Source organism: Pristiophorus japonicus, unplaced genomic scaffold (assembly GCF_044704955.1).
Source record: "Pristiophorus japonicus isolate sPriJap1 unplaced genomic scaffold, sPriJap1.hap1 HAP1_SCAFFOLD_275, whole genome shotgun sequence".
Taxonomy (NCBI): Eukaryota; Metazoa; Chordata; class Chondrichthyes; family Pristiophoridae; genus Pristiophorus; species Pristiophorus japonicus.
Window position 1 is genome coordinate 644896 of NW_027252505.1, and position 72089 is coordinate 716984.

At 45.3% G+C, this 72089-nt stretch overlaps 1 protein-coding gene across 1 annotated transcript; it reads left to right on the forward strand.

Moving 5' to 3' along the window:
- The first annotated feature begins 706 nt into the window (after window positions 1-706).
- On the forward strand, window positions 707-32974 carry LOC139247613 (probable G-protein coupled receptor 139). Its single transcript, XM_070871685.1, has 3 exons — window positions 707-990; window positions 6933-7060; window positions 32076-32974. The coding sequence occupies exons 1-3, from the start codon at window positions 707-709 to the stop codon at window positions 32972-32974; spliced, it is 1311 nt and encodes a 436-aa protein (XP_070727786.1).
- Window positions 32975-72089: the final 39115 nt, after the last annotated feature.

Here is a 72089-nt window from a genome sequence, read left to right on the forward strand (position 1 = left end):
GAGTATCAAGGGCACAGAATGTACTGTGGGTGGGGGACTTCAATGTCCATCATCAAGAGTGGCTCTGTAGCACCACTACTGACCGAGCTGGCCCAGTCCTCATGGGCATAATTGCCAAACCTTCCTGCAGCAGGTGGTGAAAGAACCAACACAAGAAAAATACCTACTTGACCTCGGCCTCCCCAATCTACCTGTCGCGGATGCATCTGTCCATGACTGCATTGATAGCAGTGATCAGCGCACAGTCTTTGTGGAGACTGAGGTAATATTCAATCGTCTTGTGTGCAACTACCACCGTGCTAAATTGAATAGATTCGGAACTGATCTAGCAGCTAAAACCTGGTTATCCATCAGGCATTGTGGACCATCACCAGCAGCACAATGTTATTCCAGCACAATCTATAACCTCATGGACCGACATATATCTAACTCTATCATTACCATCAAGCCAGCGGATCAACCCTGGTCCAATGCGGTGTGCAGAGGTGCATGCTGGGAGCAGCACCAGCTGTACCTAAAAACGTGGTACCAAGCTGGTGACGCTGCAACTCAGGACTACATGCATGCTAACCAGCGGAGGCAGCATGCTACTAACAAAGCGAAGTCATCCCACAATTAATGGATCAGATTAAAGATCTGCAGTCCTGCCACATCCAGCTGGGAATGATAGTGGACCATTAAACAACTAACAGGAGGAGGAAGCTCCATGAATATCCCTATCCTCAATGATGATGGAGCCCAGCACACAAGTACAAAAGACAAGGCTGAATCGTGTAGAACCATCTTCAGCCAGAAATGCAGAGTGGATTATCCATGTCATCCTCCTCCAGAGGTAAACTCATCACAGAAGCCAGTCTTCACTCCTGGTGATATCAAGAAACAGCAGTGTGCGCTGGATACAGCAAAGGCTATGGGACCTGAAAACTTCCCGAATGTCGTGCTGAAGACTTGTGCTCCAGAAGTAGCCGCGCCTTTAGCCAAGCTGTTCCAGTACAGCATTGGAACCGGTTCTGGGGGAGGTGGGACCAGTACAATCCGGACGGTCTGCACCTGGGCAGAATCGGAACCAATGTCCTCGGGGGAGTGTTTGCTAGTGCTGTTGGGGAGGAGTTAAACTAATATGGCAGGGGGATGGGAACCAATGCAGGGAGATAGAGGGAAACAAAAAGGAGGCAAAAACAAAAGACAGAAAGGAGATGAGGAAAAGTGGAGGGCAGAGAAACCCAAGGCAAAGAACAAAAAGGGCCATTGTACAGCAAAATTCTAAAAGGACAGAGGGTGTTAAAAAAACAAGCCTAAAGGCTTTGTGTCTTAATGCAAGGAGTATCCGCAATAAGGTGGATGAATTAACTGTGCAAATAGATGTTAACAAATATGATGTGATTGGGATTACGGAGACGTGGCTCCAGGATGAGCAGGGCTGGGAACTCAACATCCAGGGGTATTCAGCATTCAGGAAGGATAGAATAAAAGGAAAAGGAGGTGGGGTAGCATTGCTGGTTAAGGAGGAGATTAAGGCAATAGTTAGGAAGGACATTAGCTTGGATGATGTGGAATCTATATGGGTAGAGCTGCAGAACACCAAAGTGCAAAAAACGTTAGTGGGAGTTGTGTACAGACCTCCAAACAGTAGTAGTGATGTTGGGGAGGGCATCAAACAGGAAATTAGGGGTGCGTGCAATAAAGGTGCAGCAGTTATAATGGGTGACTTTAATATGCACATAGATTGGGCTAACCAAACTGGAAGCAATACGGTGGAGGAGGATTTTCTGGAGTGCATAAGGGATGGTTTTTTAGACCAATATGTCGAGGAACCAACTAGGGGGGAGGCCATCTTAGACTGGGTGTTATGTAATGAGAAAGGATTAATTAGCAATCTCGTTGTGCGAGGCCCCTTGGGGAAGAGTGACCATAATATGGTGGAATTCTGCATTAGGATGGAGAATGTAACAGTTAATTCAGAGACCATGGTCCAGAACTTAAAGAAGGCTAACTTTGAAGGTATGAGGCGTGAATTGGCTGAGATGGATTGGCGAATGATACTTAAGGGGTTGACTGTGGATGGGCAATGGCAGACATTTAGAGACCGCATGGATGAACTACAACAATTGTACATTCCTGTCTGGCATAGAAATAAAAAAGGGAAGGTGGCTCAACCGTGGCTATCAAGGGAAATCAGGGATAGTATTAAAGCCAAGGAAGTGGCATACAAATTGGCCAGAAATAGCAGCGAACCTGGGGACTGGGAGAAATTTAGAACTCAGCAGAGGAGGACAAAGGGTTTGATTAGGGCAGGGAAAATGGAGTATGAGAAGAAGCTTGCAGGGAACATTAAGACGGATTGCAAAAGTTTCTATAGATATGTAAAGAGAAAAAGGTTAGTAAAGACAAACGTAGGTCCCCTGCAGTCAGAATCAGGGGAAGTCATAACAGGGAACAAAGAAATGGCGGACCAATTGAACAAGTACTTTGGTTCGGTATTCACGAAGGAGGACACGAACAACCTTCCGGTTATAAAAGCGGTCGGGGGGTCTAGTAAGGAGGAGGAACTGAGGGAAATCCTTATTAGCCGGGAAATTGTGTTGGGGAAATTGATGGGATTGAAGGCCGATAAATCCCCAGGGCCTGATGGACTGCATCCCAGAGTACTTAAGGAGGTGGCCTTGGAAATAGTGGATGCGTTGACAGTCATTTTCCAACATTCCATTGACTCTGGATCAGTTCCTATGGAGTGGAGGGTAGCCAATGTAACCCCACTTTTTAAAAAAGGAGGGAGAGAGAAAACAGGGAATTATAGACCGGTCAGCCTGACATCGGTAGTGGGTAAAATGATGGAATCAATTATTAAGGATGTCATAGCAGTGCATTTGGAAAGAGGTGACATGATAGGTCCAAGTCAGCATGGATTTGTGAAAGGGAAATCATGCTTGACAAATCTTCTGGAATTTTTTGAGGATGTTTCCAGTAGAGTGGATAAGGGAGAACCAGTTGATGTGGTATATTTGGACTTTCAGAAGGCGTTCGACAAGGTCCCACACAAGAGATTGATGTGCAAAGTTAGAGCACATGGGATTGGGGGTAGTGTACTGACATGGATTGAGAACTGGTTGTCAGACAGGAAGCAAAGAGTAGGAGTAAATGGGTACTTTTCAGAATGGCAGGCAGTGACTAGTGGGGTACCGCAGGGTTCTGTGCTGGGGCCCCAGCTGTTTACACTGTACATTAATGATTTAGATGAGGGGATTGAGTGTAGTATCTCCAAGTTTGCGGATGACACTAAGTTGGGTGGCAGTGTGAGCTGCGAGGAGGATGCTGTGAGGCTGCAGAGCGACTTGGATAGGTTAGGTGAGTGGGCAAATGCATGGCAGATGAAGTATAATGTGGATAAATGTGAGGTTATCCACTTTGGTGGTAAAAACAGAGAGACAGACTATTATCTGAATGGTGACAGATTAGGAAAAGGGGAGGTGCAAAGAGACCTGGGTGTCATGGTACATCAGTCATTGAAGGTTGGCATGCAGGTGCAGCAGGTGGTTAAGAAAGCAAATGGCATGTTGGCCTTCATAGCAAGGGGATTTGAGTACAGGGGCAGGGAGGTGTTGCTACAGTTGTACAGGGCATTGGTGAGGCCACACCTGGAGTATTGTGTACAGTTTTGGTCTCCTAACCTGAGGAAGGACATTCTTGCTATTGAGGGAGTGCAGCGAAGGTTCACCAGACTGATTCCCGGGATGGCGGGACTGACCTATCAAGAAAGACTGGATCAACTGGGCTTGTATTCACTGGAGTTCAGAAGAATGAGAGGGGACCTCATAGAAACATATAAAATTCTGACGGGGTTAGACAGGTTAGATGCAGGAAGAATGTTCCCAATGTTGGGGAAGTCCAGAACCAGGGGTCACAGTCTAAGGATAAGGGGTAAGCCATTTAGGACCGAGATGCGGAGGAACTTCTTCACCCAGAGAGTGGTGAACCTGTGGAATTCTCTACCACAGAAAGTTGTTGAGGCCAATTCACTAAATATATTCAAAAAGGAGTTAGATGAGGTCCTTACTGCTAGGGGGATCAAGGGGTATGGCGAGAAAGCAGGAATGGGGTACTGAAGTTGAATGTTCAGCCATGAACTCATTGAATGGCGGTGCAGGCTAGAAGGGCCGAATGGCCTACTCCTGCACCTATTTTCTATGTTTCTATGTTTCTATGTTAAAGAGAAAAAGGTTAGTAAAGACAAACGTAGGTCCCCTGCAGTCAGAATCAGGGGAAGTCATAACGGGGAACAAAGAAATGGCGGACCAATTGAACAAGTACTTTGGTTCGGTATTCACGAAGGAGGACACGAACAACCTTCCGGTTATAAAAGGGGTCGGGGGGTCTAGTAAGGAGGAGGAACTGAGGGAAATCCTTATTAGCCGGGAAATTGTGTTGGGGAAATTGATGGGATTGAAGGCCGATAAATCCCCAGGGCCTGATGGACTGCATCCCAGAGTACTTAAGGAGGTGGCCTTGGAAATAGTGGATGCGTTGACAGTCATTTTCCAACATTCCATTGACTCTGGATCAGTTCCTATGGAGTGGAGGGTAGCCAATGTAACCCCACTTTTTAAAAAAGGAGGGAGAGAGAAAACAGGGAATTATAGACCGGTCAGCCTGACCTCAGTAGTGGGTAAAATGATGGAATCAATTATTAAGGATGTCATAGCAGTGCATTTGGAAAGAGGTGACATGATAGGTCCAAGTCAGCATGGATTTGTGAAAGGGAAATCATGCTTGACAAATCTTCTGGAATTTTTTGAGGATGTTTCCAGTAGAGTGGATAAGGGAGAACCAGTTGATGTGGTATATTTGGACTTTCAGAAGGCGTTCGACAAGGTCCCACACAAGAGATTAATGTGCAAAGTTAGAGCACATGGGATTGGGGGTAGTGTACTGACATGGATTGAGAACTGGTTGTCAGACAGGAAGCAAAGAGTAGGAGTAAATGGGTACTTTTCAGAATGGCAGGCAGTGACTAGTGGGGTACCGCAAGGTTCTGTGCTGGGGCCCCAGCTGTTTACACTGTACATTAATGATTTAGATGAGGGGATTAAATGTAGTATCTCCAAATTTGCAGATGACACTAAGTTGGGTGGCAGTGTGAGCTGCGAGGAGGATGCTGTGAGGCTGCAGAGCGACTTGGATAGGTTAGGTGAGTGGGCAAATACATGGCAGATGAAGTATAATGTGGATAAATGTGAGGTTATCCACTTTGGTGGTAAAAACAGAGAGACAGACTATTATCTGAATGGTGACAGATTAGGAAAAGGGGAGGTGCAAAGAGACCTGGGTGTCATGGTACATCAGTCATTGAAGGTTGGCATGCAGGTGCAGCAAGCGGTTAAGAAAGCAAATGGCATGTTGGCCTTCATAGCAAGGGGATTTGAGTACAGGGGCAGGGAGGTGTTGCTACAATTGTACAGGGCCTTGGTGAGGCCACACCTGGAGTATTGTGTACAGTTTTGGTCTCCTAACCTGAGGAAGGACATTCTTGCTATTGAGGGAGTGCAGCGAAGGTTCACCAGACTGATTCCCGGGATGGCGGGACTGACCTATCAAGAAAGACTGGATCAACTGGGCTTGTATTCACTGGAGTTCAGAAGAATGAGAGGGGACCTCATAGAAACATATAAAATTCTGACGGGGTTAGACAGGTTAGATGCAGGAAGAATGTTCCCAATGTTGGGGAAGTCCAGAACCAGGGGTCACAGTCTAAGGATAAGGGGTAAGCCATTTAGGACCGAGATGCGGAGGAACTTCTTTACCCAGAGAGTGGTGAACCTGTGGAATTCTCTACCACAGAAAGTTGTTGAGGCCAATTCACTAAATATATTCAAAAAGGAGTTAGATGAGGTCCTTACTGCTAGGGGGATCAAGGGGTATGGCGAGAAAGCAGGAATGGGGTACTGAAGTTGAATGTTCAGCCATGAACTCATTGAATGGCGGTGCAGGCTAGAAGGGCCGAATGGCCTACTCCTGCACCTATTTTCTATGTTTCTATGTTTCTAACACTGGCGTCTGTCCGACAATGTGGAAATCTGCCCAGGTATGTCCCGTCCACAAAGAGCAGGACAAATCCAATCCAGACAATTACCACTCCATCAGTCTACTCTCAATAATCAGCAAAGTGATAGAAGGTCTCATCAACCGTACAATCAAATGACACTTACTCACTAATAGCCTTGCTCACAGAAGCCTAGTTTGTGTACCGCCAGGACCAGTCGACTCCAGACCCCATTACAGCCTTGGTCCAAACATGGACTAAAGAGCTGAATTCCAGAGGTGAGGTGAGAGTGACTGCCCTTGACATCAAGGCAGCATTTGACCGAGTGTGGCACCAAGCAGCCCGAGTAAAATTGAAGTCAATGGGAATCAGGGGGGAAACTCTCCATTGGCTGGAGTCACAGCTAGAACAAAGGAAGATGGTTGTGGTGGTTGTAGGTCAATTATCACAGTCCCAGGACATCATTGCAGGAGTTCCTCAGGGCAGTGTCCTAAGCTCAACCATCTTCAGCTGCTTCATCAATGACCCTCCCTCCATCATAATGTCACAAGTGGGTATGATTGCACAATGTTCAGTTCCATTCGCAACTCCTCCGAAAATGATGCAGTCCATGCCACATGCAGCAAGACGTGGACAACATTCAAGCTCGGGCTGTAAAGTGGCAAGTTATATTCACACCACACAAGTGCCAGGCAATGACCATCTCCAACAAGCGAGAGTCTAATCACCTCCCACTGATATTCAATGGGCTTTCCATCGCTGAATCCCCCAATCATCAACATCCTGGGGGTTACCATTGACCAAAAACTTAACTGGATGAACCAAACCTTGGTAATAGGAACACATCAGATGCAGATTATTCTGCGGCACATATCACCACTCTCGAATCCCTAAGGCTTTCCTCCATCTACAAGGCACATGTCAGGAGTGTGATGGAATATGCTCCAATTGCCTGGATAAGTGCAGCACCAAAAACACTCAAGAAGCTCCCCACCATCAAGGACAAAGCAGCCCGCATGATTTGTATCCCATCCAACCCTTTAATCATTCACTCCCTCCACCACTGTCGCACCGTGGCTGCAGTGCAGACCATCTATAAGATGCACTGTGACAACTCACCAATGCTTCTTTGGCAGCACCTCCCAAATTCTCGAATTCTACCATCTAGATGGACAAGGAGAGCAGGCACATGGGAACACCACCACCTGCCAGTTCCCCTCGATGTTACACACCATCCAGACTTGGAAATATATCGACGTTCTTTCATCGCTGCTGGGTCTAAATCCTGGAACTCCATCCTTTACAGCATTGTGAGTGAACCTTCAACACATGGACTGCAGTGATGCAAGGTCAATTATGGTTGGGCAATAAATGCTGGCCTTGCCAACGACACCAACATACCAATAATGTCTGCGAGAGGTAGATTGGGGAGGACGAGTTCAAGTATGTGTTCCCCTGGTGTTGGTTCTCTCACCATGTGCTGCATGCCTAGTCTGGCAGCTATGTCCTTCAGGACTCGGCTGGCTCTGTCAGTAGTGGATCTACTGAGCCAGTCTTGGCGATGGACATTGAAATCTGCAACTCAGGGTACATTCTCTGATGTTGCTACTCTCAATTCTTCTTCCAAGTATTGTTCAATATGGAGGAGTGCTGATTCCTTAACTGAGGGAGGGCGATATGTGGTAAACAGCATGAGGTTTCCTTGTCCTAATTGTTTGACCTAATTCCATAAGAACTCATGTGGTCCGGAGTCAATGTTAGGAACCCCAGAGCCAATCCACTCTGACTTTACACAAATGTGACCCAACTTCCCTGGGGCGGTGAAAGAGGACCTAGACTGGGATGGTGTTGGGAGAATCCAGAATGTTGACTGCTAGATATGGTTCTCAGAATAAGATTACGATTAGGCGAGACTTCAATGTTTTGAGAGCGTTTCATGGAGTATTGAGATATTTACACGGTATTTATCTCAATGGTTAATATTTTAAGCAATTTCCTTTGATTCCATGGTATAAAACCTTTGCTCCTTTTATTATTCCTCCCCTCGATAAAGGAGACGCTTGACTGGGTAAGGTCATTCTTCACAAATAACCTGTTGTTCTTGTTCGAGTGTCAGACAATATAGAATGTCCTGGGAATGAAATTCCGAGACTGAAGTGGAAGCACTATAATCTAGAGGGCCTTAGGAATGGAATTCCTGGATTGCAGCTGGATCTGTTTCATGTACGCAAGTCCCATTGATCCCATTACAGCGATCATCTCTCAGATACTGCCATTTGGGAACATTTATTGATTGGGATTGTGTTTAGCCTGATGGCCTGGAATACAATGCATCAGAGAACAAGATTGCTGTAATCCGTCTTTTCATCTTTTATCCCTCCCTTTGTTTCTGTCACTTTCTTATCTTTTATTCTCAGTTTTAATTCAATACAGGAATATAAATTCTGTTCTCTCTGACCTCCGTATTTTATGGGTGGGTGAAGAATCACATATTATCTCACTTTTAATGTAAAACTGTGTACAATACGGTGAGCTAGATGAAGTTGCAATAAAGTACTGTGGTGACAATGGTTCAATTAGTCTGTTTGTTCAATGACTGTAATTAATGCCAGTGACAGTGACGCCTAATGCTGTCATTCGGGGATTTCCCTCTGCTCTATGTAAGGACCTCCCTTCAATGTTTCACCTCACACAATCAGCGCGTTGCCTCCAGCACAGATACCAGAAGTGACTCACAGAAGGGTAGTCATGGTTGTGCCTCCCGCCCCACCACCGCCTCCCATTACTGATGATTTGCAATCCATTGCTGATAGATGGCTTCTCGAAGCGAAGATAAGAATAGCACTGTTTGAAATACAATATATTTACTATCCTCTACTCGCTGCTGCTGGTGTTCCTAGTAAGTAGCATTTTTCAGTTATTAATTATATCAACCAAGTTTCATTCTAATATCATTCTTGCGATATACCAGGGAATAATCAGTTATTCATGGTATACTGCCTGTCAAGTTGTTGCATTTTGCTAAGACACGTGTTGTTGTTTAAAAATACTGGCATATCCTCACTGTTGTTGGTGTCCCTGGTTAGTCTCTGTATCCAGCTATTCATTCTATCAATTAAATTCAACAGCATGACTGTTTTTGTCATTTACTCTCCCTCCTTCACAGTTGTTGGTGTTCCTCTTAGAATTCGGGTCCAGCAATTAATCCTGCAATTCACGTTTCCCTGTACAACTGTTAGTGTAATTTACCCACCTCCCCCAACCATGCTGCTGTTAGTGTCCCTGGTACCTTACTGTGAGTGTATCTGGTACGTCGCTGTTAATGTATCTGGTACCTCACTGTTAGTGTATCTGGTACCTCACTGTTAGTGTATCTGGTACCTCACTGTTAGTGTATCTGGTACCTCACTGTTAGTGTCCCTGGTACCTCACTGTTAGTGTATCTGGTACCCCACTGTTAGTGTATCTGGTACCTCACTGTTAGTGTCCCTGGTACCTCACTGTTAGTGTATCTGGTACCTCACTGTTAGTGTATCTGGTACCTCACTGTTAGTGTATCTGGTACCTCACTGTTAGTGTATCTTGTACATCACTGTTAGTGTATCTGGTACCTCACTGTTAGTGTATCTGGTACCTCACTGTTAGTGTATCTGGCACCTCACTGTTAGTGTATCTGGTACCTCACTGTTAGTGTATCTGGTACCTCACTGTTAGTGTATCTGGTACCTCACTGTTAGTGTCCCTGGTACCTCACTGTTAGTGTCCCTGGTACCTCACTGTTAGTGTATCTGATACCTCACTATTAGTGTATCTGGTACCTCACTGTTAGTGTATCTGGTACCTCACTGTTAGTGACCCTGGTACCTCGCTGTTAGTGTATCTGGTACCTCACTGTTAGTGTATCTGGTACCTCACTGTTAGTGACCCTGGTACCTCGCTGTTAGTGTATCTGGTACCTCACTGTTAGTGTCCCTGGTACCTCACTGTTAGTGTATCTCGTACCTCACAGTTAGTGTCCCTGGTATCTCACTGTTAGTGTCCCTGGTACTTCACTGTTAGTGACCCTGGTACCTCGCTGTTAGTGTATCTCGTACCTCAATGTTAGTGTCCCTGGTACCTCGATGTTAGTGTATCTGGTACCTCACTGTTAGTGTATCTGGTACCTCACTGTTAGTGTCCCTGGTACCTCACTGTTAGTGTATCTCGTACCTCACTGTTAGTGTCCCTGGTACCTCGATGTTAGTGTATCTGGTACCTCACTGTTAGTGTATCTGGTACCTCACTGTTAGTGTATTTGGTACCTCACTGTTAGTGTCCCTGGTACCTCACTGTTAGTGTATCTGGCACCTCACTGTTAGTGTCCCTGGTACCTCACTGTTAATGACCCTGGTACCTCACTGTTAGTGTATCTGGCACCTCACTGTTAGTGTATCTCGAATCTCACTGTTAGTGTGTCTGGTACCTCACTGTTAGTGTATCTGGTACCTCACTGTTAGTGTATCTGGTACCTCGCTGTTAGTGTCCCTGGCACCTCACTGTTAGTGTCCCTGGTACCTCACTGTTCGTGCATCTGGTACCTCACTGTTAGTATCCCTGGTACGTCACTGTTAGTGTCCCTGGTACCTTACTGTTAGTGTATCTGGTACGCCGCTGTTAGTGTATCTGGTACCTCACTGTTAGTGTATCTGGTACCTCACTGTTAGTGTCCCTGGTACCTCGCTTTTAGTGTATCTGGTACGTCGCAGTTAGTGTATCTGGTACCTCACTGTTAGTGTATCTGGTACCTCACTGTTTGTGCATCTGGTACCTCACTGTTAGTGTCCCTGGTACCTTACTGTTAGTGTATCTGGTATGTCGCTGTTAGTGTATCTGGTACCTCACTGTTAGTGTATCTGGTAACTCACTGTTAGTGTATCTGGTACCTCACTGTTAGTGTCCCTGGTACCTCGCTGTTAGTGTATCTGGTACGTCGCTGTTAGTGTATCTGGTACCTCACTGTTAGTGTATCTGGTACCTCGCTGTTCGTGTCCCTGGTACCTCACTGTTAGTGTCCCTGGTACCTCACTGTTAGTGTCCCTGGTACGTCACTGTTAGTGTCCCTGGTACCTCATTGTTAGTGTCCCTGGTACCTCGCTGTTAGTGTATCTGGTACCTCACTGTTGGGTATCTGGTAGCTCACTGTTATTGTCCCTGGTACCTCGCTGTTAGTGTATCTGGTACCTCACAGTTAGTGTATCTGGTACCTCGATGTTAGTGTCCCTCGTACCTCACTGTTAGTGTATCTGGTACCTCACTGTTAGAGTATCTGGTACTTCGATGTTACTGACCCTGGTACCTCGCTGTTACTGCATCTGGTACCTCACTGTTAGTGTATCTGGTACCTCACTGTTAGTGTCCCTGGTACCTCACTGTTAGTGTATCTGGTACCTCACTGTTAGTGTCCCTGGTTCCTCAATGTTAGTGTCCCTGGTACCTCACTGTTAGTGTATCTGGTAACTTACTGTGAGTGTATCTGGTACCTCACTGTTAGTGTATCTGGTATCTCACTGTTAGTGTCCCTGGTACCTCGCTGTTAGTGTATCTCGTACCTCACTGTTATTGTCCCTGGTACCTCACTGTTAGTGTATCTGGTAACTCACTATTAGTGTCCCTGGTACCTCGCTGTTAGTGTATCCGGTACGTCACTGTTAGTGTATCTCGTACCTCACTGTTAGTGTCCCTGGTACCTCACTGTTAGTGTATCTGGTACCTTGCTGTTAGTGTATCTGGTACCTCACTGTTAATGTATCTGGTACCTCACTGTTAGTGTATCTGGTACCTCACTGTTAGTGTATCTGGTACCTCACTGTTAGTGTATCTGGGACCTCACTGTTAGTGTATCTGGTACCTCGCTGTTAGTGTCCCTGGTACCTCACTGATAATGTATCTGGTACCTCACTGTTCGTGCATCTGGTACCTTACTGTTAGTGTCCCTGGTACCTCGCTGTTAGTGTCCGTGGTACCTCACTGTTAGTGTATCTGGTACCTCACTGTTAGTGTATCTGGTACCTCGCTGTTAATGTATCTGGTACCTCACTGTTAGTGTATCTGGTACCTCACTGTTAGTGTATCTGGTACCTCACTGTTAGTGTATCTGGTACCTCGATGTTAGTGTATCTGGTACCTCGCTGTTAGTGTATCGGGTACCTCACTGTTAGTGTATCTGGTACCTCACTGTTAGTGTATCTGGTACCTCGATGTTAGTGTATCTGGTACCTCGCTGTTAGTGTATCGGGTACCTCACTGTTAGTGTACCTGGTACCTCACTGTTAGTGTCCCTGGTACCTCACTGTTAGTGTCCCTGGTACCTCACTGTTAGTGTATCTGGTACCTCACTGTTAGTGTATCTGGTACCTCACTGTTAGTGTATCTGGTACCTCACTGTTAGTGTATCTGGTACCTCGATGTTAGTGTATCTGGTACCTCGCTGTTAGTGTATCGGGTACCTCACTGTTAGTGTATCTGGTACCTCACTGTTAGTGTATCTGGTACCTCGATGTTAGTGTATCGGGTACCTCACTGTTAGTGTATCTGGTACCTCACTGTTAGTGTATCTGGTACCTCACTGTTAGTGTATCTGGTACCTCACTGTTAGTGTATCTGGTACCTCGATGTTAGTGTATCTGGTACCTCGCTGTTAGTGTATCGGGTACCTCACTGTTAGTGTACCTGGTACCTCACTGTTAGTGTCCCTGGTACCTCACTGTTAGTGTATCTGGTACCTCGCTGTTAATGTATCTGGTACCTCACTGTTAGTGTATCTGGTACCTCACTGTTAGTGTATCTGGTACCTCACTGTTAGTGTATCTGGTACCTCGATGTTAGTGTATCTGGTACCTCGCTGTTAGTGTATCGGGTAACTCACTGTTAGTGTATCTGGTACCTCACTGTTAGTGTATCTGGTACCTCGATGTTAGTGTATCTGGTACCTCGCTGTTAGTGTATCGGGTACCTCACTGTTAGTGTACCTGGTACCTCACTGTTAGTGTCCCTGGTACCTCACTGTTAGTGTCCCTGGTACCTCACTGTTAGTGTATCTGGTACCTCACTGTTAGTGTATCTGGTACCTCACTGTTAGTGTCCCTGGTAACTCACTGTTAGTGTATCTGGTACCTCACTGTTAGTGTATCTGGTACCTCACTGTTAGTGTATCTGGTACCTCACTGTTAGTGTATCTGGTACCTCACTGTTAGTGTCCCTGGTACCTCACTGTTAGTGTATCTGGTACCTCACTGTTAGTGTATCTGGTACCTCACTGTTAGTGTCCCTGGTACCTCACTGTTAGTGTATCTGGTACCTCACTGTTAGTGTATCTGGTACCTCACTGTTAGTGTCCCTGGTAACTCACTGTTAGTGTCCCTAGTACCTCACTGTTAGTGTCCCTGGTACCTCACTGTTGGGTATCTGGTACCTCACTGTTATTGTCCCTGGTACCTCGCTGTTAGTGTATCTGGTACCTCGATGTTAGTGTCCCTCGTACCTCACTGTTCGTGTCTCTGGTACCTCACTGTTAGAATATCTGGTACTTCGATGTTACTGACCCTGGTACCTCATTGTTAGTGTATCTGGTACCTCACTGTTTGTGTCCCTGGTACCTCACTGTTAGTGTATCTGGTAACTCACTATTAGTGTCCCTGGTACCTCGCTGGTAGTGTATCCGGTACGTCACTGTTAGTGTATCTCGTACCTCACTGTTAGTGTCCCTGGTACCTCCATGTTAGTGTATCTCGTACCTCAATGTTAGTCTCCCTGGTACCTCACTGTTAGTGTATCTGGTACCTCACTGTTAGTGTATCTGGTACCTCACTGTAAGCGTATCTGGTACCTCACTGTTAGTGTCCCTGGTACCTCACTGTTAGTGTATCTGGTACCTCGCTGTTAGTGTATCTGGTACCTCGCTGTTAGTGGATCTGGTACCTCGCTGTTAGTGTATCTGGTACCTCACTGTTAGTGTATCTGGTACCTCACTGTTAGTGTATCTGGTACCTCACTGTTAGTGTCCCTGGTACCTCGCTGTTAGTGGATCTGGTACCTCACAGTTAATGTATCTGGTACCTCACTGTTAGTGTCACTGGTACCTCACTGTTAGTGTCCCTGGTACCTCACTGTTAGTGTATCTGGTACCTCACTGTAAGCGTATCTGGTACCTCACTGTTAGTGTCCCTGGTACCTCACTGTTAGTGTATCTGGTACCTCGCTGTTAGTGTATCTGATACCTCGCTGTTAGTGGATCTGGTACCTCGCTGTTAGTGTATCTGGTACCTCACTGTTAGTGTATCTGGTACCTCACTGTTAGTGTATCTGGTACCTCACTGTTAGTGTCCCTGGTACCTCGCTGTTAGTGGATCTGGTACCTCACAGTTAATGTATCTGGTACCTCACTGTTAGTGTCCCTGGTACCTCACTGTTAGTGTCCCTGGTACCTCACTGTTAGTGTCCCTGGTACCTCAATGTTAGTGTCCCTGGTACCTCACTGTTAGTGTATCTGGTTCCTCACTGTTAGTGTCCCTGGTACCTCACTGTTAGTGTCCCTGGTACCTCACTGTTAGTGTCCCTGGTACCTCACTGTTAGTGTAACTGGTACCTTGCTGTTCGTGTCCCTGGTACCTCGCTGTTAGTGTATCTGGTACCTCACTGTTAGTGTATCTGGTACCTCGCTGTTAGTGTATCTGGTACCTCGCTGTTAGTGTATCTGGTACCTCACTGTTAGATTATCTGATACCTTGCTGTTAGTGGATCAGGTACCTCGCTGTTAAGGTCCCTGGTACCTCGCTGTTAGTGTATCTGGTACCTCACTGTTAGTGTATCTGGTGCCTCACTGTTAGTGTATCTGGTACCTCACTGTTAGTATCCCTGGTACGTCACTGTTAGTGTCCCTGGTACCTCACTGTTAGTGTATCTGGTACCTCACTGTTAGTGTATCTGGTACCTCACTGTTAGTGTCCCTGGTACCTCGCTGTAAGTGTATCTGGTACCTCACTGTTAGTGTACCTGGTACCTCACTGATGGTGTATCTGGTACCTCACTGTTAGTGTATCTGGTACCTCACTGTTAGAGTATCTGGTACTTCGATGTTACTGACCCTGGTACCTCGCTGTTACTGCATCTGGTACCTCACTGTTAGTGTATCTGGTACCTCACTGTTAGTGTCCCTGGTACCTCACTGTTAGTGTATCTGGTACCTCACTGTTAGTGTCCCTGGTTCCTCAATGTTAGTGTCCCTGGTACCTCACTGTTAGTGTATCTGGTAACTTACTGTGAGTGTATCTGGTACCTCACTGTTAGTTTATCTGGTATCTCACTGTTAGTGTCCCTGGTACCTCGCTGTTAGTGTATCTCGTACCTCACTGTTATTGTCCCTGGTACCTCACTGTTAGTGTATCTGGTAACTCACTATTAGTGTCCCTGGTACCTCGCTGTTAGTGTATCCGGTACGTCACTGTTAGTGTATCTAGTACCTCACTGTTAGTGTCCCTGGTACCTCGATGTTAGTGTATCTCGTACCTCAATATTAGTGTCCCTGGTACCTCACTGTTAGTGTATCTGGTACCTTGCTGTTAGTGTATCTGGTACCTCACTGTTAATGTATCTGGTACCTCACTGTTAGTGTATCTGGTACCTCACTGTTAGTGTATCTGGTACCTCACTGTTAGTGTATCTGGGACCTCACTGTTAGTGTATCTGGTACCTCGCTGTTAGTGTCCCTGGTACCTCACTGATAATGTATCTGGTACCTCACTGTTCGTGCATCTGGTACCTTACTGTTAGTGTCCCTGGTACCTCGCTGTTAGTGTCCGTGGTACCTCACTGTTAGTGTATCTGGTACCTCACTGTTAGTGTATCTGGTACCTCGCTGTTAATGTATCTGGTACCTCACTGTTAGTGTATCTGGTACCTCACTGTTAGTGTATCTGGTACCTCACTGTTAGTGTATCTGGTACCTCGATGTTAGTGTATCTGGTACCTCGCTGTTAGTGTATCGGGTACCTCACTGTTAGTGTATCTGGTACCTCACTGTTAGTGTATCTGGTACCTCGATGTTAGTGTATCGGGTACCTCACTGTTAGTGTACCTGGTACCTCACTGTTAGTGTCCCTGGTACCTCACTGTTAGTGTATCTGGTACCTCACTGTTAGTGTATCTGGTACCTCACTGTTAGTGTCCCTGGTAACTCACTGTTAGTGTCCCTAGTACCTCACTGTTAGTGTCCCTGGTACCTCACTGTTAGTGTCCCTGGTACCTCATTGTTAGTGTCCCTGGTACCTCGCTGTTAGTGTATCTGGTACCTCACTGTTGGGTATCTGGTACCTCACTGTTATTGTCCCTGGTACCTCGCTGTTAGTGTATCTGGTACCTCGATGTTAGTGTCCCTCGTACCTCACTGTTCGTGTCTCTGGTACCTCACTGTTAGAATATCTGGTACTTCGATGTTACTGACCCTGGTACCTCATTGTTAGTGTATCTGGTACATCACTGTTAGTGTCCCTGGTACCTCACTGTTAGTGTATCTGGTAACTCACTATTAGTGTCCCTGGTACCTCGCTGTTAGTGTATCCGGTACGTCACTGTTAGTGTATCTCGTACCTCACTGTTAGTGTCCCTGGTACCTCCATGTTAGTGTATCTCGTACCTCAATGTTAGTCTCCCTGGTACCTCACTGTTAGTGTATCTGGTACCTCACTGTTAGTGTATCTGGTACCTCACTGTAAGCGTATCTGGTACCTCACTGTTAGTGTCCCTGGTACCTCACTGTTAGTGTATCTGGTACCTCGCTGTTAGTGTATCTGGTACCTCGCTGTTAGTGGATCTGGTACCTCGCTGTTAGTGTATCTGGTACCTCACTGTTAGTGTATCTGGTACCTCACTGTTAGTGTATCTGGTACCTCACTGTTAGTGTCCCTGGTACCTCGCTGTTAGTGGATCTGGTACCTCACAGTTAATGTATCTGGTACCTCACTGTTAGTGTCACTGGTACCTCACTGTTAGTGTCCCTGGTACCTCACTGTTAGTGTCCCTGGTACCTCACTGTTAGTGTCCCTGGTACCTCAATGTTAGTGTCCCTGGTACCTCACTGTTAGTGTATCTGCTTCCTCACTGTTAGTGTCCCTGGTACCTCACTGTTAGTGTCCCTGGTACCTCACTGTTAGTGTCCCTGGTACCTCACTGTTAGTGTAACTGGTACCTTGCTGTTAGTGTCCCTGGTACCTCGCTGTTAGTGTATCTGGTACCTCACTGTTAGTGTATCTGGTACCTCGCTGTTAGTGTATCTGGTACCTCACTGTTAGTGTATCTGGTACCTCACTGTAAGCGTATCTGGTACCTCACTGTTAGTGTCCCTGGTACCTCACTGTTAGTGTATCTGGTACCTCGCTGTTAGTGTATCTGGTACCTCGCTGTTAGTGGATCTGGTACCTCGCTGTTAGTGTATCTGGTACCTCACTGTTAGTGTATCTGGTACCTCACTGTTAGTGTATCTGGTACCTCACTGTTAGTGTCCCTGGTACCTCGCTGTTAGTGGATCTGGTACCTCACAGTTAATGTATCTGGTACCTCACTGTTAGTGTCCCTGGTACCTCACTGTTAGTGTCCCTGGTACCTCACTGTTAGTGTCCCTGGTACCTCAATGTTAGTGTCCCTGGTACCTCACTGTTAGTGTATCTGGTTCCTCACTGTTAGTGTCCCTGGTACCTCACTGTTAGTGTCCCTGGTACCTCACTGTTAGTGTCCCTGGTACCTCACTGTTAGTGTAACTGGTACCTTGCTGTTCGTGTCCCTGGTACCTCGCTGTTAGTGTATCTGGTACCTCACTGTTAGTGTATCTGGTACCTCGCTGTTAGTGTATCTGGTACCTCACTGTTAGTGTATCTGGTACCTCACTGTTAGTGTCCCTGGTACCTCGCTGTTAGTGTATCTGGTACCTCACTGTTAGTGTATCTGGTACCTCGCTGTTAGTATATCTGGTACCTCGCTGTTAGTGTATCTGGTACCTCGCTGTTAGTGTATCTGGTACCTCACTGTTAGATTATCTGATACCTTGCTGTTAGTGGATCAGGTACCTCGCTGTTAAGGTCCCTGGTACCTCGCTGTTAGTGTATCTGGTACCTCACTGTTAGTGTATCTGGTGCCTCACTGTTAGTGTATCTGGTACCTCACTGTTAGTATCCCTGGTACGTCACTGTTAGTGTCCCTGGTACCTCACTGTTAGTGTATCTGGTACCTCACTGTTAGTGTATCTGGTACCTGACTGTTAGTGTCCCTGGTACCTCGCTGTAAGTGTATTTGGTACCTCACTGTTAGTGTACCTGGTACCTCACTGATGGTGTATCTGGTACCTCACTGTTAGTGTATCTGGTACCTCACTGTTAGTGTATCTGGTACCTCACTGTTAGTGTATCTGGTACCTCACTGTTAGTGTATCTGGTACCTCACTGTTAGTGTATCTGGTACCTCACTGTTTGTGTATCTGGTACCTCACTGTTAGTGTATCTGGTGCCTCAATGTTAGTGTATCTGGTACCTCACTCTTAGTGTATCTGGTGCCTCACTGTTAGTGTATCTGGTGCCTCACTGTTAATGAATCTGGTACCTCACTGTTAGTGTCCCTGGTACCTCACTGTTAGTGTATCTGGTACCTCACTGTTAGTGTATCTGGTACCTCACTGTTAGTGTCCCTGGTACCTCACTGTTAGTGTCCCTGGTACCTCACTGTTAGTGGATCTGGTATCTCACTGTTAGTGTATCTGGTACCTCACTGTTAGTGTATCTGGTACCTCACTGTTAGTGTCCCTGGTACCTCACTGTTAGTGTATCTGGTACCTCACTGTTAGTGTATCTGGTACCTCGCTGTTTGTGTATCTGGTACCTCACTGTTAGTGTAACTGGTACCTCGCTGTTAGTGTCCCTGGTACCTCACTGTTAGTGTCCCTGGTACATCACTGTTAGTGTATCTGGTACCACACTATTCGTGTATCTGGTACCTCACTGTTAGTGTCCCTGGTACCTCACTGTTAGTGTATCTGGTACCTCACTGTTAGTGTATCTGGTACCTCACTGTTAGTGTATCTGGTACCTCACTGTTTGTGTATCTGGTACCTCGCTGTTAGTGTATCTGGTATCTCACTGTTCGTGTACCTGGTAACTCACTGTTCGTGTATCTGGTACCTCACTGTTAGTGTATCTGGTACCTCACTGTTAGTGTCCCTGGTACCTCACTGTTAGTGTTTCTGGTATCTCACTGTTAATGTCCCTGGTACCTCGCTGTTCGTGTATCTCTTACCTCGATCTTAGTGTATCTGGTACCTCACTGTTAGTGTATCTGGTACCTCGATGTTAGTGTATCTGGTACCTAACTGTTAGTGTATCTGGTACCTCACTGTTAGTGTATCTGGTACCTTACTGTTAGTGTATCTGGTACCTCACTGTTAGTGTATCTGGTACCTCACTGTTAGTGTCCCTGGTACCTCACTGTTAGTGTATCTGGTACCTCGCTGTTAGTGTATCTGCTACCTCACTGTTAGTGTATCTGGTACCTCACTGTTAGTGTATCTGGTACCTCACTGTTAGAGTATCTGGTACCTCACTGTTAGTGTATCTCGTACCTCACTGTTATTGTATCTGGTACCTCGCTGTTAGTGTCCCTGGTACCTCACTGTTAGTGTATCTGGTATCTCACTGTTAGTGTCCCTGGTACCTCACTGTTAGTGTCCCTGGTACCTCACTGTTAGTGTATCTGGTACCTCACTGTTAGTGTATCTGGTACCTCACTGTTAGTGTATCTGGTACCTCACTGTTAGTGTCCCTGGTACCTCACTGTTAGTGTCCCTGGTACCTCACTGTTAGTGTATCTGGTACCTCGCTGTTAGTGTCCCTGGTACCTCACTGTTAGTGTCCCTGGTACCTCACTGTTAGTGTATCTGGTACCACACTATTCGTGTATCTGGTACCTCACTGTTAGTGTATCTGGTACCTCACTGTTAGTGTATCTGGTACCTAACTGTTAGTGTATCTGGTACCTCACTGTTAGTGTCCCTGGTACCTCACTGTTAGTGTATCTGGTACCTCACTGTTAGTGTATCTGGTACCTCACTGTTAGTGTCCCTGGTACCTCGCTGTTAGTGTCCCTGGTACCTCACTGTTAGTGTATCTGGTACCTCACTGTTAGTGTATCTGGTAACTCACTGTTAATGTCCCTGGTACCTCACTGTTCGTGTATCTCTTACCTCGATCTTAGTGTATCTGATACCTCACTGTTAGTGTATCTGGTACCTCGATGTTAGTGTATCTAGTACCTCGATGTTAGTGTATCTGGTACCTCACTGTTAGTGTATCTGGTACCTCACTGTTAGTGTATCTGGTACCTCACTTTTAGTGTATTTATTACCTCACTGTTAGTGTATCTGGTACCTTACTGTTAGTGTATCTTGTACCTCACTGTTAGTGTATCTGGTACCTCACTGTTAGTGTCCCTGGTACCTCACTGTTAGTGTATCTGGTACCTCACTGTTAGTGTATCTGGTACCTCACTGTTAGTGTCCCTGGTACCTCGCTGTTAGTGTCCCTGGTACCTCACTGTTAGTGTATCTGGTACCTCACTGTTAGTGTATCTGGTAACTCACTGTTAATGTCCCTGGTACCTCACTGTTAGTGTATCTGGTACCTCACTGTTTGTGTATCTGGTACCTCACTGTTAGTGTATCTGGTACCTCGCTGTTAGTGTATCTGGTACCTCACTGTTAGTGTCCCTGGTACCTCACTGTTTGTGTCCCTGGTATCTCACTGTTCGTGTATCTGGTAGCTCACTGTTAGTGTACCTGGTACCTCACTGTTAGTTTATCTGGTACCTCACTGTTCGTGTCCCTGGTACCTCACTGTTAGTGTCCCTGGTACCTCACTGTTAGTGTATCTGGTACCTCACTGTTAGTGTATCTGGTACCTCGCTGTTAGTGTATCTGGTACCTCACTGTTAGTGTCCCTGGTACCTCGCTGTTAGTGTATCTGGTACCTCGCTGTTAGTGTCCCTGGTACCTCACTGTTAGTGTATCTGTTATCTCACTGTTAGTGTATCTGGTACCTCACTGTTAGTGTATCTGGTATCTCACTGTTAGTGTATCTGGTACCTCACTGTTAGTGTCCCTGGTATCACACTGTTCGTGTATCTGGTACCTCACTGTTACTGTCCCTGGTACCTCACTGTTAGTGTATCTGGTACCTCGCTGTTAATGTCCCAGGAACCTCGCTGTTAGTGTCCCTGGTACCTCGCTGTTAGTGTCCCTGGTTCCTCGCTGCTGTTGGTGTTCCGGGCAAGTCTCTTTACACGGCTATTCATTCTGTAAATCATTTTAACTTTATTTCTCTCCTTGTCTTTCCCTGTCCATTGCGTGCTGTCGGCTATTGATTCAGTAAATTGTATTCTGACATCAAGATTAAAATGTTCTCTGTTCAGCTCAAGCAAATGTATCGGATAGGACACTTTATTTTCAGAATTTCAGAATGCTCGCTGCACTGCTCATTTGTATTATATCAGAAGAAGGTTTTCTAAGTTTAGGGACGTCACCAAATGACAACAGGTCCTTGACCTGAAGCGGTCACTGTGTTTCTCTCGGGCTACGGGGAAAACGTGGGGTATGCTGTTGAGATAGAGGATCAGCCATGATTATATTGAATGGCGGTGCAGACTCGATGGGCCGAATGTCCTACTACTGCTCCTAATTTCTGTGGTTCCATGTTTCTAATCATTCAGTTCCAGCCACTGCCTCATTTTCCACATTCTCCAGTGTTGCATTACTGCCACTGCTTCTGATGGTTGGACCAGATTTATCAGGATCATTTTCAATCTCACAAATTGCTCACTGAGCCAGATTTCAAGACATTTATTTGCAATCTTTGTTTTGAGTTTGCAACTGAATCTCATGCAGGTCTGCCACAGCTCAGTGGGTCTCTCAGTGAGAATCGGAGCAATTCTCTATTGTACCCTGCTTTAATTCAGCATGAAGAATGCCAGTGGTTGTAACTGAAGTATTCATGACAACACAATCCTTTGATATTTTTCCATCTAATATAATATGCACAAGTTGAAAACCAACATGTGAAAGAAAGCAAGAATAAATCATATCCATTTGTGTTCCGATACTTTACAGAAGCATTTGGCAGCACTTTACCTGTGGAATAGGTGGAGGAGTAGGCCATTCGGCCCTTCGAGCCTGCATCACCATTCAATATGATCATGGCTGATCATGGCAGTCCTGGAGATGGGAGTGCGTGGTGTCGGGAGGCCTATAAAGGCCCAGCGGCAGCGAGAGGTGGCGGCAGTCCTAGAGACGGGAATTCGTCGAGTCGGGAGGCCTATAAAGGCCCAGCGACAGCAAGAGGCGGGAGTGCGTGGTGTTGGTGAGGCCTATAAAGGCCCAGCGGCAGCAAGAGGCGGGAGTGCGTGGTTGGTGAGGCCTATAAAGGCCCAGCGGCAGCGAGAGGTGGGAGTGCATGGTGTTGGTGAGGCCTATAAAGGCCCAGCGGCAGTCCGAGAGGTGGGAGTGCGTGGTGTTGGTGAGGCCTATAAAGGCCCGGCGGCAGTCCGAGAGGCGGGAGTGCGTGGTGTTGGTGAGGCCTATAAAGGCCCGGCGGCAGTCCGAGAGGTGGGAGTGCGTGGTGTTGGTGAGGCCTATAAAGGCCCGGCGGCAGTCCGAGAGATGGGAGTGCGTGGTGTTGGTGAGGCCTATAAAGGCCCGGCGGCAGTCCGAGAGGTGGGAGTGCGTGGTGTTGGTGAGGCCTATAAAGGCCCAGCGGCAGTCCGAGAGGCGGGAGTGCGTGGTGTTGGTGAGGCCTATAAAGGCCCGGCGGCAGTCCGAGAGGTGGGAGTGCGTGGTGTTGGTGAGGCCTATAAAGGCCCGGCTTGTGCAGCTGCAGCGGGGAGAGAAGGCAAAAAAGAAGTATAAAGAAATTAAAAGGTGACGTCACAGCCAAGGGGATAAGTGATTGGCTGGTGATTGGTAAGTAGCTTTTCTTTTTTCTTTTCTATATCAGTAACTAATCTTTAGCCTTGTTGTTGCCACATTAAGTTTATCTAAGGGTTAAGTCAATGGCAGGACAGCTCGGATACGTGTTATGCTCTCCCTGTACTATGTGGGAAGTCAGGGACATTTCCGGTGTCCCTGACGACTACGTGTGCGGGAAGTGTATCCGCCTGCAGCTCCTGACGGACCACATTGCGAAACTGGAGCTGCAGCTGGATTTACTCTGGAGCATCCACGATGCTGAGAATGACGTAAATAGCACGTTTAATGAGTTGGTCTTACTGTCGGAGAAGGGTATACAGCCAGGTAGGGAATGGAAGACCAACAGGAAGAGCAGTGCAAGGAAGGTAGTGCAGGGGTCCCCTGCGGTCATCCCCCTGCTAAACAGATACACCGCTTTGGGTACTGTTGAGGGGAATGACTCATCAGGGGAGGGCAGCAGCAGCCAAGTTCATGGCACCGTGGCTGGCTCTGCTGCACAGGAGGGCAGGAAGAAGAGTGGGAGAGCTATAGTGATAGGGGATTCAATTGTAAGGGGAATAGATAGGCGTTTCTGCGGCCGCAACCGAGACTCCAAGATGGTATGTTGCCTCCCTGGTGCAAGGGTCAAGGATGTCTCAGAGCGGGTGCAGGACATTCTGAAAAGGGAGGGTGAATAGTCAGTTGTCGTGGTACATATAGGTACCAACGATATAGGTTAAAAAACAGGATGAGGTCCAACAAAATGAATTTAGGGAACTAGGAGCTAAATTAAAAAGCAGGACGTTAAAGGTAGTAATCTCAGGATTGCTCCCAGTGCCACATGCTAGTCAGAGTCGGAATCACAGGATAGCTCAGATGAATATGTGACTTAAGCAGTGGTGCAGAAGGGAGGGATTCAAATTCCTGGGGTATTGGAACCGGTTCTGGGGGAGGTGGGACCAGTACAAACCGGGCTGTTTGCACCTAGGCAGGACCGGAACCAATGTCCTAGGGGGAGTGTTTGCTCGTGCTGTTGGGGAGTAGTTGAACTAATATGGCAGGGGGATGGGAACCTATGCAGGGAGACCAAGGGAAATAAAATGGAGACAGAAGCAAAAGATAGAAAGGAGAATAGTAAAAGCGGAGGGCAGAGAAACCCAAGGCAAAAAACAAAAAGTGCCACTTTACAGCAAAATTCTAAAGGGTCAAAGTGTGTTAAAAAGACAAATCGGAAGGCTCTGTGCCTCGATGCGAGGAGTATTCGGAATAAGGTGGATGAATTAACTACGCAGATAGCAGTTAACGGAAACGATGTGATTGGCATCACAGTGACATGGCTCCAGGGTGACCAAGGCTGGGAACTCAACATACAAGGGTATTCAGCATTTAGGAAGGATAGACAGAAAGGAAAGGAAGCGGGATGGCGTTGCTGGTTAAAGAGGAAATTAATGCAATAGTAAGGAAGGACAGTAGCTTGTATGATGTGGTATCGGTATGAGTGGAGCTACGGAATACGAAAAGGCAGAAAACGCGAGTGGGAGTTGTGTACAGGCCACCAAATAGTAGTCATGAGGTTGGGGACAGCATCAAACAAGAAATAAGGGATGTGTGCAATAAAGGTACAGCAGTTATCATGGGCGACTTTAATCTACATATTGATTGGGCTAACCTAACTGGTAACAATGCGGTGGAGGAGGATTTCCTGGAGTGTATGAGGGACGGTTTTCTAGATCAATATGTCGAGGAACAAACCAGAGAAATGGCCATCCTAGACTGGGTGATGTCTAATCAGAAGGGACTAATTAGCAATCTTGTTGTTTTCTTAGCAGTCTTCCCCTTGGGGAAGAGTGACCATAATATGGTAGAATTCCTTATTAAGATGGAGAGTGAAAAGTTAATTCAGAAACTAGGGTCCTGAACTTAAGGAAAGGTAACTTAATTGGTATGAGGTGTGAATTGGTGAGATTGGACTGGCAAATGATACTTAAAGGGTTGATGGTGGCTAGGCAATGGCATACCTTTAAAAATCATATGGAAGAACTTCAGCAATTGTCTGGAGTAAAAATAAAATGGGGAAGGTGGCTGAACCGTGCATCACAAAGGAAATTAAGGATAGTATTAATTCCAAAGAAGAGGCATACAAGTCAGAGTAGGAATCGCAGGATAGCGCAGATGAATACGTGGCTTGAGCAGTGGTGCAGCAGGGAGGGATTCAAATTCCTGGGGCATTGGAACCAGTTCTGGGGGAGGTGGGACCAGTACAAACCGGATGGTCTGCACCTGGGCAGGACCGGAACCAATGTCCTAGGGGGAGTGTTTGCTAGTGCTGTTGGGGAGGAGTTAAACTAATATGGCAGGGGGATGAGAACCAATGCAGGGAGACAGAGGGAAACAAAAAGGAGACAAAAGCAAAAGACAGAAAGGAGATGAGGAAAAGTGGAGGGCAGAGAAACCCAAGGCAAAGAACAAAAAGGGCCACTGTACAGCAAAATTCTAAAAGGACAAAGGGTGTTAAAAAAAACAAGCCTGAAGGCTTTGTGTCGTAATGCAAGGAGTATCCGTAATAAGGTGGAAGAATTAACTGTGCAAATAGATATTAACAAATAAGATGTGATTGGGATTACAGAGACGTGGCTCCAGGATGATCAGTGCTGGGAATTCAACATTCAGGAAGGATAGAATAAAAGGAAAAGGAGGTGGGGTAGCATTGCTGGTTAAGGAGGAAATTAATGCAATAGTTACGAAGGACATTAGCTTGGATGATGTGGAATCTATATGGGTAGAGCTGCAGAGCACCAAAGGGCGAAAAACATCAGTGGGAGTTGTGTACAGACCTCCAAACAGTAGTAGTGATGTTGGGGAGGGCATCAAACAGGAAATTAGGGGTGCATGCAATAAAGGTGCAGCAGTTACAATGGTGACTTTAATATGCACATAGATTGGGCTAACCAAACTGGAAGCAATACGGTGGAGGAGGATTTCCTGGAGTGCATAAGGGATGGTCTTCCAGACCAATATGTCGAGCAACCAACTCGGGGGGCGGCCATCTTAGACTGGGTGTTGTGTAATGAGAGAGGATTAATTAGCAATCTCGTTGTGCTAGGCCCCTTGGGGAAGAGTGACCATAATATGGTGGAATTCTGCCTTAGATGGAGAATGAAACAGTTAATTCAGAGACCATGGTCCAGAACTTAAAGAAGGGTAACTTTGAAGGTATGAGAGGCGTGAATTGGCTAGGATTGATTGGCGAATGATACTTAAGGGGTTGACTGTGGATGGGCAATGGCAGACATTTAGAGACTGCATGGATAAACTACAACAATTGTACATTCCTGTCTGGCGTAAAAATAAAAAAGGGAAGGTGGCTCAACCGTGGCTATCAAGGGAAATCAGGGATAATATTAAAGCCAAGGAAGTGGCATACAAATTGGCCATAAATAGCATCGATCCCGGGGACTGGGAGAAATTTAGAACTCAGCAGAGGAGGACAAAGGGTTTGATTAGGGCAGGGAAAATGGAGTACGAGAAGAAGCTTGCAGGGAACATTAAGACAGATTGCAAAAGTTTCTATAGATATGTAAAGAGAAAAAGGTTAGTAAAGACAAATGTAGGTCCCCTGCAGTCAGAATCAGGGTAAGTCATAACGGGGAACAAAGAAATGGCAGACCAATTGAACAAGTACTTTGGTTCGGTATTCACGAAGGAGGACACAAACAACCTTCCGGATATAAAAGGGGTCAGAGGGTCGAGTAAACAGGAGGAACTGAGGGAAATCCTTATTAGTCGGGAAATTGTGTTGGGGAAATTGATGGGATTGAAGGCCGATAAATCCCCAGGGCCTGATGGACTGCATGCCAGAGTACTTAAGGAGGTGGCCTTGGAAATAGCGGATGCATTGACAGTCATTTTCCAACATTGCATTGACTCTGGATCAGTTCCTATCGAGTGGAGGGTAGCCAATGTAACCCCACTTTTTAAAAAAGGAGGGAGAGAGAAAACAGGAAATTATAGACCGGTCAGCCTGACATCGGTAGTGGGTAAAATGATGGAATCAATTATTAAGGATGTCAGAGCAGCGCATTTGGAAAGAGGTGACATGATAGGTCCAAGTCAGCATAGATTTGTGAAAGGGGAATCATGCTTGACAAATCTTCTGGAATTTTTTGATGATGTTTCCAGTAGAGTGGACAAGGGAGAACCAGTTGATGTGGTATATTTGGACTTTCAGAAGGCTTTCGACAAGGTCCCACACAAGAGATTAATGTGCAAAGTTAAAACACATGGGATTGGGTGTAGTGTGCTGACATGGATTGAGAACTGGTTGTCAGACAGGAAGCAAAGAGTAGGAGTAAATGGGGACTTTTCAGAATGGCAGGCAGTGACTAGTGGGTTACCGCAAGGTTCTGTGCTGGGGCCCCAGCTGTTTACATTGTACATTAATGATTTAGACGAGGGGATTAAATGTAGTATCTCCAAATTTGCGGATGACACCAAGTTGGGTGGCAGTGTGAGCTGCGAGGAGGATGCTATGAGGCTACAGAGCGACTTGGATAGTTTAGGTGAGTGGGCAAATGCATGGCAGATGAAGTATAATGTGGATAAATGTGAGATTATCCACTTTGGTGGTAAAAACAGAGAGACAGACTCTTATCTGAATGGTGACAGGTTAGGAAAAGGGGAGGTGCAACGAGACCTGGGTGTCATGGTACATCAGTCATTGAAGGTTGGCATGCAGGTGCAGCAGGCGGTTAAGAAAGCAAATGACATGTTGGCCTTCATAGCGAGGAGATTTGAGTACAGGGGCAGGGAGGTGTTGCTACAGTTGTACAGGGCCTTGGTGAGGCCACACCTGGAGTATTGTGTACAGTTTTGGTCTCCTAACCTGAGGAAGGACATTCTTGCTTTTGAGGAAGTGCAGCGAAGGTTCACCAGACTGATTCCCGGGATGGCAGGACTGACCTATCAAGAAAGACTGGATCAACTGGGCTTGTATTCACTGGAGTTCAGAAGAATGAGAGGGGACCTCATAGAAATGTTTAAAATTCTGACGGGGTTAGACAGGTTAGATGCAGGAAGAATGTTCCCAATGTTGGGGAAGTCCAGAACCAGGGGACACAGTCTAAGGATAAGGGGTAAGCCATTTAGGACCGAGATGAGGAGGAATATCTTCACCCAGAGAGTGGTGAACCTGTGGAATTCTCTACCACAGAAAGTAGTTGAGGCCAATTCACTAAATATATTCAAAAAGGAGTTAGATGTAGTCCTAACTACTCGGGGGATCAAGGGGTATGGCGAGAAAGTAGGAATGGGGTACTGAAGTTGCATGTTCAGCCATGAACTCATTGAATGGCGGTGCAGGCTGGAAGGGCCGAATGGCCTACTCCTGCACCTATTTTCTATGTTTCTATGTTTCTAAGTTAGTTAGAAAAAGCAGCAAACCATAGGTCTGGGAGAATTTTAGAATTCAGCAGAGGAGGACAAAGGGTTTCATTAAGAGGGGAAAAATAGAGTATGAGAGGAAGCTTGCCAGAAACATAAAAACTGACTGCAAAAGCTTCTGTAGAAATGTAAAGAGAAAAAGATTAGTGAAGACAAACGTAGGTCCCTTGCAGTCGGATTCGGGTGAATTTATAATGGGGAACAAAGAAATGGCAGACCAATTGAACACGTACTTTGGTTCTGTCTTCACAAAGGAAGACACAGATAACCTTCTGGATGTACTCAGGGACCGAGGGTCTAGTGAGAAGAAGGAACTGAAGGATATCCTTATTAGGCGAGAAATTGTGTTCGGGAAATTGACGGGGTTGAAGGCCGATAAATCCCCAGGGCCTGATAGTCTGCATCCCAGAGAACTTAAGGAAGTGGCCCTCGAAATAGTGGATGCATTGGTGATCATTTTACAACAGTCTATCAACTCTGGATCAGTTCCTATGGACTGCAGTGTTGCTAATGTAACACCACTTTTTGAAAAAGGAGGGAGAGAGAAAACGGGTAATTATGGACCAGTTAGCCTGACATCAGTAGTGGGGAAAATGTTGGAATCAATCATTAAGGATGAAATAGCAGCACATTTGGAAAGCAGTGATAGGATTAGTCCAAGTCAGCATGGATTTACAAAGGGCAAATCATGCTTGACAAATCTTCTGGAATTTTTTGAGGATGTAACTAGTCGAGTTGTCAGGGGAGAACCAGTGAATGTGGTGTATTTGGACTTTCAAAAGGCTTTTGACAAGGTCCCACACAAGAGATTGGTGTGCAAAATCAAAGCACATGGTATTGGGGGTAATATACTGACGTGGATAGAGAACTGGTTGGCAGACAGGAAGCAGAGAGTCGGGATTAACGGGTCCTTTTCAGAATGGCAGGCAGTGACTGGTGGAGTGCCGCAGGACTAAGTGCTGGGACCCCAGCTCTTTACAATATATATTAATGATTTGGATGATGGAATTGAGTGTAATGTCTCCAAGTTTGCAGATGACACTAAACTGGGTGGCGGTGTGAGCTGTGAGGAGGATGCTAAGAGGCTGCAGGGTGATTTGGACAGGTTAGGCGAGTGGGCAAATACATGGCAGATGCAGTACAATGTGGATAAATGTGAGGTTATCCACTTTGGGGGCAAAAACACAAAGGCAGAATATTATCTGAATGGCGGCAGATTAGGAAAAGGGGAGGTGCAACGAGACCTGGGTGTCATGGTTCATCAGTCATTGAAGATTGGCTTGCAGGTACAGCTGTTGGTGAAGAAGGCAAATGGTATGTTGGCCTTTATAGCAAGGGGATTTGAGTATCAGGGCAGGGAAGTCTTGCTGTAGTTGTACAGGGTGTTGGTGAGGCCCCATCTGGAATATTGTGTTCAGTTTTGGTCTCCTAACCTGAGAAAGGACGTTCTTGCGAGAGAGGGAGTGCGGCGGAGTTTCACCAGACTGATTCCCGGGATGGCAGGACTGACATATGAGGAGAGACTGGATCGACTGGGCCTGTATTCACTGGAGTTTAGAAGGCTGAGAGGGGATCTCATAGAAACATATAACATTTTGATGGGACTGGACAGGTTAGATGCAGGAAGAATGTTCCTGATGTTGGGGAAGTCCAGAACCAGGGGACATAGTCTTAGGATAAGGGGTAAGCCATTAGGACTGAGATGAGGAGGAACTTCTTCACTCAGAGAGTTGTTAACCTGTGGAATTCCCTGCTGCAGAGAGTAGTTGATGCCAATTCATTGGATATATTCAAGAGGGAGTTAGATATGGCCCTTGCGGCTCAGGGGATCAAGGGGTATGGAGAAAAGCAGGAACGGGGTGCTGAAGGAATGATCAGCCATGATCTTATTGAATGGTGGTGCAGGCTCAAAGGGCCGAATGGCCTACTCCTGTACCTATTTTCTATGTTTCTATGTTTCTATGTTAGGCGAGTGGGCAAATACATGGCAGATGTAGTATAATGTGGATAAATGTGAGGTTATCCACTTTGGGGGCAAAAACACGCAGGCAGAATATTATATGAATGGCGGCAGATTAGGAAAAGGGAGGTGCAACGAGACCTGGGTGTGATGGTTCATCAGTCATTGAAAGTTGGCATGCAGGTGCAGCAGGCATTGAAGAAGGCAAATGGTATGTTGGCCTTCATAGCGAGGGGATTTGAGTATAGGAGCAGGGAAGTCTTGCCTCAGTTGTACAGGGCCTTGGTGAGGCTCCACCTGGAATATTGTGTTCAGTTTTGATTTCCTAATCTGAGGAAGGATGTTGTTGCTATTGAGGGAGTGCAGCGAAGGTTCACCAGACTGATTCCCGGGATGGCTGGACTGACCTCTGAGGAGAGACTGGATGAACTGGGCCTTTATACACTGGAGTTTGGAAGGATGAGAGGGGATCTCATAGAAACATACAAGATTCTGACTGGACTGGATAGGCTAGATGCGGGATGAATGTTCCCGATGTTGGGGAAGTCCAGAACCAGGGGACACAGTCTTAGGATAAGGGGCAGGCCATTTAGGACTGAGATGAGGAGAAACTTATTCACTCAGTGAGTTGTTAACCTGTGGAATTCCCTGCCACAGAGAGTTGTTGATGTCAGTTCATTGGATATATTCAAGAGGGAGTTAGATATGGCCCTTACGGCTAAAGGGATCAAGGGGTATGGAGAGAAAGCAGGAACGGGGTACTGAGGGAATGATCAGCCATGATCTTATTGAATGTTGGGCAGGCTCGAAGGGCTGAATGACCTACTCCTGCACCTATTTTCTATGTTTCTATGAATTATTCGTCCAATTTCGATGCTAAAAAACGCATTTAGTTGGACATTCCCTGGTCAATGATAACTATTTATTTTATTCAGAGTCCATTCTTTGCTATGTTATTCGGAAATTCTTACTTTCAATGAGTGACAATTTCAACAAAAAGATGGAAAGCTCATTGGTCAAAACACTTCCTGCAGCCCAGTTATCTTTCTAACGATTGTACTCTTGTATTTAATACCTTAACATCGTCATATTAGCTTCATACATTATAAGTAGAAGTACCTGTAATTATTGCATGCCAAAATTGCAGTAGATGTTAATTTCTGTTGCACTCATTTTCAGTTCTAATTAGAATCCATATCCTCAGCAGGAGCAAGAATTCAATCAGGTCCCCCCCGCCCTCCCCCTCCGCCAACACAGTGGTACAGAAGTGAATCGCACCGCTCTCGGTGCTGACTGATCCCGCCACACGGAGGCTTCCTCAGAGGTTCTTGACCCTTGTGTCCCTGTTACCTTGGGCGGTGTTGTTGCCTGCTGGGCTAAAGTTAGATCTATCATTTAATCTCTCATTGATCAAACATCTGTTAATTTCATGCTGTCTCGATCCCCATTTCATTTATTGATTCCTTATTGTTATTGCAATATACCCTGTATTCAGTTCCTCAGGTACTAGAATTAGATTATATCATTTCATGTCGCTAATGATTTGCAGATTGCAGACCGAATTCCATCAATCTTCTGCTCTTGCTCCCAGCCTGATGTTTAATTGACCTGGTTATTTGCTTTCCTCACAGTGAACCTAGTGACGATAGTGATCCTGTCCCGGGGAAAGTGCGGACTCTCCAAATGTGTCACTCGCTACCTGGTGACCATGGCAACAGCGGATCTACTGGTCGTGATCCTGGATCTGATACTGAGGCACATTCCGATTCGTTATATGGAACAGTTTCTTTTCATCCGGTCCATCCCCCTGTGTAATATCCACGCCGTCCTGCTTTATGCAGCCACAGACTGTTCTGTCTGGTTCACCGTCACTTTCACTTTTGATCGATTTGTGGCCATTTGTTGCCAAAAGCTGAAAACTAAATATTGCACCGAGAGAATGGCGGCTGTGGTTCTGGGAACAGTGACTGTGCTGAGCTGTTTAAAGAACATACCCTGGTATTTTATGTTCACAAGTCGGTATGTGCTTAGCAACAAACCCTGGTTTTGTGATATCAAAATCACTAATTATACATCACTGGGCTGGGCAGCATTCGAGCTCCTTCATTATATTCTAACCCCGTGTGTCCCATTTGTTCTGATCCTGCTGCTCAATGCTCTCACCGTCAGACACATTTTAGAGGCCAGTAGAGCCCGCAGGAGACTCCGTGGTCACAGCAGTGGGGAGAGTCCCAGAGACCCCGAGATGGAGAGTCGCATGAAATCCATCATTTCACTGTTTGTTATCTCGGGGAATTTCATACTGTTATGGACAGTGTATATGCTGGTTCTTGTGGCAAACCGGATTGGTTGGATTACACGTCATGTCGATATACCTCTGTTTGTTGATGAAATAGGATTCATGCTGCAGCAGCTGAGTTGTTGCACAAACACTGGTATTTATGCCGTGACACAGACTAAGTTCCGGGAGCAGTTTAGGAATGTGGTGAAATATCCCTTTCTTGTAATTGTAAAATTCATTAAACGATAAGAAGCAGTGGAGACTTTCCAGCCTCAGAACTCAATGCTGCCTGATAATGGGGGGGTCGCGGGGGGAATTCCGGTTGGAGACACCTTCCGACAAACGCCTCCGACTGGAACATTTTACAAAAACACCTGGTGGTCCCGGAGACGCCTTCGATTCCCGTCTGAGGCCTTCATTTCATGTGTAGCGTCCGGGAAAGCGACTTCCCCATACATACAGTAAAGCTGGAGTCACATGGGCCTGGGCCACCAATCACTCTGCAGTATTCTCATTGATAATAATGGGAACCTCGCTTTTATGTGTCCCATTATTATCAATGAGAATAACCCCCTAAAAAATAAAACAACATAATAAATTAAAAAAACACCTCACATATTTAAAATTAATTGAAATTAAAGTTAATTAAATGTTTTGGGAAAAAATATATTTTGGTATATTTTTAACATGTTTTAATAGGGTTTAAAATAAATGTAGCTCAGTGGATAGGGTTTTTACTGTAAAAATATGTATTTAAATTTATTTTTCATATGTTTTAAAACTCTTATGCTGGTAAAAGTAATCTCTCGACCTGCTTTTACCTGGTGTAAGAGTTTGAAGGACATTCACTGGACATGATTTGGGCAAATGCCCCAATCTCACCCACACAAATGTTCTTCTCCCCGGGATATGGAGAATCCATATGGAGAAATCTTTGACAGATTGGAAAAGCCAGTTTTCAGTGATGCACAGCACACCCCAAAAACTGGCTTTTTAAAGGCGTTGGCGGGTCCATGCACATTCCATCTGGACCCAGGAAGGCCGGAATTTCAGGCCCATTGTGTCCGAGCCACTCTCCCTCATGGTGAATATTATCACACTCACTCACACACTGTCTACACAGGGCTCCCTGGGAGGGGAGTGGCGATCTGTCAGGATCCTCTGGAAAGGATGGTGTTCCCTAACACACCGCCTAAAGCAGCTGGTCTCCCGCCTGCACTAAGATGGCGACATCCCTTGTCTAGACAATCGGATGGTGTTCCTCAGGACCCCTCCCTGCCTCACTTATGTATGTCCTCACTCGCGCTCGGCACAGCATATACAGCTCTGGTACCCAGCACAAAGCTGGCTGCAGGGTCATTTCCCATCGGCTGGTTGATGTCATTGACCCTTCCCCTTCCCAGAAGTGAGGCCAGGTGATTTGTAGCGGCAGTCGAGGGCAGCGGCAGATAGCGGTTTGTTCACCCAAGAAGTGGTCGAGTGGCTAAGGGAAGCAGCTCGGCCCAGCTGGTGGCCTGCACCAATCCCCGTACCCCAGCACAGTAAGGAGGTCCAACACCAGGTCCCATGGCAGATCCTGTCGACCACGCTTTACATAAATGCCACTCAACCTGGCACTGGGTAAGCAATGGACTGTTCCAGTGTCAGTCCTGCTAATGTTTAACTGCTGTGGAAAATTCTGCCTTTCCTTCTGGTCCTGTAAAGTATGAAGTGGTGTGGTCAGTAGTTCAGTCTGTGGAAAGTATTCTAGTGTTTAGAATCATTTCAGAGTTCTGAGAGGTAATGGATATCCTACAGGAGATATAGTGGGTATCCTGCAGGAAATATCGAGGATATCCTACAGGAGATATAGTGGGTATCCTGCAGGAAATATCGAGGATATCCTACAGGAGATATAGTGGGTACCCTGCAGGAAATATCGAGGATATCCTACAGGAGATATAGTGGGTATCCTGCAGGAAATATCGAGGATATCCTACAGGAGATATAGTGGGTATCCTGCAGGAAATATCGAGGATATCCTACAGGAGATATAGTGGGTACCCTGCAAGAAATATCGAGGATATCCTACAGGAGATATAGTGGGTACCCTGCAGGAAATATCGAGGATATCCTACAGGAGATATAGTGGGTATCCTGCAGGAAATATCGAGGATATCCTACAGGAGATATAGTGGGTATCCTGCAGGAAACATCGAAGATATCCTACAGGAGATATAGTGGGTATCCTGCAGGAAATATCGAGGATATCCTACAGGAGATATAGTGGGTATCCTGAGGGAATATCGAGGATATCCTACAGGAGATATAGTGGGTATCCTGCAGGAAATATCGAGGATATCCTACAGGAGATATAGTGGGTATCCTGCAGGAAATATCGAGGATATCCTACAGGAGATATAGTGGGTACCCTGCAGGAAATATCGAGGATATCCTACAGGCGATATAGTGGGTACGCTGCAGGAAATATCGAGGATATCCTACAGGAGATATAGTGGGTACCCTGCAGGAAATATCGAGGATATCCTACAGGAGATATAGTGGGTATCCTGCAGGAAATATCGAGGATATCCTACAGGAGATATAGTGGGTACCCTGCAGGAAATATCGAGGATATCCTACAGGAGATATAGTGGGTATCCTGCAGGAAATATCGAGGATATCCTACAGGAGATATAGTGGGTATCCTGCAGGAAATATCGAGGATATCCTACAGGAGATATAGTGGGTATCCTGCAGGAAATATCGAGGATATCCTACAGGAGATATAGTGGGTAACCTGCAGGAAATATCGAGGATATCCTGCAGGAGATATAGTGGGTATCCTGCAGGAAATATCGAGGATATCCTGCAGGAGATATAGTGGGTATCCTGCAGGAAATATCGAGGATATCCTGCAGGAGATATAGTGGGTACCCTGCAGGAAATATCGAGGATATCCTGCAGGAGATATAGTGGGTACCCTGCAGGAAATATCGAGGATATCCTGCAGGAGATATAGTGGGTACCCTGCAGGAAATATCGAGGATATCCTGCAGGAGATATAGTGGGTACCCTGCAGGAAATATCGAGGATATCCTACAGGAGATATAGTGGGTATCCTGCAGGAAATATCGAGGATATCCTACAGGAGATATAGTGGGTACCCTGCAGGGAATATCGAGGATATCCTGCAGGAGATATTTCCTGCAGGAGATATAGTGGGTACCCTGCAGGAAATATCGAGGATATCCTGCAGGAGATATAGTGGGTACCCTGCAGGAAATATCGAGGATATCCTGCAGGAGATATAGTGGGTACCCTGCAGGAAATATCGAGGATATCCTGCAGGAGATATAGTGGGTACCCTGCAGGATATATCGAGGATATCCTACAGGAGATATCGTGGGTACCCTGCAGGAGATATCGAGGATATCCTACAGGAGATATAGTGGGTATCCTGCAGGAAATATCGAGGATATCCTGCAGGAGATATAGTGGGTATCCTGCAGGAAATATCGAGGATATCCTACAGGAGATATAGTGGGTACCCTGCAGGAAATATCGAGGATATCCTACAGGAGATATAGTGGGTACCCTGCAGGAAATATCGAGGATATCCTACAGGAGATATAGTGGGTATCCTGCAGGAAATATCGAGGATATCCTACAGGAGATATAGTGGGTATCCTGCAGGGAATATCGAGGATATCCTACAGGAGATATAGTGGGTATCCTGCAGAAAATATCGAGGATATCCTACAGGAGATATAGTGGGTATCCTGCAGGAAATATCGAGGATATCCTACAGGCGATATAGTGGGTATCCTGCAGGAAATATCGAGGATATCCTACAGGAGATATAGTGGGTACCCTGCAGGAAATATCGAGGATATCCTACAGGAGATATAGTGGGTATCCTGCAGGAAATATCGAGGATATCCTACAGGAGATATAGTGGGTACCCTGCAGGAAATATCGAGGATATCCTACAGGAGATATAGTGGGTATCCTGCAGGAAATATCGAGGATATCCTACAGGAGATATAGTGGGTACCCTGCAGGAAATATCGAGGATATCCTACAGGAGATATAGTGGGTATCCTGCAGGAAATATCGAGGATATCCTACAGGAGATATAGTGGGTATCCTGCAGGAAATATCGAGGATATCCTGCAGGAGATATAGTGGGTACCCTGCAGGAAATATCGAGGATATCCTACAGGAGATATAGTGGGTACCTTGCAGGAAATATCGAGGATATCCTACAGGAGATATAGTGGGTATCCTGCAGGAAATATCGAGGATATCCAACAGGAGATATAGTGGGTATCCTGCAGGAAATATCGAGGATATCCTACAGGAGATATAGTGGGTACCCTGCAGGAAATATCGAGGATATCCTACAGGAGATATAGTGGGTATCCTGCAGGAAATATCGAGGATATCCTACAGGAGATATAGTGGGTACCCTGCAGGAAATATCGAGGATATCCTACAGGAGATATAGTGGGTATCCTGCAGGAAACATCGAGGATATCCTACAGGAGATATAGTGGGTATCCTGCAGGAAACATCGAAGATATCCTACAGGAGATATAGTGGGTATCCTGCAGGAAATATCGAGGATATCCTACAGGAGATATAGTGGGTATCCTGCAGGAAATATCGAGGATATCCTACAGGAGATATAGTGGGTATCCTGCAGGAAATATCGAGGATATCCTACAGGAGATATAGTGGGTATCCTGCAGGAAATATCGAGGATATCCCACAGGAGATATAGTGGGTACCCTGCAGGAAATATCGAGGATATCCTACAGGAGATATAGTGGGTATCCTGCAGGAAATATCGAGGATATCCTACAGGAGATATAGTGGGTACCCTGCAGGAAATATCGAGGATATCCTACAGGAGATATAGTGGGTATCCTGCAGGAAATATCGAGGATATCCTACAGGAGATATAGTGGGTATCCTGCAGGAAATATCGAGGATATCCTACAGGAGATATAGTGGGTATCCTGCAGGAAATATCGAGGATATCCTACAGGAGATATAGTGGGTATCCTGCAGGAAACATCGAGGATATCCTGCAGGAGATATAGTGGGTACCCTGCAGGAAATATCGAGGATATCCTACAGGAGATATAGTGGGTACCTTGCAGGAAATATCGAGGATATCCTACAGGAGATATAGTGGGTATCCTGCAGGAAATATCGAGGATATCCAACAGGAGATATAGTGGGTATCCTGCAGGAAATATCGAGGATATCCTACAGGAGATATAGTGGGTACCCTGCAGGAAATATCGAGGATATCCTACAGGAGATATAGTGGGTATCCTGCAGGAAATATCGAGGATATCCTACAGGAGATATAGTGGGTACCCTGCAGGAAATATCGAGGATATCCTACAGGAGATATAGTGGGTATTCTGCAGGAAATATCGAGGATATCCTACAGGAGATATAGTGGGTATCCTGCAGGAAACATCGAAGATATCCTACAGGAGATATAGTGGGTATCCTGCAGGAAATATCGAGGATATCCTACAGGAGATATAGTGGGTATCCTGCAGGAAATATCGAGGATATCCTACAGGAGATATAGTGGGTATCCTGCAGGAAATATCGAGGATATCCTACAGGAGATATAGTGGGTACCCTGCAGGAAATATCGAGGATATCCTACAGGCGATATAGTGGGTACGCTGCAGGAAATATCGAGGATATCCTACAGGAGATATAGTGGGTACCCTGCAGGAAATATCGAGGATATCCTACAGGAGATATAGTGGGTATCCTGCAGGAAATATCGAGGATATCCTACAGGAGATATAGTGGGTATCCTGCAGGAAATATCGAGGATATCCTACAGGAGATATAGTGGGTATCCTGCAGGAAATATCGAGGATATCTTACAGGAGATATAGTGGGTATCCTGCAGGAAATATCGAGGATATCCTACAGGAGATATAGTGGGTAACCTGCAGGAAATATCGAGGATATCCTGCAGGAGATATAGTGGGTATCCTGCAGGAAATATCGAGGATATCCTGCAGGAGATATAGTGGGTATCCTGCAGGAAATATCGAGGATATCCTGCAGGAGATATAGTGGGTATCCTGCAGGAAATATCGAGGATATCCTGCAGGAGATATAGTGGGTACCCTGCAGGAAATATCGAGGATATCCTGCAGGAGATATAGTGGGTACCCTGCAGGAAATATCGAGGATATCCTACAGGAGATATAGTGGGTATCCTGCAGGGAATATCGAGGATATCCTGCAGGAGATATAGTGGGTACCCTGCAGGAAATATCGAGGATATCCTGCAGGAGATATAGTGGGTACCCTGCAGGAAATATCGAGGATATCCTGCAGGAGATATAGTGGGTATCCTGCAGGAAATATCGAGGATATCCTGCAGGAGATATAGTGGGTACCCTGCAGGAAATATCGAGGATATCCTGCAGGAGATATAGTGGGTACCCTGCAGGATATATCGAGGATATCCTACAGGAGATATCGTGGGTACCCTGCAGGAGATATCGAGGATATCCTACAGGAGATATAGTGGGTATCCTGCAGGAAATATCGAGGATATGCTACAGGAGATATAGTGGGTATCCTGCAGGAAATATCGAGGATATCCTACAGGAGATATAGTGGGTATCCTGCAGGAAATATCGAGGATATCCTACAGGAGATATAGTGGGTATCCTGCAGGAAATATCGAGGATATCCTACAGGAGATATAGTGGGTATCCTGCAGGAAATATCGAGGATATCCTACAGGAGATATAGTGGGTATCCTGCAGGAAATATCGAGGATATCCTACAGGAGATATAGTGGGTATCCTGCAGGGAATATCGAGGATATCCTACAGGAGATATAGTGGGTATCCTGCAGGGAATATCGAGGATATCCTACAGGAGATATAGTGGGTATCCTGCAGGAAATATCGAGGATATCCTGCAGGAGATATAGTGGGTATCCTGCAGGAAATATCGAGGATATCCTACAGGAGATATAGTGGGTATCCTGCAGGAAATATCGAGGATATCCTACAGGAGATATAGTGGGTATCCTGCAGGAAATATCGAGGATATCCTACAGGCGATATGGTGGGTATCCTGCAGGAAATATCGAGGATATCCTACAGGAGATATAGTGGGTACCCTGCAGGAAATATCGAGGATATCCTACAGGAGATATAGTGGGTATCCTGCAGGAAATATCGAGGATATCCTACAGGAGATATAGTGGGTACCCTGCAGGAAATATCGAGGATATCCGACAGGAGATATAGTGGGTATCCTGCAGGAAATATCGAGGATATCCTACAGGAGATATAGTGGGTATCCTGCAGGAAATATCGAGGATATCCTACAGGAGATATAGTGGGTATCCTGCAGGAAATATCGAGGATATCCTGCAGGAGATATAGTGGGTACCCTGCAGGAAATATCGAGGATATCCTACAGGAGATATAGTGGGTACCTTGCAGGAAATATCGAGGATATCCTACAGGAGATATAGTGGGTATCCTGCAGGAAATATCGAGATTATCCAACAGGAGATATAGTGGGTATCCTGCAGGAAATATCGAGGATATCCTACAGGAGATATAGTGGGTACCCTGCAGGAAATATCGAGGATATCCTACAGGAGATATAGTGGGTATCCTGCAGGAAATATCGAGGATATCCTACAGGAGATATAGTGGGTATCCTGCAGGAAATATCGAGGATATCCTACAGGAGATATTCTGGGTACCCTGCAGGAAATATCGAGGATATCCTACAGGAGATATAGTGGGTATCCTGCAGGAAATATCGAGGATATCCTACAGGAGATATAGTGGGTATCCTGCAGGCAATATCGAGGAGATCCTACAGGAGATATATTGGGTACCCTGCAGGAAATATCGAGGATATCCTACAGGAGATATAGTGGGTACCCTGCAGGAAATATCAAGGATATCCTACAGGAGATATAATGGTTACCCTGCAGGAAATATCGAGGATATCCTACAGGAGATATAGTGGGTACCCTGCAGGAAATATCGAGGATATCCTACAGGAGATATAGTGGGTACCCTGCAGGAAATATCGAGGATATCCTACAGGAGATATAGTGGGTATCCTGCAGGGAATATCGAGGATATCCTACAGGAGATATAGTGGGTATCCTGCAGCGAATATCGAGGATATCCTACAGGAGATATAGTGGGTATCCTGCAGGAAATATCGAGGATATCCTACAGGAGATATAGTGGGTATCCTGCAGGAAATATCGAGGATATCCTACAGGAGATATAGTGGGTATCCTGCAGGAAATATCGAGGATATCCTACAGGAGATATAGTGGGTATCCTGCAGGAAATATCGAGGATATCCTACAGGAGATATAGTGGGTATCCTGCAGGAAATATCGAGGATATCCTACAGGAGATATAGTGGGTATCCTGCAGGAAATATCGAGGATATCCTACAGGAGATATAGTGGGTATCCTGCAGGAAATATCGAGGATATCCTACAGGAGATATAGTGGGTACCCTGCAGGAAATATCGAGGATATCCTACAGGAGATATAGTGGGTACCCTGCAGGAAATATCGAGGATATCCTACAGGAGATATAGTGGGTACCCTGCAGGGAATATCGAGGATATCCTGCAGGAGATATAGTGGGTATCCTGCAGGAAATATCGAGGATATCCTGCAGGAGATATAGTGGGTATCCTGCAGGAAATATCGAGGATATCCTGCAGGAGATATAGTGGGTACCCTGCAGGAAATATCGAGGATATCCTACAGGAGATATAGTGGGTACCCTGCAGGAAATATCGAGGATATCCTACAGGAGATATAGTGGGTACCCTGCAGGAAATATCGAGGATATCCTACAGGAGATATAGTGGGTATCCTGCAGGAAATATCGAGGATATCCTACAGGAGATATAGTGGGTATCCTGCAGGAAATATCGAGGATATCCTACAGGAGATATAATGTGTATCCTGCAGGAAATATCGAGGATATCCTACAGGAGATATAGTGGGTACCCTGCAGGAAATATCGAGGATATCCTACAGGAGATATAATGGGTATCCTGCAGGAAATATCGAGGATATCCTACAGGAGATATAGTGGGTACCCTGCAGGAAATATCGAGGATATCCTACAGGAGATATAGTGGGTACGCTGCAGGAAATATCGAGGATATCCTACAGGAGATATAGTGGGTAAACTGCAGGAAATATCGAGGATATCCTACAGGAGATATAGTGGGTATCCTGCAGGAAATATCGAGGATATCCTACAGGAGATATAGTGGGTATCCTGCAGGGAATATCGAGGATATCCTACAGGAGATATAGTGGGTTTCCTGCAGGGAATATCGAGGATATCCTACAGGAGATATAGTGGGTATCCTACAGGAGATATAGTGGGTATCCTGCAGGAAATATCGAGGATATCCTACAGGAGATATAGTGGGTATCCTGCAGGAAATATCGAGGATATCCTACAGGAGATATAGTGGGTATCCTGCAGGAAATATCGAGGATATCCTACAGGAGATATAGTGGGTACCCTGCAGGAAATATCGAGGATATCCTACAGGAGATATAGTGGGTACCCTGCAGGAAATATCGAGGATATCCTACAGGAGATATAGTGGGTACCCTGCAGGAAATATCGAGGATATCCTACAGGAGATATAGTGGGTATCCTGCAGGGAATATCGAGGATATCCTGCAGGAGATATAGTGGGTATCCTGCAGGAAATATCGAGGATATCCTGCAGGAGATATAGTGGGTACCCTGCAGGAAATATCGAGGATATCCTGCAGGAGATATAGTGGGTACCCTGCAGGAAATATCGAGGATATCCTGCAGGAGATATAGTGGGTACCCTGCAGGAAATATCGAGGATATCCTGCAGGAGATATAGTGGGTACCCTGCAGGAAATATCGAGGATATCCTGCAGGAGATATAGTGGGTACCCTGCAGGATATATCGAGGATATCCTGCAGGAGATATAGTGGGTACCCTGCAGGAAATATCGAGGATATCCTACAGGAGATATAGTGGGTACCCTGCAGAAAATATCGAGGATATCCTACAGGAGATATAGTGGGTATCCTGCAGGAAATATCGAGGATATCCTACAGGAGATATAGTGGGTATCCTGCAGGAAATATCGAGGATATCCTACAGGAGATATAGTGGGTATCCTGCAGGAAATATCGAGGATATCCTACAGGAGATATAGTGGGTATCCTGCAGGAAATATCGAGGATATCCTACAGGAGATATCGTGGGTATCCTGCAGGGAATATCGAGGATATCCTACAGGAGATATAGTGGGTATCCTGCAGGGAATATCGAGGATATCCTACAGGAGATATAGTGGGTACCCTGCAGGAAATATCGAGGATATCCTACAGGAGATATAGTGGGTATCCTGCAGGAAATATCGAGGATATCCTACAGGAGATATAGTGGGTATCCTGCAGGAAATATCGAGGATATCCTACAGGAGATATAGTGGGTATCCTGCAGGAAATATCGAGGATATCCTACAGGAGATATAGTGGGTCTCCTGCAGGAAATATCGAGGATATCCTACAGGAGATATAGTGGATATCCTGCAGGAAATATCGAGGATATCCTACAGGAGATATCGTGGGTATCCTGCAGGGAATATCGAGGATATCCTACAGGAGATATAGTGGGTATCCTGCAGGAAATATCGAGGATATCCTACAGGAGATATCGTGGGTATCCTGCAGGAAATATCGAGGATATCCTACAGGAGATATAGTGGGTATCCTGCAGGAAATATCGAGGATATCCTACAGGAGATATAGTGGGTATCCTGCAGGAAATATCGAGGATATCCTACAGGAGATATAGTGGGTATCCTGCAGGAAATATCGAGGATATCCTACAGGCGATATAGTGGGTATCCTGCAGGAAATATCGAGGATATCCTACAGGAGATATAGTGGGTACCCTGCAGGAAATATCGAGGATATCCTACAGGAGATATAGTGGGTATCCTGCAGGAAATATCGAGGATATCCTACAGGAGATATAGTGGGTACCCTGCAGGAAATATCGAGGATATCCTCCAGGAGATATAGTGGGTATCCTGCAGGAAATATCGAGGATATCCTACAGGAGATATAGTGGGTATCCTGCAGGAAATATCGAGGATATCCTACAGGAGATATAGTGGGTATCCTGCAGGAAATATCGAGGATATCCTGCAGGAGATATAGTGGGTACTCTGCAGGAAATATCGAGGATATCCTACAGGAGATATAGTGGGTACCTTGCAGGAAATATCGAGGATATCCTACAGGAGATATAGTGGGTATCCTGCAGGAAATATCGAGGATATCCAACAGGAGATATAGTGGGTACCCTGCAGGAAATATCGAGGATATCCTACAGGAGATATAGTGGTTACACTGCAGGAAATATCGAGGATATCCTACAGGAGATATAGTGGGTATCCTGCAGGAAATATCGAGGATATCCTACAGGAGATATAGTGGGTATCCTGCAGGCAATATCGAGGATATCCTACAGGAGATATAGTGGGTACCCTGCAGGAAATATCGAGGATATCCTACAGGAGATATAGTGGGTACCCTGCAGGAAATATCGAGGATATCCTACAGGAGATATAGTGGGTACCCTGCAGGAAATATCGAGGATATCCTACAGGAGATATAGTGGGTACCCTGCAGGAAATATGGAGGATATCCTACAGGAGATATAGTGGGTATCCTGCAGGAAATATCGAGGATATCCTGCAGGAGATATAGTGGGTATCCTGCAGGAAATATCGAGGATATCCTTCAGGAGATATAGTGGGTATCCTGCAGGAAATATCGAGGATATCCTACAGGAGATATAGTGGGTACCCTGCAGGAAATATCGAGGATATCCTACAGGAGATATATTGGGTATCCTGCAGGAAATATCGAGGATATCCTACAGGAGATATAGTGGGTACCCTGCAGGAAATATCGAGGATATCCTACAGGAGATATAGTGGGTACCCTGCAGGAAATATCGAGGATATCCTACAGGAGATATAGTGGGTACCCTGCAGGAAATATCGAGGATATCCTACAGGAGATATAGTGGGTACCCTGCAGGAAATATCGGGGATATCCTACAGGAGATATAGTGGGTACCCTGCAGGAAATATCGAGGATATCCTACAGGAGATATAGTGGGTACCCTGCAGGAAATATCGAGGATATCCTACAGGAGATATAGTGGGTATCCTGCAGGAAATATCGAGGATATCCTACAGGAGATATAGTGGGTATCCTGCAGGAAATATCGAGGATATCCTTCAGGAGATATAGTGGGTATCCTGCAGGAAATATCGAGGATATCCTACAGGAGATATAGTGGGTACCCTGCAGGAAATATCGAGGATATCCTACAGGAGATATAGTGGGTACCCTGCAGGAAATATCGAGGATATCCTACAGGAGATATAGTGGGTACCCTGCAGGAAATATCGAGGATATCCTACAGGAGATATAGTGGGTATCCTGCAGGAGATATCGAGGATATCCTACAGGAGATATAGTGGGTATCCTGCAGGAAATATCGAGGATATCCTACAGGAGATATAGTGGGTATCCTGCAGGAAATATCGAGGATATCCTACAGGAGATATAGTGGGTATCCTGCAGGAAATATCGAGGATATCCTACAGGAGATATAGTGGGTATCCTGCAGGAAATATCGAGGATATCCTACAGGAGATATAGTGGGTATTCTGCAGGAAATATCGAGGATATCCTACAGGAGATATAGTGGGTACCCTGCAGGAAATATCGAGGATATCCTACAGGAGATATAGTGGGTATCCTGCAGGAAATATCGAGGATATCCTACAGGAGATATAGTGGGTACCCTGCAGGAAATATCGAGGATATGCTACAGGAGATATAGTGGGTATCCTGCAGGAAATATCGAGGATATCCTACAGGAGATATAGTGGGTAACCTGCAGGAAATATCGAGGATATCCTACAGGAGATATAGTGGGTATCCTGCAGGAAATATCGAGGATATCCTACAGGAGATATAGTGGGTACCCTGCAGGAAATATCGAGGATATCCTACAGGAGATATAGTGGGTATCCTGCAGGAAATATCGAGGATATCCTACAGGAGATATAGTGGGTATCCTGCAGCAAATATCGAGGATATCCTACAGGAGATATAGTGGGTACCCTGCAGGAAATATCGAGGATATCCTACAGGAGATATAGTGGGTATCCTGCAGGAAATATCGAGGATATCCTACAGGAGATATAGTGGGTACCCTGCAGGAAATATCGAGGATATCCTACAGGAGATATAGTGGGTACCCTGCGGGAAATATCGAGGATATCCTACAGGAGATATAGTGGGTATCCTGCGGGCAATATCGAGGATATCCTACAGGAGATATAGTGGGTACCCTGCGGGCAATATCGAGGATATCCTACAGGAGATATAGTGGGTACCCTGCGGGCAATATCGAGGATATCCTACAGGAGATATAGTGGGTACCCTGCAGGAAATATCGAGGATATCCTACAGGAGATATAATGGGTACCCTGCAGGAAATATCGAGGATATCCTACAGGAGATATAGTGGGTATCCTGCAGGAAATATCGAGGATATCCTACAGGAGATATAGTGGGTATCCTGCAGGAAATATCGAGGATATCCTACAGGAGATATAATGGGTACCCTGCAGGAAATATCGAGGATATCCTACAGGAGATATAGTGGGTACCCTGCAGGAAATATCGAGGATATCCTACAGGAGATATAGTGGGTACCCTGCAGGAAATATCGAGGATATCCTACAGGAGATATAGTGGGTATCCTGCAGGAAATATCGAGGATATCCTACAGGAGATATAGTGGGTATCCTGCAGCAAATATCGAGGATATCCTACAGGAGATATAGTGGGTACCCTGCAGGAAATATCGAGGATATCCTACAGGAGATATAGTGGGTATCCTGCAGGAAATATCGAGGATATCCTACAGGAGATATACTGGGTACCCTGCAGGAAATATCGAGGATATCCTACAGGAGATATAGTGGGTACCCTGCGGGAAATATCGAGGATATCCTACAGGAGATATAGTGGGTATCCTGCGGGCAATATCGAGGATATCCTACAGGAGATATAGTGGGTACCCTGCGGGCAATATCGAGGATATCCTACAGGAGATATAGTGGGTACCCTGCGGGCAATATCGAGGATATCCTACAGGAGATATAGTGGGTACCCTGCAGGAAATATCGAGGATATCCTACAGGAGATATAATGGGTACCCTGCAGGAAATATCGAGGATATCCTACAGGAGATATAGTGGGTATCCTGCAGGAAATATCGAGGATATCCTACAGGAGATATAGTGGGTACCCTGCAGCAAATATCGAGGATATCCTACAGGAGATATAGTGGGTACCCTGCAGCAAATATCGAGGATATCCTACAGGAGATATAGTGGGTATCCTGCAGGAAATATCGAGGATATCCTACAGGAGATATAGTGGGTACCCTGCAGGAAATATCGAGGATATCCTACAGGAGATATAGTGGGTACCCTGCAGGAAATATCGAGGATATCCTACAGGAGATATAATGGGTACCCTGCAGGAAATATCGAGGATATCCTACAGGCGATATAGTGGGTACCCTGCAGGAAATATCGAGGATATCCTACAGGAGATATAGTGGGTACCCTGCAGGAAATATCGAGGACATCCTACAGGAGATATAGTGGGTACCCTGCAGGAAATATCGAGGATATCCTACAGGAGATATAGTGGGTAACCTGCAGGAAATATCGAGGATATCCTACAGGAGATATAGTGGGTACCCTGCAGGAAATATCGAGGATATCCTACAGGAGATATAGTGGGTACCCTGCAGGAAATATCGAGGATATCCTACAGGAGATATAATGGGTACCCTGCAGGAAATATCGAGGATATCCTACAGGAGATATAGTGGGTATCCTGCAGGAAATATCGAGGATATCCTACAGGAGATATAGTGGGTATCCTGCAGGAAATATCGAGGATATCCTACAGGAGATATAATGGGTACCCTGCAGGAAATATCGAGGATATCCTACAGGAGATATAGTGGGTACCCTGCAGGAAATATCGAGGATATCCTACAGGAGATATAGTGGGTATCCTGCAGGAAATATCGAGGATATCCTACAGGAGATATAGTGGGTACCCTGCAGGAAATATCGAGGATATCCTACAGGAGATATAGTGGGTACCCTGCAGGAAATATCGAGGATATCCTACAGGAGATATAGTGGGTACCCTGCAGGAAATATCGAGGATATCCTACAGGAGATATAGTGGGTATCCTGCAGGAAATATCGAGGATATCCTACAGGAGATATAGTGGGTACCCTGCAGGAAATATCGAGGATATCCTACAGGAGATATAGTGGGTACCCTGCAGGAAATATCGAGGATATCCTACAGGAGATATAGTGGGTATCCTGCAGGAAATATCGAGGATATCCTACAGGAGATATAGTGGGTACCCTGCAGGAAATATCGAGGGTATCCTACAGGAGATATAGTGGGTACCCTGCAGGAAATATCGAGAATATCCTACAGGAGATATAATGGGTACCCTGCAGGAAATATCGAGGATATCCTACAGGAGATATAGTGGGTATCCTGCAGGAAATATCGAGGATATCCTGCAGGAGATATAGTGGGTACCCTGCAGGAAATATCGAGGATATCCTACTGGAGATATAGTGGGTACCCTGCAGGAAATATCGAGGATATCCTACAGGAGATATAGTGGGTATCCTGCAGGAAATATCGAGGATATCCTACAGGAGATATAGTGGGTACGCTGCAGGAAATATCGAGGATATACTACAGGAGATATAGTGGGTACCCTGCAGGAAATATCGAGGATATCCTACAGGAGATATAATGGGTACCCTGCAGGAAATATCGAGGATATCCTACAGGAGATATAGTGGGTATCCTGCAGGAAATATCGAAGATATCCTACAGGAGATATAGTGGGTATCCTGCAGGAAATATCGAGGATATCCTACAGGAGATATAATGGGTACCCTGCAGGAAATATCGAGGATATCCTACAGGAGATATAGTGGGTATCCTGCAGGAAATATCGAGGATATCCTACAGGAGATATAGTGGGTATCCTGCAGGAAATATCGAGGATATCCTGCAGGAGATATAGTGGGTATCCTGCAGGAAATATCGAGGATATCCTACAGGAGATATAGTGGGTATCCTGTAGGAAATATCGAGGATATCCTACAGGAGATATAGTGGGTACCCTGCAGGAAATATCGAGGATATCCTACAGGAGATATAGTGGGTACCCTGCAGGAAATATCGAGGATATCCTACAGGAGATATAGTGGGTAGCCTGCAGGAAATATCGAGGATATCCTACAGGAGATATAGTGGGTATCCTGCAGGAAATATCGAGGATATCCTACAGGAGATATAGTGGGTAACCTGCAGGAAATATCGAGGATATCCTACAAGAGATATAGTGGGTATCCTGCAGAAAATATCGAGGATATCCTGCAGGAGATATAGTGGGTAGCCTGCAGGAAATATCGAGGATATCCTACAGCAGATATAGTGGGTATCCTGCAGGAAATATCGAGGATATCCTACATGAGATATAATGGGTATCCTGCAGGAAATATCAAGGATATCCTTCAGGAGATATAGTGGATATCCTGCAGGAAATATCGAGGATATCCTACAGGAGATATGGTGGATATCGCACTGCAGACTTATTGGGTATCCTACAGGAGATAAAATGGATATCCTACAGAAGATATAGTCGACATGCTACAGGAGATATAGAGGATATCCTCCAAGATATATCGTGGATATCCACCTGGAGATATAATGGAAACCTAAACATTAACATCCGCATCATCTACATTAACGCTGTGTTGTGCTGCACCTCCAGGCCCGGCCCAGGCAGATCAGGTTCCTGGGGCTGAGGGGAAAGCACTGGGCACTGGGTGAGAGTTGGAATATATTTATTATATGGTTAATTGTTCTGTAAACAAAATGATCCCGATCTCTGGACAGCGAATACCTTGTTGATCCTTTTCAGGTAAACCATTCCTAGTGTTTCACGTTATCGGCAGTAATGGTGACAAAGTTGAACTGTGGAGCTGTAACCCAACAAGCCGGGCCTGAACTGGAAATGTTGATGTGAATGAGTGTCTGTCTGATTAAAGCTGAACAAGACCAGGGCGGGAGGGAAGCACTTTTTAATATTCAATTAGGCTACAGTTCTACAAGCGCATTTGTTCCACTTGTACACCTAGCTTTGAAATCGCGCACTTTTTCACACTGGGATTCTATTTGAAGAAGGGAAACCAAGAACCTAGTGCCATGCAAGAATCGAGAAGAGTGCAAAATCCTGGAGCAGTGCAAGAACCCGGAGCAGTGCAAAATCCTGGAGCAGTGCAAGAACCCGGAGCAGTGCAAAATCCTGGAGCAGTGCAAGGACCCGAAGCAGTGCAAGAACCCGGAGCAGTGCAAAATCCTGGAGCAGTGCAAGAACCCGGAGCAGTGCAAGAACCCGGCGTAGTGCAGATCTTTCTGATGAGATCTAATACCAAGTCCCTGTCTGGTTTCTAAGATCGATGTAAAAGATCCCGTGGCACTGTTTCGAAGAAGAGCAGGGGAATTATCCCTAGTGTCCTGCCCAATGGTTACCCTTCAATCAACACAATAAAAATCGATGATCCTAGTCCTTCTCACATTGCTGTTTGTGGGAGCTTGCTGTGTGTAAATTGGCTGCTGCATTTCCCACATGACAACAGTGACTACACTGTCAATCAATGTGGTTTGTCCTGAGCTTGTTAACGTCCTCTCATGATTTCAAGTCGATATTACTTTGCTTCCTGTATCTTATGTTCTTATTGGAGGGAAATATCGCACTGGTCGGAATTGCTGCTCCTGCTCATTCTTTACTTCAGAGATCTGGAATGTCACGGTGTAAGACATGGCTTTCAGTACACTGAACTGGTTATATAAGGTAAAGAACATAATGCCATGAATTTCTGTTCGGATGCGAACCAGAAGAAAGTAAGAACATAGGAAGATAACAAATAGGAGCAGGAGTTAGCCACCCGATCCCTCGAGCCTGCTCCGCCATTCAATAAGATCATGGCTGATCTGATCCTAGACTCAGCTCCACTTCCCTGCCCGCTCCCCATAACCCTTTATTCCCTTATCGCTCAAAATCTGTCAATCTCCGCCTTAATATATTCAATGACCCAGCCTCCACAGCTCTCATGGGGCAGAGAATTCCACAGATTTACAACCCTCTGGGAGAAGGAATTCCTCCTCATCTCAGTTTTAAAAGGGCGACCACTTATTCTAACACTATGTTCCCTAGTTTTAGTTTCCCGATGAGTGGAAATATCCTCTCTGCATCCACCTTGTCGAGGCCACTCATTATCTTATGTTTCGATAACATCACCTCTCATTCTTCTGAACTCCAATGAGTATAGGCCCAAACTCCTGAACCTACCTTCATAAATCAACCCCCTCATCTCCAGAATCAACCTAGTGAAGCTTCTCTGAACCGTCTCCAATGCAAGTATATCCTTCGTTAAATACGGAGAACAAAGCTGTATGCAGTACTCTAGGTGTGGCCTCACCAATACCCTGTACAGTTGTAGCAGGACTTATCTGCTTTTATACTCTATCCCCTTTGCAATAAAGGCCAACATTCCATTTGCCTTCCTGATGACTTGCTGTACCTGCATACTAACCTTTTGTGTTTCATGCACAAGGACCCCCTAGGTCCCTCTGTACTGCAGCATTTTGCAATTTTTCTCCATTTAAATTATAATGTATTTCTCTATTTTTGCTGTCAAAGCAGATAACCTAATTTTCCAACATTATACTCCAATTGCCAAATTTTTGCCCAATCACTTATCCTGTCTATTTCCTTTTGCAGATTTTTTTTGTGACATCCTCAAAAATTGCTGCCCAACCCATCTTTGTATCATCAGCAAACTTGGCTATATTACACTCGGTCCTTTCATCCAAGTCATTGATATAGATTGTAAATAGTTAAGGCCCCAGCACTGATCCCTACAGCACCCCACTAGTCACTGTTTGCCTCCGAGCGGAAAAAAATAATTCAAACTTACCTGGTGTTGCCAGAGCTTCAGATCTTTTGGTTCTTGGTCGTGCAGGTGTACACTTGCCTGAATGCCCATGGATCCCGGGGCACACACGTTTCGCAAGCGTTCCTGGGATCACGTGGGCCCCGTCAACCAATCCAAAAGAGAAATTGCTATGCTGCTTATGGAGATTGCATTTACGTACAGAATAAATAAGCATTCACGTTAATAAATAAGAATTCACACCACTTAAATAAAAAACAAAACATCACATGTTCAACATTAATAAAACAACCCTTAAGCCTTAAAATAGAAATTTATTTTTTGGAAAATGAATGTAAACAATTTAAAATGGGTCAAAATTTACATTAATTCATTGTAAATGTATTGTTTCCTCCGAGCAGCTGGCGAGAGATGAGAGTCCGGAGTTACAGATTGTTAGTCTGATTATGAGGGGGTTTGACAAGGTGAATGGAAAGAGGATGATTCCACTGATCGAGGAAACTAGAACTAGGGGCATATGCTCTTATGTTCTTGTGTTCTTAAGTCGATGGAATCTATATTTTTATCGTGGGGTATTCATAACATGCGGGTATAACCTTAAAATTAAAACTCGGACACGGAAGCGTCAGTCCAGGGAGGAATTAATCACACAAAGAATAGTGGACTTCTGAATATCCATAACGAGCATGACGGGACCGAGTGTAATGCAGACAAATTTGTTGAAGATGCAAAGATGGGTGAGAAAGAAACGTGTCAGGAGGACTCAAATAAACTGCAAAGGGTTATAGATAGGCTCAGTGAGTGGCAAACATTTGGCTGATGCAGTATAATGTAGGAAAATATAAGGTTATCCACATTTGTAGGAAAAAAATATTATTTAAATGGGGTGAGATTACAACATGCTGAGGTACAGAGAGATCTGGGTGTACTTGTATATGAAAGACAAAAAGTCAGCATGCAGATACAGCAAGTCATTTGGAAGGCAAATGGAATGTTGACCTTCATTGCAGGGGGTTAGAATATAAAAGTAAGTAAATTGTGGACACCTGGAGTATTGCATACTGTTTAGTTCTCCTTATTTAAGGAGGGATATACTTGCATTGGAGGCATTTCAGAGAAGGTTCACGAGACTTATTCCTGAGATGAAGGGTTTGTCTGATGAAAAAGGTTGAGTAGGTTGTGCCTATACTCATTGGAGTTTAGAATGAGAGGTGATCTTATTTAAAACACATAAAATTCTGAAGGATTTGACAAGGTAGATTAAGAGAAGACGTTCACCCTTGCGGGTGAATCTAGAACTAGGGGGCATAGTATGAGAATAAGGGGCCGGCCTATTTAAATGGAAATGAGGAGGAATTGCTTTTATCAGATGGTCGTAAATCTTAAGGAATTCTCTACCCCAGAGAAGTGTGGAGGCTGGGTAATTGAATATATTTAAAGTGGAGATAGACAGATATTTGAATAATAAGGGAGTCAAAGGTTATGGGAGTGGGCAGCGATGTGGAGTTGTGGTCAAAATCAGATCAGCGAGGCTCGAGGGGCCAAATGGCCTACTTTCCTGCTCCTATTTATTATACTTTTTATGTTCTTTTGAATTGCTGTTCCCAAAAAGCTTTGTCTGCGAGTTCAATTGACAATATGAAAACTGAAATTGATCATTTCTTGTTAGGCAAGTGTATGTAAGGTTATCGAATCAAGGCAAGTAAATTGAGTAAAAATGCGGTTCAGCCATGTTCTGATTAAATGACGGAACATGCTCGAGGGTTTTCAAGGCCTACACCTATTCCAATGTCCCACCTGGATTTCTCTTTTTTAATCCACATCAGAGAAAGGTTGTGGCCAACTGTCAGAAAAATGAAGAGGAAAGTCATGGGCTGCAGGAGGATATCAATCCACTGGTCAGGTGGGCAGAGCAGTGGCAAATGGAATTTAATTTGGAGAAGTGTGAGGTAATGCACTTTGGGAGGGCTAACAAGGAGAGGTCAGAGGGCAAGCATCGCGAGAGGTGAGCGGCTGTGGTACTTCAAAAGGCAGCAGCAGGATCGGGAGGAGCTATCTACAGCAGCAACAGGAGTAAGGGACAAAAAGTAAAAAGAATCAAAATCGAAGTGTGACGTCACAGACAAGTAGGTAAGTGATTGGCTGGTGGATTGGTGAGCATTTTTCTTTTCTTTAAAAAACCTTGGGCATTGGTGTAAGTTAGGAACTGCAATTAAATAGATCAGTGATCTTTATTATCTAAAGAGAACTAATTAATTCAATCAGCTGTTTGCTGAGTAGTGACTGGGTGTGTTTTGCGAAGGTTTAGAGTTTACTTCTACTTGATAGCTCCGAGTGTAACGAGAGGGATGGCAGGGCAGCTCAGTCCCGTGGATTGCACATCCTGTGGCATGTGGGAAATCCTGGATGCTTCACACAGCCGGGACGACCCTGTGTGCAGGAGCTGTCTCCAGCTGCACCAACTCCAGCTCCGTGTTTTGCAGCTTGAGCGGCGACTGGAGTCACTGCGGTGCATCCGTGAGACTGAGAGCTACATGGATAGCACATTTCTAGAGGTGGTCACCTCGCAGCTTAAGAGTGTGCAGGCAGAGAGGGAGTGGGTGATCACCGGACAGAAGGGGAGGACTAGGCAGGTAGTGCAGGAGTCCCTGAGTCCATCTCGCTCTCCAACCGGTATTCACTTCTGAGTACCGGTGAGAGCGATGGTGGCTCTGGGGAGTGCAGCCAGAGCCACATCCACGGCACCACGGGTGGCTCAGCTGCACAGGGGGGAGGAAGAAGAATGGAAGAGCTATAGTGGTAGGGGATTCTATAGTCAGGGGAGCAGACAGGCGTTTCTGCGGCCGCAGACCTGACTCCAGGATGGTATGTTGCCTCCCTGGTGCCAGGGTCAAGGATGTCACTGAGCGGCTGCAGGGAATTCTGGGAGGAGAGAGGGTGAACAGCCAGAGGTCGTGGTCCATATCGGGACCAATGACATAGGTATGAAGATGGATGAGGTCCTGCAGGCAGAGTTTAGGGAGCTAGGAGAGAGATTAAAAAGCAGGGACCTCAAAGGTAGTAATCTCCGGATTACTCCCAGTGCCACGAGCTAGTGAGTACAGAAACAGGAGGATAGAGCAGATGAATACGTGGCTGGAGAGATGGTGCAGGCGGGAGGGCTTTAGATTCCTGAGGCATTGGGACCGCTTTTGGGGGAAGTGGAATCTGTTCAAGCCGGTAGTGTTGCACCTCAACAGAGCCGGAACCAGTATCCTCGCGTGGGAGCGGGGGGGTTGTTAGTGCTGTTGGGGAGGGTTTAAACTAGCTTGGCAGGGGAATGGGAACCTGAAAGTAGATTCAGTAGGGAAGGGAGTAGAGCTGCAATTAGAAAACAAAAATAAAGAAAATGAGTCTGAAGGAGAGCAGGAAAAAAATAACAAATTTAAAGGCACTTTGTCTAAATGCACATAGCATTTGTAACAAGATAGATGCGTTGACGGCACAAATTGAGACAAATGGGTCTGATCTGATAGCCATTACAGAGATGGTTGCAAGGTGACCAGGACTGGAAAATAAATATTCAGGGGTATTTGACAATCCGGAAGGGCAGACAGAAAGGAAAATGAGGCGGGGTAGCTCTATTGATAAAGGATGGAATCACTGCAATAGTGAGAAATGATTTTGGCTCAAATATTGGAATGTTGGGTGGGGATAAGGAATAATAAGGGGAAAAAGTTACTGGTGGGCGTAGTCTATCGGCCCCCTGAACAGTAGCAACTCTGTTGGTCGGAGCATAAACCAGGAAATAGTGGGGGCTTGTAAAAAGGGAACAGCAATAATCATGGGTTTTTTAACCTCCATATTGATTGGAAAAATCAAATTGGTCAGGGTATCCTTGAGGGGGATTCATAGACTGCATAAGGGATGGGTTCCTTGAGCAGTGTGTAACAGAACCAACCAGGGGGCAGGCTGTTAGGTCTTCAGAAGCTCTAATAACGACTCCATGAGATAATGTATTGTGCTTGAACTGTAGTAACCTTAGTACATTTAATGGCCCCAAGTTTCCACATGATTTGCTCCTGATTTTTAGGAGCAACTGGTGGAGAACGGAGTATCTTAGAAATCGGAATTCTCCACATTTAAGTTTTCTGCAGTTCTAGTCAGGGAGAACAGTTTCACTTTTGAACAGAATTGTTTTTTCAAAAGGGGGCGTGTCCGGCCACTGACGCCCGATTTGAAAGTTTCCACAGTGAAAACGTACTCCAAACTAACTTAGAATGGAGCAAGTGAAGCTTTTTGTATGCTTTAAAAAACCTTGTCTACACATTAAAAAATCAGGCGCAGGTTACAAATTAGGCGTCAGGAACGAGGTGGGCGGGAGGGGGGCGGGAAGTCATTACATTCTACAATCAATCCTTAGTTATACTGATACAAATATTATACAAATAAATCCAACCTGAATAAACATTTATAAGCAAAGAAAAGATTAAATAAACCATGTTCCTACCTGTGTGAAAGTGCTTCAGGCAGGCCTTTCAGGCAGTGGTTTGTTGTCAGGACTGACCGATGGCAGGGACAGAAAGCAGCAAGAAGCCTCAGTACTTGAGGCAGTGGTTTGTTGTCAGGACTGACCGATGGCAGGGACAGAAAGCAGCAAGAAGCCTCAGTACTTGAGGCAGTGGTTTGTTGTCAGGACTGACCGATGGCAGGGACAGAAAGCAGCAAGAAGCCTCAGTACTTGAGGCAGTGGTTTGTTGTCAGGACTGACCGATGGCAGGGACAGAAAGCAGCAAGAAGCCTCAGTACTTGAGGCAGTGGTTTGTTGTCAGGACTGACCGATGGCAGGGGCAGAAAGCAGCAAGAAGCCTCAGTGCTGATCATGGAGGGGCAATGTGGTTTTATTAAAAAATGTTAAAAATTGAACAGCTCCAAAGAATTTGAATAGTCTCAAACAAGTGCATGTGTCCCGTTTATCACAGTCTATCTTTAATTACAGAATGAGTGGTGGAGATTGAAACGGTAACGAGTTGTAAAGGCTGAATTAAAATGCACAGTTGCTGCAGTTAAAGAGCCAACACTGGTTAAAGAGCCAACATTAATTCAGCAGATGATTTATTCAGCAGTGCTGCTAAATGCACTCCCTCATACATCGAAATATCAAGAAAATTAAAATGCAAGCCTTTGCAAGGGTTCAATAAACAAATTTTCACTTTTTCTGCAGCACTTTTTAAAATGGCCGAGTGCCAATGTTTACTTCAGACTGCGCATGTGCGAACGCTCCAACGCGCACGCGCAGGGTTGCCGGCACCAAGAAGCCTCATTTAAATTGTACCCGCCCCGTCCTACTTACAAAATCGGCGCGAGTGGTAGGCTCCACCCCCTGTGCGCCGTGCCAAGCAGACATCGAGCTCCAACGAGCTCGAGAATACCGCGGTTTTTTTCAGGCGCCGTTTTCGGCGCGAAAAACAGGCGCCCAGCTCTGAGGGGCGCCTTTTTCACCGCGTGTGGAAACTTGGAGCCAATGTAACTCCAGAGTGAGGGTCACACCTGGTGGTCTACCTTTTATACTAGGCCTAGCAGACCTGTACAGATAACCTACAAGTCTCCCACTGCAGTGACCTCTGATGTTACCCCTTGTAATAGTACAAGTAGTAACCATGTAGGAGACATGACATCACTCTCCCCCAAGTCCTTAGTGCAAATCGCCTTTGCATTGACTGTGCTCTGGACTTAGCTCTATCTGGCTGACCTTGGAGGGGTTTCCATCCTGGGTGAGTAGGTGGTGTTTCGCTGGCAGTAACATTGCTGGTGGTTTGTGCGTCCGTGACCACTCCAATCTCTCCCCCCCCGCCTCCCGCCTCCCGCTGCCCGGCACATGCAGATTGTGCTGTTGGCTCATTACATTCATATACATTCAAGTATCAAATAAATTTGCATTTACAGTATTGCATTCGTGGTACGGTGGTGAGGTAAGTACATTTGAATGGTGAGGTACATACTTGGAGTCAGTGCTGGGGTCAGCACCGGTGCATGAGGACAAACTAGTGCCAGGACTGCAGGATGGTATCCAGATAGTCTGGTGGTGGCGCGGTGCCCAGTGCTGGCAGTGGGTACCCGGTTGGCTCAAGTTGCCTGCTCTTGGGGCTTTTGCCGTTGCGTCCAGCATCGGGCAGGTTCACTCAGGTCCTCTCCTTGCGCCCCGGGTCGCTGCTGCTCCCTGAGGAGCAGTCGTCTAGCAGTGCACAGGGAACTGCTGACTCACTTGGGAGATCGGTTGCGAGTGACCCTTCGTTCCCGGGTGTAACCTTGGTGGCGATAGGGTCTGGGGGCTACGCCCGAGCACAGTTTGCTCTGTCAGGCTCGTGGCGGTTGGTGCCATTGGGTGCCTGAGAGGTGGAGCCGATCAGGGGCAGGCTATCGATACCGGTGCCGTTGCCCTCCTGAGATCGCTTGCTCTGCAGCTTGTATATATTTGCTGCTTGTGGCCACACTCCGTTGTGCATCAGTCTGATCCCAGGGATGCAGGCTATACATTGGGTAGCTCGCTGGACCTGTGTGCTCCCGATGCGTGTTTGCCCGCTGCATTCACAGTATGCAGTTGAAATCCTACATCGCACAATGTTTCATTCCTCATTGTAAATAACCTGTAGCTCCGATCGCAATCGCATGACTTTTCCTTGCTTATTGCCTGTACACAACCCTGATCATCAATTACACATTTTACTAACTCACAGTTACTGTTACATTGATTGAGAGTGTGGAACTGTCATAGAAACATAGAAAATAGGTGCAGGAGTAGGCCATTCGGCCCTTCGAGCCTGCACCGCCATTCAATGAGTTCATGGCTGAACATGCAACTTCAGTACCCCATTCCTGCTTTCTCGCCATACCCCTTGATCCCCCTAATAGTAAGGACTACATCGAACTCCTTTTTGAATATATTTAGTGAATTGGCCTCAACAACTTTCTGTGGTAGAGAATTCCACAGGTTCACCACTCTCTGGGTGAAGAAGTTTCTCCTCATCTTGGTCCTAAATGGCTTACCCCTTATCGTTAGACTGTGACCCTTGGTTCTGGACTTCCCCAACATTGGGAACATTCTTCCTGCATCTAACCTGTCTAACCCCGTCAGAATTTTAAACGTTTCTCTCAGGTCCCCTCTCATTCTTCTGAACTCCAGTGAATACAAGCCCAGTTGATCCAGTCTTTCTTTTTATGTCAGTCCCGCCATCCTGGGAATCAGTCTGGTGAACCTTCGCTGCACTCCCTCAATAGCAAGAACGTCCTTCCTCAAGTTAGGAGACCAAAACTGTACACAATACTCCAGGTGTGGCCTCACCAAGGCCCTGTACAACTGTAGTAACACCTCCCTGCCCCTGTACTCAAATCCCCTCGCTATGAAGGCCAACATGCCATTTGCTTTCTTAACCGCCTGCTGTACCTGAATGCCAACCTTCAATGACTGATGTACCATGACACCCAAGTCTCGTTGCACCTCCCCTTTTCCTAATCTGTCACCATTCAGATAATAGTCTGTCTCTCTGTTTTTACCACCACAGTGGATAACCTCACATTTATCCACATTGTACTTCATCTGCCACGCATTTGCTCACTCACCTAACCTATCCAAGTCACTCTGCAGCTTCATAGCATCCTCCTCGCAGCTCACACTGCCATTTAACTTGGTGTCATACACAAATTTGGAGATACTACATTTAATCCCCTCGTCTAAATCATTAATGTACAATGTAAACAGCTGGGGCCCCAGCACAGAACCTTGCGGTACCCCACTAGTCACTGCCTGCCATTCTGAAAAGTACCCATTTACTCCTACTCTTTGCTTCCTGTCTGACAACCAGTTCTCAATCCATGTCAGCACACTACCCCCAATCCCATGTGCTCTAACTTTGCACATTAATCTCTTGTGTGGGACCTTGTCGAAAGCCTTCTGGAAGTCCATGTATACCACATCAACTGGTTCTCCCTTATCCACTCTACTGGAAACATTCTCAAAAAATTCCAGAAGATTTGTCAAGCATGATTTCCCTTTCACAAATCCATGCTGACTTGGACCAATCATGTCACCTCTTTCCAAATGCGCTGCTATGACATCCTTAATAATTGATTCCATCATTTTACCCACTACCGATGTCAGGCTGACCGGTCTAAAATTCCCTGTTTTCTGTCTCCCTCCTTTTTTTAAAAGTGGAGTTACATTGACTACCCTCCTCTCCATAGGAACTGATCCAGAGTCTATGGAATGTTGGAAAATGACTGTCAATGCATCCGCTATTTCCAAAGCCACCTCCTTAAGTACTCTGGGATGTGGACCATCAGGCCCTGGGGATTTATCAGCCTTCAATCCCATCAATTTCCCCAACACAATTTCCTGACGAATAAGGATTTCCCTCAGTTCCTCCTTCTCACTAGACCCTCTGACCCCTTTTATATCCGGAAGGTTGTTTGTGTCCTCCTTAGTGAAAAGCGAACCAAAGTACTTGTTAAATTGGTCTGCCATTTCGTTGTTCCCAGTTATGACTTCCCCTGATTCTGACTGCAGGGGACCTACGTTTGTCTTTACTAACCTTTTTCTCTTTACATATCTGTAGAAGCTTTTGAGTCCATTTTCATGCCCCCTGCAAGCTTCCTCTCATACTCTATTTTCCATGCCCTAATCAAACCCTTCATCCTCCTCTTCTGAGTTCTAAATTTCTCCCAGTCCCCAGGTTCGCTGCTATTTCTGGCCAATTTGTATGCCACTTCCTTGGCTTTAATACTATTCCTGATTTCCCTTGATAGCCACGGTTGAGCCACCTTCCCTTTGTTATTTTTACGCCAGACAGGAATGTACAATTGTTGTAGTTCATCCATGCGGTCTCTAAATGTCTGCCATTGCCCATCCACTGTCAACCCCTTAAATATCATTTGCCAATCTATCCTAGCTAATTCACGCCTCATACCTTCAAAGTTATCCTTCTTTAAGTTCTGGACCATGGTCTCTGAATTAACTGTTTCATTCTCCATCTTAATGTTGAATTCCACCATATTATGGTCACTCTTCCCCAAGGGGCCTCGCACAACGAGATTGTTAATTAATCCTCTCTCATTACACAACACCCAGTCTAAGATGGCCTCCCCCCTAGTTGGTTCCTCGACATATTGGTCCAGAAAAACATCCCTTATGCTCTCCAGGAAATCCTCCTCCACCGTATTGTTTCCAGTTTAGTTAGCCCAATCTATATGCATATTAAAGTCACCCATGATAACTGCTGCACCTTTATTGCATGCACTCCTAATTTCCTGTTTGATGCCCTCCACAACCTCACTACTACTGTTTGGAGGTCTGTACACAACTCCCAGTAGCGTTTTCTGCCCCTTGGTATTCCGTAGCTCCACCCACACTGATTCCACATCATCCAAGCTAATGTCCCTCCTTACAATTGCATTAATTTCCTCTTTAACCAGCAACGCCACCCCGCCTCCGTTTCCTTTCTGTCTATCCTTCCTAAATGTTGAATACCCCTGGATGTTGAGTTCCCAGCCTTGGTCACTCTGGAGCCATATCTCCGTGATGCCAACCACATCGTATCCGTTAACTGATAGCTGCACAATTAATTCGTCCACCTTATTCAAAATACTCCTCGCATTAAGGCACAGAGCCTTCAGTCTTGCCTTTTTAACACACTTAGACCCTTTAGAATGCTGCTGTAAAGTGGCCCATTTTTGTTTTTTGCCTTGGGTTTCTCTGCCCTCCACTTTTACTAATTTCCTTTCTGTCTTTTGCTTCTGTCTCCATTTTGTTTCCCTCTGTCTCCCTGCATTGGTTCCCATCCCCCTGCCATATTAGTTCAAAGTGTAGGACGGTTGATGAACAGTGCCGTACATTTAAGGAGTTATTTCACAACTCTCAAGAAAAATATATTCCAGTGAGGAGAAAAGGGTGTAAGAGAAAAGATAGCCATCCATGGCTAACTAAAGAAATAAAGGATGGTATCCAATTACAAACAAGGGCATACAAAGTGACCAAAACAAGTGGGCGGATAGAAGATTGGGAAGCTTTTAAACGCCAGTAAAGAATGACAAAAAAATGATTAAGAAAGGGAAGATAGACTATGAAAGCAAACTAGCACGAAATATAAAAACAGATAGCAAGAGCTTCTATAGGTATATAAAAAGGAAAAGAGTGGCTTAAGTAAATGTTGGTCCCTGAGAGGACGAGACCGGGGATTAGTAATGGGGAACATGGAGATGGCAGAAACTCCGAACAAACATTTTGTATCAGTCTTTACGATAGAGGACACTAACAATATTCCAACAGTGGATAGTCAAGTGGCTATAGCGGGGGAGGAACTTAACACAATCACAATCACTACGGAGGTTGTACTCAGTAAGATAATGGGACTAAAGGCAAATAAATCCTTTGGACCTGATGGCTTGCATCCTAGGGTTGTAAGAGAAGTAGTGGCAAGGATAGTGGATGCATTGGTTGTAATTCACCAAAATTCCCTGGATTCTGGAGAGGTCCCAGCAGATTGGAAAATTGCAAATGCAATGCCCCTATTTAAAAAGGAGGGCAGACAAAAAGGAGGAAACTATAGACCAGTTAGCCTAACATCTGTGGTTGGGAAACTGTTGGAGTCCATTATTAAATAAGCAGTAGCAGCACATTTGGAAAAGCAAAATTGAATAAATTTAAGACAGAAAGAGACAGTTTCTTAAATGATAAGGGGATAAGGGTTTATGGGGAACGGGCAGCGAAGTGGAGCTGAGTCCATGATCAGATCAGCCATAATCTTATTGAATGAAGGGGCATCAGTTACATAAGGTAGTATACAGGGGGGCATGGTTACAGGAGGTATTATACAGGGGGTCAGTTACAGAAGGTATTATACAGGGGGCGTGGTTACAGGAGGTATTATACAGGGGGTCAGTTACAGGAGGTATTATACAGGGGGGTCAGTTACAGGAGGTATTATACAGGGGGTCAGTTACAGGAGGTATTATACAGGGGGGCAGTTACAGGAGGTATTATACAGAGGGTCAGTTACAGGAGGTATTATACAGGGGGTCAGTTACAGGAGGTATTATACAGAGGGTCAGTTACAGGAGGTATTATACAGGGGGTCAGTTACAGGAGGTATTATACAGGGGGGTGGTTACAGGAGGTATTATACAGGGGGTCAGTTACAGGAGGTATTATACGGGGGGTCGGTTACAGGAGGTATTATACAGGGGGGCAGTTACAGGAGGTATTATACAGGGGGTGTGTTAGTGTGAATGTTTTCTCAGAAGAATCACTCAACACTCAGAGTCGGTGCCAACGCCAATGCAGCCTTTATTTTCGCTAGCGGGGAGGAAGCCTCAGGACTGGATCCAGGCACTTCTCTCCGACGAACAAAGAAACTCAGCGATATTTATATGTTTTACAATAGTTCTTTAGAGTTACTCAGCCCACTTCGGCTGAACACAATCCAATCATAACGATTATAGATTACATATAGATTTCTTTAACCCAATAGAATTCCCCACATACCTCAGGGGCTGTATGTTCGGTTTTTGTCAGCTTGGGCTGATTAATGACCTCGTTATGTGAGGCAGGTTCTCCCCTTATCTCTGTTCCTCGGGGCTCGGCTGTGTGAAGTCACTGATTATACCAGTGTACTATAATGGTTCGTTATAATTATCTTGTATCCAAGGCATTCCCGGTAGTGGGCCTCACAGGGTCATTGCTCGGTCAGTCAACAGTTCATTACTTGACGAACGGGGTTCCCATCATGCTTGGGCAGCCATTTTATATGTGGCCACTTTAAACCTATATGAGTTTAGATATATTCAGCAGGTGCCTAATGCCTAGTGTTTTGATATATTCAGCAGGTGCCTAATGCCTACAACAATTCCCTCCTTTCGGTAAAGGGACTAGTCCTAGTCCCCCTTTAACCGACCGCCCTACCTTTATTAGATTTTGTGCACGGCCCGGTACTCCCTGCCTCAACGTGCTGGCCAGTCACGCAGTTTCAGGAGTCCCGGTTGCTTAAATCAAATTAACAAAGGTCAAATCCTCCTGCCCCTTTATTAGTCAGGCTTGTTTAGTATTTGGGGACTGGTCATGGGTCCCTCTGCATCGTGCTTGGTGCCTGCATGCCTGGCAGACCATTATGCTATTGCTAAGATCAATTGTATCCCGACCAGTATGTGTGAAATTATTCGAATCCAAGGATGGATGTTCACATTTATTCCCCAGTCCCAGACCTTTCTCCACCAACTCTGACTTTGTAAGTCTACATCGATATCTTCTTCCAGTACTTTGATTTTAGTTTGCAGTTGGTGGTAGAGCTTTACGGATTGACCCACCCTGAGCCTCAATTCTCGTAATACTTCGGTTAGCTGTGGGTAGGGACCTGCTCTGGCTCGTCATAATCCTGCAAATGATCGTGGAGCTGATCGGTTACATCAATAACTTCGGGCTTCCGGCGCCTAACCTGGGTGATATGCGCTTGCCCGATCGCGACAGGTCATAGTGGCATAAAGCAAAAGTTCGGCTGTGGTATCGGGCACTGCAGGTCATTATACTGGTATGAACACTCTGTGTTAGAGACGCAGTATCTTCCCTTCCCTCCGTAGCCTGCTCTCGCGAAGTGCCTGTGTGTGGGCACTATTTCTAGTACACACCCGTCGGTTCGGTTAAACCCGCACTCGTCTAGCTCACCTCGGCCTACCGGGTGAGGACATACTGTGATCTCCCCCTTTGCTTGCATTCTGTTAGGGAAATCCCGGTAAGTATGTTGTTTCGACGAACGGCAGAGGTGGTGGTCAGATAGTAACGTATGGAGACATTTTCCCGTATTACTCCGATATTGTCTAATTGGTACAGGGGGAATGGCCCTGAGTCCGGCGTGGCTATAGGGATCACCAGGACTATCCCTATCCCAGTATTCCTACCCATCTGGCAATCTGGAATTGCTGGGTATACTCGGGTCAGTCCCTTCAGAGTACAATTATCCAGAGTCCCCCTCTGGTTAGCCAACTGAGCTAAATGTGAACTGTCTATCCAATCGGGTACCTCCCCGCGTTGGATCTGGTCGAGATTGTGGCGGATCTGTCCCACCATCCACAGACCATAAGCGTGACAGAGTTGCCCCTGTCTTTGCTTTCCGGTATCTTCTCTTTCTCTATCAATGAGGTGATTGATGGTTTTGGCGTGAGCTTCCAGGACTGAGATGCCATCCAACTGGATTTCGGCATCCTCTTTTCCTAGGTTGGCTTGGTCTTCCTGGTTTTGCTCCACCCTTTCTAATAACCCCTTCATCACCCCTCTAAGCTGTTCCACCCTCTCGTTTAACCCTTGTATGTCTATCAAGTTTACTACGGAGGTCCCTGTATTGAAACCGGTAGCAACATCATTAACTATTCCCCTCTTTATCCTGGGGGCTGACCCCTGTCCTCGGAATCTCCTGACACCCATTGCATCGGCAGCCTGCTGCATTACAACTTTACTTCATACATTGTACATTTTCCTTGACTGTTCTGTACAGTATTCCGGCATCTGGATGCCTGAAATATTGATCAGGACAGGCACAATTTCATGTTTAACATTATCCTACAATAGAAACATAGAAACATAGAAAATAGGTGCAGGAGTAGGCCATTCAGCCCTTCTAGCCTGCACCGCCATTCAATGAGTTCATGGCTGAACATGAAACTTCAGTACCCCCTTCCTGCTTTCTCGCCATAACCCTTGATCCCCCGAGTAGTAAGGACTTCATCTAACTCCCTTTTGAATATATTTAGTGAATTGGCCTCAACAACTTTCTGTGGTAGAGAATTCCACAGGTTCACCACTCTCTGGGTGAAGAAGTTTCTCCTCATCTCGGTCCTAAATGGCTTACCCCTTATCCTCTGGTTCTGGACTTCCCCAACATTGGGAACATTCTTTCTGCATCTAACCTGTCTAACCCCGTCAGAATTTTAAACGTTTCTATGAGGTCCCCTCTCATTCTTCTGAACTCCAGTGAATACAAGCCCAGTTGATCCAATCTTTCTTGATAGGTCAGTCCCGCCATCCCGGGAATCAATCTGGTGAACCTTCGCTGCACTCCCTCAATAGCAAGAATGTCCTTCCTCAAGTTAGGAGACCAAAACTGTACACAATACTCCAGGTGTGGCCTCACCAAGGCCCTGTACAACTGTAGCAACACCTCCCTGCCCCTGTATTCAAATCCCCTCGCTATGAAGGCCAACATGCCATTTGCTTTCTTAACCGCCTGCTGTACCTGCATGCTAACCTTCAATGACTGATGTACCATGACACCCAGGTCTCGTTGCACCTTCCCTTTTCCTAATCTGTCACCATTCAGATAATAGTCTGTCTCTCTGTTTTTACCACCAAAGTGGATAACCTCACATTTATCCACATTATACTTCATCTGCCATGCATTTGCTCACTCACCTAACCTATCCAAGTCACTCTGCAGCCTAATAGCATCCTCCTCGCAGCTCACACTGCCACCCAACTTAGTATCATCCGCAAATTTGGAGATACTGCATTTAATCCCCTCGTCTAAATCATTAATGTACAATGTAAACAGCTGGGGCCCCAGCACAGAACCTTGCGGCACTCCACTAGTCACTGCCTGCCATTCTGAAAAGTACCCGTTTACTCCTACTCTTTGCTTCCTGTCTGACAACCAGTTCTCAATCCACGTCAGCACACTACCCCCAATCCCATGTGCTTTAACTTTGCACATTAATCTCTTGTGTGGGACCTTGTCGAAAGCCTTCTGAAAGTCCAAATATACCACATCAACTGGTTCTCCTTTGTCCACTTTACTGGAAACATCCTCAAAAAATTCCAGAAGATTTGTCAAGCATGATTTCCCTTTCACAAATCCATGCTGACTTGGACCTATCATGTCACCATTTTCCAGATGCACTGCTATGACATCCTTAATAATTGATTCCATCATTTTACCCACTACTGAGGTCAGGCTGACCGGTCTATAATTCCCTGTTTTCTCTCTCCCTCCTTTTTTAAAAAGTGGGGTTACATTGGCTACCCTCCACTCCATAGGAACTGATCCAGAGTCAATGGAATGTTGGAAAATGACTGTCAATGCATCCGCTATTTCCAAGGCCACCTCCTTAAGTACTCTAGGATGCAGTCCATCAGGCCCTGGGGATTTATCGGCCTTCAATCCCATCAATTTCCCCAACACAATTTCCCGACTAATAAAGATTTCCCTCAGTTCCCCCTCCTTACTAGACCCTCTGACCCCTTTTATATCCGGAAGGTTGTTTGTATCCTCCTTAGTGAATACCGAACCAAAGTACTTGTTCAATTGGTCTGCCATTTCTTTGTTCCCCGTTATGACTCCCCCTGATTCTGACTGCAGGGGACCTACGTTTGTCTTCACCAACCTTTTTCTCTTTACATACCTATAGAAACTTTTGCAATCCGCCTTAATGTTCCCTGCAAGCTTCTTCTCGTACTCCATTTTCCCTGCCCTAATCAAACCCTTTGTCCTCCTCTGCTGAGTTCTAAATTTCTCCCAGTCCCCAGGTTAATTCCCCTTCGTTGTACATTACGATCCCATTTTCTGGTCCTTTAGTAGTTGTGGGACAAGGCAGTTCCTTGGGCAATGTAGTGGTTCTTATGGGGCGCGGTGTCGGAGGGGGTGAGAAGCACACATACAATGATATTGCAGCCGCCCCCACCTCCTCGTAGTACCCACAAAGCCCCACTCCCTTTTTTCGGATGACTGATTGTTGGGACTGTCCCGGAGGCGAGCAAATTATGCCGAAAGTACATTCATCGGGCCCTTTGACATCCCTCCGTTTAATGCAGCTGCTCCTTATACCCGTGGAGCACTGTACACATACCCGGTTCTTATTAGGATTCACTTGTAACCATGCATTAAAATAAGTCCTGCCCTTGCTCCAGTCCTTGGCTGCTGGGATGCACATTCCATCCGTTAAATTAAACAAGACTCCATAGTTCATGTAGTTGTTTATTTCCTGAGTGCGCTGCAATCCGTTGGTATCATCCAGTGTTTGCGTGGGTCTTGAGGTTCCCAGTATCATGAGTCCCCAGAGTCGGAGTCATCACTGCGGTCCCATCTTGGTGAGTGTTTTATCTGACAATTTTAAACAGATAGCCTGGTCGTCACCAGGTGTTAGGTTCTGGTCTACTTGTGTCGCTGTCACTCTGTGGACTCGGAGGTAAGGATTAGTTTATCCATATTCTTTATAGTCGTACCATCTCTATCACTTCATGTCACTGTCTGGGCTGCCGTGGGTTTTGTGTTTGAGCCTGCTGTGCTCGAGCCTGCACGATGACCCATCTATATCGATATTATCCAAACTCCAATCAACACCAATGCCACTATTCCTCCAAACATCGCTGTCTGCTTTACCGTTAGGTTGGGTTTGTGAACTACACCTACCCACCGTGGGGTACATTGGCTCTATTGCCATGGGTGATGGTGCTATGGCTGCGTACTGCACTATCCTTCTAGTCCCATTTTTTAAAACATCTTTTCCAATCTGTTTATCGTAGTTTTTAACTCTTAACCAGCTAGTTCAGTTTTATTTTTATTCTGAATATCCCACCATTTCCTCTGTCTGTCAGGTGAGCCTTCTTTATTTTATTAAGAAATCCAAATTAATAATGTCCAGTATAAAACAGCTGTCAATGGAAAGGGTTAACTCTTTTACAGGTTTGTAAGAAAGCCTGATGTCATTACGTGACTTCACGTAATCATCCGAAAAATTCTTTTTTTTTAAAGTCTCTGTGCCTTCAAAACTTGCTTAGAAATTAGGAATCCGTTAAACAGCATAAATCATTAGTAAAGTGGTCATAATAAAAATCTTCTCATTGGGAAAGACAGCATTTTAGATTAAACTCCAATTTTTTCTTAACTTCTAATTCAAGTACTTGCCAAAGAATTTTAAAAAAATTGATTTAAAACGAGACCACACATTTTTAATAGCTATTTTGTTTACTGAAATTCAATTTTTGTTTTTAAATTTCTCTCTCAGCACAAAATCTAAACTTCTGTGCCAGTTCCATTTTTTCTTTCTATGCTGAGTTAGCATAGCTTAGATCTTTTCTTCTCGTTATTTTCATACATTCCAACATTTCGGGGGGTTTTTTACGGTCCCATTCACTGGGCAAATCTTGTGTTTTATTTCTCTCTCAGCACAAAATCTAAACATCCGTGCCAGTTCCATTTTCTATAAGAATTTAAAAATTCAGTAAGATTCTCTAATTCCCAGTTTTTTCTTTCTGTGCTGAGTTCGCATAGCTTAGATCTTTTCTCCTCGTTATCTTCAAAACCCTCCTGCTTGTTTAGACTGTTCGGGACTTTTCTTGATAAACACTGCCTATTTTGGAAATCTTTTCAAACTGCATTGAAACTTTCTCATAATTTAAAATCATTATCAATGTAGAGTGTCTTTTACCTCTTCCAATTTTTTTTCTTTTTCTAATTAAACCAATATCTTTTTCACAGCAAACATCAACTAGTATTTAGTAAGTTATGTCTTTTTCCATCACAAACACATTTTTTTTTTCAGCACTTATTTAGTACGTTACATTTTTTTTTTTCAGATCTCCTTTCTTCAAATTAGGTTTTGTATTTTACACGGAGGGCTCGTGACTCCATAAATTTGTTAATTTAAAATCATTTGTTTACTTTCAAAGTAGCGTCTTTATCTTCTTTTTCCATAACTGGAATGGAGTCCAGCAAATAGGCTTTGAGGGCTGCTTTTCGTTATCTCAAAATGCTCCAGTTTCAAAGTCGTTAAAATGTCTCTTCGAAACTGCGAAAGCTTGCTGTTTTTAACATTTTTCAAAAGTCCCTTTTACACCTTCGCAGATAGCTCGCCACTCACCCAGGAGTTTGACCTGATCCCTGAAGGTATTTCTAGATTGTTTCCAAACCTTTTAGTTTTATATCTCCTTTTTTTTACTTTAAGAGATCAGATTTAAATTTAATAATTATTTTTTTTGAATCCCCCTCAGTATTTTGCTGTGCCTTCTCTGAATATCTCAAAATCCTAATTCAAACTTTGTAATTTCAATCTTTATTTAAAACTTTTTTTTGGAGCTAGAAGCTTTTTTAAAAGGCATTATTTATCTCATTCCGAGGCTAAATTTATGTCTTTCAACCCAATGTAATCAATCATTGCATGTTTTCTTTTGACAAGTAAGTGAGCGTGTCAAATAAATTATTTTTTTTAACCACCGGGACCATGTATTTTTTTCTTTTGCTCAACAAACCTATCCTTTGTACATTTCCTAGCTCTGTAACTTATCATCCGAATAAATCCACACCTGCGTTTCTAACTTAAAATGTCTTAAAACTTCCCACATACAGGGCAACACTACAAAGGGTTAAAAAAATGTTCACTCTGTTTAGAAAAGTGGGTGGAGCTAAAATAAACAGACACTTGCATTCCTCTTCCAACCAGGCTTTTGGAAACATGAAAACAGAAAGAAAAATTAATTCCGCAGTCAAAAAATCACACAAGGACTCTCAACGACAGACATTCACAAAAGTCTCTCTTCATTCAACAAAGCTTATTAATTTTTTTTTGGCCGGCTCTATTCTTGGATCCATATTTCACTTAAGGTAATCACTATCAGGTTTTTTTTTATTTCTTACATATTGATTTACTTCCTCTGTTAGTTTTATGTGGGCTCGCAGTATCAAGACCACAGCCTTTTCATTTTTATTCGCTGGCAGGTCCTGAGGATCCCACTCTGCTCTAATCATTTTCTCGATTAGTTTCTTTTGTTTTTCCACCAGGTGGCGGGTAAGGGACCCTTCTGGTCCCCACTCGAGGTTACTTGTTTTCATGGCCATTCCTGGGTAGGACTAGAACCGTTAGGAATCTACTCTCAGAGGTCCACTTTCTACCTAGCATGACTTGTAGTAGACCGTCTCCTGGCTACTGTCAGGTCACAAGTTCTGCTGTTACACAAACTTATACAATTCTTAAAATGTGTTTAAGCAATTCCTGCAGTGCGCTACGTATCCTTAACGACTACCTACCACCGCTCTGCCCGTTGGTCCGACCCTGTTCACAGGTTTGGATTCCGTTAGCCGCTGTACACCGCCTGGTTCTACCCCGGGGTATATTTCAAATCACACTACTGGGTCCGGAAGATGTCTTTCGGTATCACGATCCCACGGTCCAAGTGTGTTCCCGGCACCTACTTAGTTCCTGGCCGTCACATGGGACTAAAGTCCTCTTAATTCAGGCTCAGGTTAGGTGTTTGAGATATTGGACCATCTCCTTGTGTCGATCAACCAGCATCCACCTTCGGCACCCATTATAAAATGTTGTTTAAGGTATACTCACCCGGTTTCTCCAAGGACGTTCAGTGACCCCGAAATCCTGTTCGTGACGCCACTGTTAGCGTGAATGTTTTCTCGGAAGAATCACTCAACACTCAGAGTCGGTGCCAACGCCAATGCGGCCTTTATTTTCGCTAGTGGCGAGGAAGCCTCAGGACTGGATCCAGGCACTTCTCTCCGACGAACAAAGAAACTCATCGATATTTATATGTTTTACAACAGTTCTTTACAGTTACTCAGCACACTTCGGCTGGACACAATCCAATCATAACGATTATAGATTACATATAGGTTTCTTTAACCCAATAGAATTCCCCACATACCTCAGGGGCTGTATGTTCGGTTTTTGTCAGCTCGGGCTGATTAATGACCTCGTTATGTGAGGCAGGTTCTCCCCTTATCTCTGTTCCTCGGGGCTCGGCTGTGTGAAGTCACTGATTATACCAGCGTACTATAATGGTTCATTATAATTATCTTGTATCCAAGGCATTCCCGGTAGTGGGCCTCACAGGGTCATTGCTCGGTCAGCCCCAGTCCATTACTTGACGAACGGGGTTCCCATCATGCTTGGGCAGCCATTTTATATGTGGCCACTTTAAACTTATATGAGTTTTGATATATTCAGCAGGTGCCTAATGCCTACAACAGGGTGGTTACAGGAAGTATTATACAGGGGGGCAGTTGCAGGAGGTATTATACAGAGGGTCAGTTACAGGAGGGATTATACAGAGGGTCAGTTACAGGAGGTATTATACAGGGGGGCAGTTACAGGAGGTATTATACAGGGGGTTAGATACA

Excerpts from the sequence above, each read along its gene's own strand:
- LOC139247613 (XM_070871685.1), top strand. The coding sequence starts at position 707 with ATGAATATCCCTATCCTCAATGATGATGGAGCCCAGCACACAAGTACA. Across the intron at positions 991-6,932 it reads CCTTTAGCCAAGCTGTTCCA|GCTTTCCTCCATCTACAAGG; the intron begins GTACAGCATTGG and ends CGAATCCCTAAG. Across the intron at positions 7,061-32,075 it reads CAAAGCAGCCCGCATGATTT|TGAACCTAGTGACGATAGTG; the intron begins GTATCCCATCCA and ends CTTTCCTCACAG.